The 62,128-nt window shown below is 39.4% G+C and overlaps 1 protein-coding gene across 2 annotated transcripts; it reads right to left on the reverse strand.

Moving 5' to 3' along the window:
- Nucleotides 1–32,993: 32,993 nt before the first annotated feature.
- Nucleotides 32,994–60,621, reverse strand: LOC134288991 (longitudinals lacking protein, isoforms F/I/K/T-like). Of its 2 annotated transcripts, XR_009998206.1 has the most exons (3): nt 57,769–58,179; nt 40,976–47,752; nt 32,994–40,838 (listed from the first exon to the last, which is right to left on the reverse strand). XR_009998206.1 is itself a non-coding variant. In XM_062854971.1 (2 exons), exons 1-2 carry the CDS (start codon nt 58,154–58,156, stop codon nt 46,518–46,520), a joined length of 1,623 nt encoding a protein of 540 aa, XP_062710955.1. In that variant the 5' UTR covers nt 58,157–60,621; the 3' UTR covers nt 32,994–46,517. The 2 variants fall into 2 exon arrangements, 1 of the variants encoding a protein (XP_062710955.1); XM_062854971.1 differs by having other exon boundaries at nt 32,994–47,752; nt 57,769–60,621.
- Nucleotides 60,622–62,128: the final 1,507 nt, after the last annotated feature.

Here is a 62,128-nt window from a genome sequence, read left to right on the forward strand (position 1 = left end):
ACTGTCACGCCGAAGACCTGGGATCGAATCCCACTCCTGGCATACTCACAAAATGTGATTTCTTCCTTCGGAAGGGAAGTAAAGGGTCCCGAGATGAACTAGCCTAAGGCTAAAAATCTCGTTAGTACAGATAAAAAAACATGTATTAATTAGTATGGGCAACAAATTAAAACCAAGAGTTTACCATGTCTACAACTTCTTGACGCACTGATAAAACATTGCATTGTTGCTTCAAACCAAGCTTTTCCTGTTCTAAGAAGCGACATAATTCCAACAGTGACAATGGTTAGCAAAGATTAACACCGAGCTCGGTATATAGCTACTGAGTTGACAACAGTTGAAGCAGTCAGGTACGCTGGAGGATCGACCATTGACGTTAAAGTAAGTTTTGACATAAATTAATTTAAAAAAACACTGAAATGTAAGAGCACTTCATCACTTTTTTCTCACTAACGGTTTGTTGTCAAAAAGACTTCATCTGTTTTGAGAACTACCATGACAAAACCATACTACTACCCATAATATATTCGAATCAACCAATAAAACGGTGCACGGTTCGAATGATTAAAATATTGTCTAAAATTGTTTAATGCTCTAAGATGTCAAGTAAATGTTTAATTTCAAGAAATCCTCTAACGTCCTCATTTTTATTCACATCATGTTCATTTACGAAGCTCCATGGATGAATATTGGATCCTTAACTACAGTAAACGTTCGATAACTGCAACATGTTTACGTTTCAGTTAGCGAACAAAATTCGATAACTGCAACGTCAGATGGGCGTCAACAACCCATCAATTGTTATTTCTGATCGAAGCTAAAGAATTATAATAAAAAAAATACTACACAACTGTGCATTTTTGTTACTTACACAGTTAAAAATGTTATGTCATTAAACCTATAACACAAGGACCTCGTCGTATCCCACACATTTTTCCATCAGTTTATAAATTTACAGCTTGCTCGCAGTATGAAGCTTGCGTTCAACATTCCATACAAGAAATTATTTAATGTAAAATGAAGTGAAATAAGATAGAAATTCGTATGCATTTTTTTTTCGTCGGGTATAATTTCAGATATTTTGCTGAGTAGTAATTATTCTCCGTTAATAGTTTTCTTTGTTTTCTTAAATTGAGCTTGTTGTTAACCCGTTAGTTGAAACACATTTTATGTAGTTAGAAACCCGCTCATTGCAAAACATGACTATTTAATGCATTTAAAAAGCACTCAAGTGCCATATATGTGCTGTCAGTGCACTTCAATGCACGCTAGTGTCAAAGTGACGTTACAGTTAGCGTATGTGATCTGTTCGTTGCAACGCAAATATGTTGCAACAGGTGAACGGCCGCTGTTGTAGATGGCTTCCTATGAAAATATAGCGACTGGACGATGGTTTTTTGGCTATATCTCTAAAACGGTAAGAGATTCCATTTTGGCGTCAAAGAATGAAAGGAAGAACATTAGTTATTGCGCTAAGAAAAAAAATTGTTCGAAATAATCTATGATACAGACGGTACTTTTATCAGCATTTTTAGACGTTTTTTCTCTATGGTGAAAAATTTTCTGAGAAGCTTTTTTCTCAGTGTATTTTTATTGGATTGCTGAGGTAATTTGGCATCGATTTCACTAAAAAAAAGTTTGTTCTACGATGCATAGTTTTTGAGATATGATTTTTTGAAGTTTGGGGTATTTTAGAAAATTTTGGAAAATCGTGAAATTTCATCTAGCGTTTTCCGGGAAAATAGTCCACTATGATTTTTTTGAATTCCATATGTGATCATATATCCACGACCACTAGCTCTGGTGAAATTTTCATTGAAATCGGAGACCCTTCGGCCCAAAGTGTTCGGTATTTAAACAAAATCCCCTGCACTTTAGTGTCAAAGTGACGTTGCAATTAGCGAATGGCATTCGCTCGTTGCAAAGTAAACATTTTGCAACGAGCGAATGGCCGCTGTAGTGGAAAACAGACGAATATAGAAGCCACCTCCCAAGTGGCGCGATTCCCTACATTGATTGATTATACTTTTTTTTAGCAAAAAAACTGCTTTTTGCGGCCTAGTGGTCACGAACAGAGGTGGGCATATTTCCGTTAATTAACGGCATTAAATATTTTTAACGATTTAACGCTTCACTTAACTTTTTGAAAATCCGATTAACGTTTACGACGTTAAATCTGGCGCTCGTTAAATCAGACGTTAATTTTTTATTAGAGATCTTATCATTTGTTACAATTTTGTCTTCATTCAGCTTCATGACAATCAAAATAATATGACTAATGAGGAGATAAGCTTGTTCGCAATTTTCAATTATAAACTTCAATGCACGCATGCAAAAGAACATCAGTACAGCAGCCGTTCGCTCGTTGCAAACCCGCTAGTTGCAACGCTTTTTAGTTGCAAGGCTTCTAATCACAAAATTTGACAAGTTCTTCCAATTAAAAAGCAATCAAATGTCAATATCGTGCTGTTAGTGCTATTTGATGCACTTCAGCGAATGGCATTCGCTCGTTGCAATGTAAACATGTTGCGACCAGCGAACGGCCGCTGTATCTTCATATCTGCACATTCAGAATAATAAAATTAATCTATAGTTTACGTTTGGTGATTATTTTTCACCAAGTGAAATTTAACGTCAACGGTTAACGGGTTAACGTTAACGAGCGTTAAATTTCTTTGAAATATTAACGATTTAACGTTAACGCGTTAAATTTCAAAGCTTTAACATTAACGGTTAACGACGTTAAGTTTTTGGTTAACGGTGCCCACCTCTGGTCACAAATAATAAAGCTTAGCTTTGTATGTGGATGGTCTGGGACAGCACTACCAACTTTTCGTCCAGCGGGTACAGTCGATTTAAAAAAAGACAATTCACACCGGCTTCAGCCAGAGGCTGCACAGACTGAACACATTACTTACACTAGACAACGGACGAGACACAGAGCACCCAGTGGCCCAGTGATGAATTTTTCGTTTGACGAAAAGTTTCCACCGACTGGAGCGAGAATCGAACCCACACTCCGAGGCTTACGATATGCCTAGACGACTGCTGCCGCTAATCACACGGCCACGAAGCCCCACTCAGAAATAAAAGTATACACAGAATTACTATTATTTATGCATTTTGTATCGGCATCTCTATCACTCTCTTTCTGTTTTCATGCTATCTGGTGCTTCGCCTGGGTTGACGAAACACTTCTCTTCAACCCAGGCTAAACGGCAGATAGCATGAAAACAGAAAGAGAGTGAGAGAGATGCGGATACAAAATGCATAAATAATAGTAATTCCGTGTATACTTTTATTTCTGAGTGTACACTGACCCTCGTCTGCGCACATGCTCTAATGCACCATCGCATGCATTTCCTTCTACCGCTGACAAAGTAGAAAGCGCCCCCAGACTACAGTCACTATATACACAGTCTGGCGGACTGTCACTTTCGACCGGAGCCAATCGAGCATGACGTCATAGTGTCCACACCGATAAATGCTACACCGTGACGTCATGCTCGATTGGCTCCGGTCGAAAGTGACAGTCCGCCAGACTGTGTATATAGTGACTGTACCCCAGACGACATCAATATTATTGTTGGTTTGAAGAAACACATCAATATGTACCTGATGCCGTGTGAAGGCGATCAGAAAAGTTTGATTTCGCGTTTCAACTCTCTAAAATAAAAACTCTCATTTTTGAGTAGCGCCCATGCCGCACAGGGACTGTGTTGGAAACACACATTTTTTTAAATTGCTCGTACGCTCACATTTTTGCAAAATATCAATGTTTTTCAGTATTTGAAGGTGGTTTATAAACCCAGTGAGGTTGCCATGTCGAAATTATTGCAAAATACATGCTCATGTGAGCGTACGAGCAATTTTAAAAAAAATGTGTGTTTCCAACACAGTCATGTGCGGCATGGATGTTTGCTAAAAATGTGCAGGCCGAACACATTTTTGAGCGTAGCCGTTTTTGCGTGAATATTTCCCCTCTCAGTTCGATTGCGGTCGCTGAGAGCAGCCGATGCGAGGTTTTGTTATGTTTTGTGCATTTCACCGGTACAGCGGCCGTTCGCTCGTTGCAAACCTACTCATTGCAACGCTTTTTAGTTGCAAGTTCGCTAATTGCAAAATTTGACCAGTTTTTGCAATTAAAAAGCAATCAAGTGTCCGATTCGTGCTGTCAGTTGTGCTGTCGGTGCATTTAGATGCACTTTAATATCAAAGTGACGTTGCAATTAGCGAATGGCATTCGCTCGTTGCAAAGTAAACATTTTGCAACGAGCGAATGGCCGCCAAGGGTTTGGTTCACTTCAATTCGTGTCGTTAATTTTGAGGGTGTGCCAATTTGTGCCGAAACTGTGCCGGTTATTTTTCAGTGTGTGCCGGACGTGCCGAAGGTGTGCCGCATGTACCCAGTGGAATTTTTCTTTGAATGAGCCATTTTACGAGACGTTTCGGATCAGCTGATCGCTCATTTCATGAATGAAAATTTGACAGGAGGTTGTGCCCAAGCCCGTGAGTGTTAATATCAATATCAACACTGTTGTCGTTTCGTAAAATAGACTATTGGATTTCGCTATGGACTTATCCACCGATGAACTGAATTCATCGCGGTCCGAGAATTTTGACACTAGAGCGGGGTCTGTTCCAATCAGAATCGTCCAATTCTGATTGGAAACGGCCCCGCTCTAATGTCAAAATTCTCGGACCGCGATGAATTCGGTTCATCGGTGGATAAGTCCATTGCTTATCCAGAGAAATCTTCCAACCTGGCGGAGTAAAGAAGACAAAGAAGACCTGTTCCGCAAACGTCAAACTGCTGCACACTTCAAAAAGTATGCACACAACCTTGAAACAAAAATAAATAGTTGAGAATCTAAATTATGTTTAATGGCGTAAAGCTGCATACTTAAGTGCTAAAACTACACCTAATATAGTTTAAACCTTGGACAGACTTGTGGTGTACGTACCATGGTACAATTATCTTGAAATGAGTTTCATACTAATTATTGTCTTCAATCAAGATAGGCTCGGAATAATTTTCTTGACAACTTGTACCATGGTACGAATACCACCAGTCTGTCCCTGATATTAGGAATAAGTTACATGTTGTGGCAGCGATTGCGATTACATAAACCATAAATGAAACAATTTTCATTATTTTTGAATTTTATGGCAACCAAGTGAGTGAGAGCTTTTTAGCGTGAACCGAGCACTTTTGACGTTTGCGGAACGACTGCGGCGGTCGAAACCACCGCAACCCCGTTGGATTTTTTCTATTTTACCGCAGTATTTAGAACCCTGTCCAATTTTGGCGAATATTGTTGATCTGATCAGTGTTTACCAACAAAATCCCACCCAGAACACATGCTTTGGAAAGGTTTTTGCAATCGTAAGTACTGCGGTAAAATAGAAAAAATCCAACGGGGTTGCGGTGGTTTCGACCGCCGCAGTCGTTCCGCAAACGTCAAAAGTGCTCGGTTCACGCTAAAAAGCTCTCACTCACTTGGTTGCCATAAAATTCAAAAATAATGAAAATTGTTTCATTTATGGTTTATGTAATCGCAATTGCTGCCACAACATGTAACTTATTCCTAAACTATATTAGGTGTAGTTTTAGCACTTAAGTATGCAGCTTTACGCCATTAAACATAATTTAGATTCTCAACTATTTATTTTTGTTTCAAGGGTGTGTGCATACTTTTTGAAGTGTGCAGCAGTATGACGTTTGCGGAACAGGTCTTCTTTACTCCGCCAGGTTGGAAGATTTCTCTGGATAAGCAATATGTTGGCAGGTTGATACCAATGAGAGTATATTACAGGTGGGGAAGAAGAAGAGATGACTATGTATTAGTAAGCAAAGAAAAATGTAAATACAAATAGTGACGTCACTATTTGACACGCGTTCTTATGGGAGCTAGCTTTGCTTGTAGTAGTGACATGGTTTGCACCAAACACGGATCTCACGCACACGAAGTGTCTCTTCCACACCTTCATTAGACTCTCATTGGGTTGATACCATACCGCAAAGTTGGATTTCATTGTTGTGCCCATGTGTGCCGAAATGTGCCGGCATGTGTGCTGGGATGTGCCACCATGTGTGCCAGGCACAATGTGCCGAGTGACCAACCTCTTGATGCCCGCTGTATTTGTTTTGATCAGCGTCATAAAAAAACGACTTTTGTGTGAAACGACTCAGTGTAGGTGACCCGGGTCGGTCTCGGTGAAAATATTGTCGAGACAAGAAAAATATTGACAATATTTCTGTCGTCTGGGGCCCGCTGAATACTACATTGCACGGTGACGTCATCAAGAAATCGCTCTCTTTCTCTCCTACGGGAAATTAGAACACAACATCTGTCAAATTTGACAGGTACTGGTCCTGTTGTTTTCAAACTCTCTGAAAGAGCGAAAGAAATAGAATTTCGCCGTGAGGTGGACTATAGCAGCATCATAGCGATCAATATTGTCTATCCGGTTGGAATCAAGACCGACATTCAATCAAAAATTGCAATTTTCTTGGTCCACAAGTGTCGCAACTGTTTCGCATCTAGTGCGCTGTGTGGCTGACAACAACGGGAAGGATGCGCACTACTTTTGACATGATTAAAAAACGTCGCGAGTTGGGTCGCGTCGCGACTTGATTGTGCGAAGTCCGGTTTGGTGGCGGCCCGACAATACCAACGTAAGTAAATTAGCAGGGGGGCAGCAAAAGGCAGAATCCCCGTAGCTCACAACAAAAACACGTTCAAAATGGTTTGTGCTGAAAATTGATGCATTACACAATTTCTTACTGATTTATTTGCTATCTCCGCGTTGTCGTGTAATTTCGAACGATTGCACGCCAAAATTTTGGTAACCTTTTGCTAGTTTTACACGTTTTACTTAAGTAATAACTTATGGTATTGACTAATTCGCAAATGTCGTGCACATCCCAGATCTGTCAGAGTGCCCAAAAGTGTCAATTTCCCAACATGTCAAATTCATGTGGGCTACGGCACATCTATTCGTGGTTGACGTCCGCGCTACCCCGCTGTAAATTAGAAATTGATCCATAGATGTGCATTTTTTTTCTATCATCCTAAAAAATACCCTTGAGCAAACCAAAATGCTAGTGGAATGATAAAAAACAGCTCACTCTATCGAAAGCGTGTACTTCAGCACAATGAACACATCAACACATGGCTTTACTTCCCTTCCGAAGGAATACGTGATCACGGATTTTATATCTCAAAAAAAATCCCATCGGCATCGACGATAATTGAATCCCCACCGGCTGAGGTCAGGGGCAACCACGCGTACAACTACGCCACCGATTTGTCTCACTTCAAACGGCTTATAGAAACATATAAACTATGGATCAATTGTAAGCATTTTGGATCACACGCAATCGAAAAACTGGGATTACAATACAGTCAGGTCTTTTTTTACGCGGTTTTCATTTACGCGGCCGGGTAAATGAAAACTCCATATATAAAAAAAATCATCGTCTTACTTTTGCATGATTCGTCGAGAAATGGTGAGACTTTTTTTACGCGATTTTTAGAATTTTGAACTGAGTTTTTTCTACGCGATACGTAGGTATCCCCCGCGTAAAAAAAAACCTGACTGTAAATGTATCAATCAATGTACGCACACTTGCCTCGTGTTTCCATAATTTTTACAAACAATAATGATATAATTTTAATGATTCATAAAAAGGTAAACCTTTTCGTAAATGGTTTCATATATGCTCCAAAATAATAGTTCTTCAAGCTCCTTGTAAATTCCGATACATCGGCGGTAATATAAATTGGAATGAAATGTAACTTTTGATACATTTTTAACAACTGGCAATTTCGAACCCTACACCAGTACTTTACTGTTTAGTTTTCTTATATGTAGTGTATACTTATAATTTAATTGCTTATCACTCACGTTGTAAAAATTAGTCGAACATTTTTAAAGTTCTACAATGGCATTTAAACAGAAATGTTTTATTCGATTTTCGAATTCCGTTTCTTTTTATTTCTATGAATAGCAATGGAAATCAATGGGGCTTCAACGAATGATACTAATTAAATTAAAATTGTTAAAACATGGCATATAAACAACAATTTGCGATATAATCTAATACACTTTAAAAAAGGAATGTAAGTGAATTGACACGAATTAACACAACCTATTTTTAATTGATTTATTGTCTCTGAATCCCTTAAACAATGCAAAAGTTTCAATTGATCGAATCAACAAAAAAAGAGCCTCTCTTTACTGCCGATTTTGATTTGTTTTGAATAAATAAACAGTTCAAACAGCTGTCAATTGATCTGTACTCACAAAGTGGTTGAAAACCCACAAAGCCCTTCCTTTTGTATATTGGACCAATTAAAAATTTTGCACTTATACTTACTGCTATCTTAGATAGATACACTGAAATACGGTTTGCGGTTGAAATTATTATTCTGCAGAGTTAATTTAAATACACTTCTTCTTCTTCATGACTCTACGTCCCCACTGGGACTAGGCCTGCCTCGCTTCAACTTAGGGTTCTTTGAGCATTTCCATAGTTATTAATCGAAGGGCTTTCTTTGCCTGCCATTGCATGAATTTGTATATTGTGAGGCAAGTACTACTGCCCATAACTGCATAACAGTCACATTCGACAAAAGTAGGCATTGTCCAAAATGGAGTTTAAAGTTTGCAACATAAGCTAGTATGGAGACGATACGAAATTTCAAAATTTGTCAATAATTCAAAATTCATCCTTTTGCAATAAAATTTTCTACAGCTCTGCTTGTATGCTGGACGAATAGTTGAAAAAATAATTAGACCAAAATATGATTGATTTTACGCTTTGACACCAGTGTGTATTTCCAGTGTGACTGTTATGCGGTTACATTCATAAATTTTAGCCAATGAGACAAAACGACTTGGTATTTGTTTCACATTTTGCAGAACAAACTTAAAAAGTTCATTTGGGTGGATGAAAGTACTGATGATTGGGAGATGATCCCCGGTATTAACTCAATATTGGCAAAAAATGCAAATGTTACAATTATGCAGTTATGGGCAGTAACAATGATACACTATGCCCAGGGAGTCAAGAACGACTGGAACGGGAATCGAACCCGCCGTCTCCGGATTGGCGATCCATAGCCTTAACCACTAGGCTAACTGGAGACCCACTAAATTTGTGCAGACTGAGTTTTGTTTCAAATCAACAGAATAATGTTTTCAATTTTACAATGGGTCCGATTTTCATTAACCCCCCAGGACGCGCGCTGTTGTAAAAAAATTCGCTCGTCGTATACAGCGTGAGCACGGTGCAGTTTCGGTTGCTTGATGGCGCGCGTCATGAAAGGTAAAAGTTTCAGTTGGCAGCCGGATTCGAACCAAGAACCTTGAGATCACCAGGCACACACGCTACCACTTGGCTATCGAACCGGCTGAAATGAGAGGAAACAGAACGCACACAGAAGCGTTTGTGGATCGATGATCACTTTTTGCCATAGTAAATTTGAAAACATTTTTATGCTGGTCAATACTGCAAGCCGTCTTTCAGTGTAGGTGATATTGGTGTTACTGTATCACTGCTCTATTTTTCTTCAAAACATCCTTGAAATAATTATCTTGACAATATACCGCATTAAGTTCACCACTGGACTGCGCACTGAGTCTGCGCGATTGCATCAAATCAAATTGATGTCCTCGGCGCACTATTTCTTCGATGTATGCTGAATAAGTGCTCTGAAGACACCAAGTTGATTGGATGCAATCGCGCACTTCTATTTGCGTTTTCGCACTCGTAAAAACTAGTGCGATAGTCCAGTGGTGAACTAAATGCGCTATATTACATTTCCACTCGAGTTTGGAAGAATCGAGTTAAGTTAGTTTGGCATAATGTTATTTTAGAATAATTTATCATTTTCGTATGTAATTTTTGCATATCCATCTGTTATGGTAAAAACTGTATTCAAGATCATAGACATTCGTTCCGCGATTCATCATTTTTGGCAAAAATGTTTAAAATGCATGTGCGAAGAATCCGTTTAGCGCGAGAAAATTTAACAATGATCAAAAGACAAACAGACGTAACACTTCGAACCTTCGAACATTTTCGATTTTAATCATAGTCACGGAAACATATTCACCCAATGCTAAAAGGATTAAGTTTGGCCGACCATCAACTAGATGGAGGTAGTAAACAAACATCAAACTCGAACAAAAACGATGTGAGCGCCACGGTTGGGCAGTTGGTCCACTATCAATTTTAAAAAAGTCCGTTAAATAGGTGTACGATGAGATTTATCAGAGTGTTACGTCTGTTTGTCTGTGGATCAAATATGAGAGTCCTTCCGTCTACCCCCGTTGGTTTGAACGACACCTTATGCAAACCAACGGGGTTCATTTTTAATTTTAACTTCTAGTAGCCCTGTGGGCATCGAAGAGCACACTGATGGTAACCCTTTTTGCTGTTTTGTTTTGATTGTGCGTTCCGTTTCACCCCGTTCCATGAGCAGAATGACGTTTGAATCATTTATAGTTTGAAATAAAGATACTATAAGCAAAGATACGAAGTGTGATGATTGTTGTTGTCGATGATGATCATCCAATCATGACGATGATGCCGACGAGCAATGCTTTAAAGCACGTTTGACAGGTCTCCTGCTCGATTGGAATGACATTGACAGAAAATTTGGAATTCCAATTGGAACATTTCGTGTCTTTGCATATAGTGTCTTTAGTTTGAACTAAACACTATATCCTATAGCATATAGTGTCTTTAGTTTGAACGATGTGCGGGGGTCAAATTAATAAGTGTTCAGATTAGATGCGGTCAAACCAACAGGGGGTAGACTGTAGACGGTAGACTGTTTATGCGTAAATATAAGTTCGTAATAGGAACGTTGCACTGAAATAGTTGGTAGCGATTTCCGTAAAGTGCCCCATACAATGAATACGTTTGCGTGTGCTTGACGGTAGTTTGACAAATTTCCCATGGGAGATCTCTAAAAAAGCAAACCTCGACGGAAGCACTCACACATCTTTAAAATTCTTACCCCAACATCGCAACAACGAAGAAAGTGTTGCAAATCCATCACTTCAACTTCTAAGTACAGCTTTGGCCGTGATGGATAACGCGCAGGTACTCAAGACTGCATCTACAAAAAGTTGATCGGCTTCGATTTTTTGCCTTTTTTTATTCGTTCTCGCTTCCATCCGCTTGTCGAGTGTCTAAAAATAGATCTCCGAGCTGCCGCAGGAGCTGCCGTCTCCAACACAATCACTTCCCGGCTTTGTTAGTGGCAAAAGTGCAGTCGTTTAAAACAATCTGTTATTTTATGTTGAAACTACCAAGTCTCTGTTTGTTCTAACAAACTGTCAAAAATTTCGGCAAATGAAAATATTAGTATTATCAAACAATGGAACAGTTCAGTTTAAACTAGAAATCAGTTTGTCGCTATAGCAAACTGAAAAATCGATTGATTTGAACTAGAATTCAATTGTGTTTACTATTTATTTTTCTGCGTTTGTAATCGACGCAGTTTCGATGCGGTATAGCTGACACTATACATTTATGTTTGTAGATGTATATCGTTCTTTCAGTCCGTTATTGTTCCAAAATACTGCAATATCTATTCTTTCAAAAATGTTTGTAACTAAGGTGCATATAAAATTCCCATAGAACCAAGGATCGGTATATTCGCCTCACTCCATTAATATTCACTCCTCTTTGTTGAAGCGAATCGAGAAAGATGCAACAAACGGATTATCATGATCAAACACGCAACCCCATCACCAGTGGGAAGCGATGCGCCGGTTGCTCGACATGAATATTCGTAGCCGTTCGTCGCAGTTTGGATCGCAAGCGAATGAATGAATGGCGAATGGTGACGAATGCTGGTGAGCAATCGAAGCGGCTATTATCATATCTAGAAGAGAACTTCTGCATGTAATGCATAGGGTCTTGTACCATTTGGGCAGGTGTGCCTATTTTGGGCAATTGCTGCTATAACTAAGTCAACTTCCAACCGATTGACTTGAATTTTTGTATAGAGTTAGGCACGTACAGTATCGAACTCCATACAAAAATTCAAATCAATCGGTTAAAAATTGACTTAGTTACAGCAGTAAGTGCCCAAAATAGGTACACCTGCCCAAATGATGCAAGACCCTACATATTTAGTGTATTGTTGTGGGAATGCCAGATTAGCAAAGAAAATAATTCGAAAACATCAAAAATTCGTATGCACAATATCAATCGTATCACTCACGAATCGCATCACCACTCGATCGCTTGCGATGCGAATGTGGACGAATGAGTAATTTGCAAGTGTGATGTCGCACCGTTCGCCGGAGTTTGTTGTCGTCGCTGACAAGCATACACACAAACTAAAGCGACAACCGTTCGCTGCTGACTGTCTTCGAATGTGGAAGAAGATGAAATGTGGAAGTCAGGAACCCTGCATAGAACTTACACAGACAAACAGACGTAACACCTTGAACGATTTTCATGGAAATCCACCGCCCAGTTCACACTACCATCACCTGGTGGAAAAGTTGCACAAATCACTGTGTTGTGCTATATCGTCAACAGAAGGCACTAGTGTGAAACGTCAAACGCATAGAAAAACGATGCACGCGCCTCTGGTTGTGAAAGCCACAACTATGAAAATTTAAAAGGATCGTTGAAAGCGTGGTCGATGGAAATTTCGCAAGTGTTACGTCTGTTTGTCTGTGGAACTTAGATCCAGTTAATAGTCTTGAATAGTCCATTGACCAATCCAAATTTCTGTGTGGTAGTGGTTTGTGTTCAGATTTCCCGTGTTAATCTATCTGTAAGAACTTTGTAAACATCTTTTGTTCTCACGTTATATGGATAGGCTTGCATTAGGTTTCGTGAGACATTTTTTTGGACAACTCAATGATAGTCGTTCCATTCATTTGGACCCGGCAGTGATCATGTCAACAACGCTGATATTATCAATCCAGCTGGAACCCGTTATTTTCGACTAGCGAAATTTTTCTCCAAATCCATGCGTCGCACCAAACTTTGGAAATGGTGCGCTGTGTAGCAGACCTGGTATACTATACAGCGCACCATTTCCGAAATTAGATCCAGCGCACGGATTTGGATAAAAATCCAACTTCGCTAGTCGAAAACTCCGATTTTCAACTGGATTGATAATATGTACGTCAACATGAACAATACCGCGAGGCAGGGATGCCATATACAGCGGCCGTTCGCTCGTTGCAAAATGTTTACTTTGCAACAAGCGAATGCCATTCGCTAATTGCAACGTCACTTTGACACTAAAGTGCATCGAAATGCACTGCCAGCATGACTGACATCATAAATTTGACACTTGATTGCTTTTTAATTGCAAACACGTGTCAAATTTTGCAATTAGCGGACTTGCAACCAAAAAGTGTTGCAATGAGCGAGTTTGCAACGAGCGAACGGGCTCTGTATACAGATTTTTCTTTATTAGACAGATTTTTAAGCATCCAGATTTTTGAGCTAGAGGGGGCTATTTTTGTATGGGATACCGATTTTTCTCCCAAATTTTGTATAGGATACAGATTTTTGAAAATGGCGATACAGATTTTTCAAAAAATCATCTGGCATACCTGCCGTGAGGTGCCCTAAGTTCACGCGGGTCCAAATTCCGCTCTTTGATAATGTTTAGAGATTATAATCATAGAGCTAATTGTTGAATTGTCCAAATTTGGACAATTGGACAATTAGTTTTATTAGTAGCACAATCCACGGTACTATAAACGCAAATTATTTGGATTCAAGTCGATGGAAAATGCCCAATACAGCGGCCGTTCGCTCGTTGCAAACCCCCTCATTGCAACGCTGTTTAGTTGCAAGTTCGCTAATTGCAAAATTTGACAAGTTTTTGCAATTAAAAAGCCATCAAGTGTCAAATTCGTGCTGTCAGTTGTGCTGTCGGTGCAATTGGATGCACTTCAGTGTCAAAGTGACGTTGCAATTAGCGAATGGCATTCGCTCGTTGCAAAGTAAACATTTTGCAACGAGCGAATGGCCGCTGTAGTGCCAATACAGAGCCCGTTCGCTCGTTGCAAACTCGCTCATTGCAACACTTTTTGGTTGCAAGTCCGCTAATTGCAAAATTTGACACGTGTTTGCAATTAAAAAGCAATCAAGTGTCAAATTTATGCTGTCAGTCATGCTGGCAGTGCATTTCGATGCACTTTAGTGTCAAAGTGACGTTGCAATTAGCGAATGGCATTCGCTCGTTGCAAAGTAAACATTCTGCAACGAGCGAACGGCCGCTGTAGTCCATTTTAAAAGCCGACTTTGTGAATGAAATTTTGACACGAGGTAGCGTCCTAGCCCGTGAAAATCTGGGTCTCGCGAACTGAATTAATTTGCTCTCTCAGCGGCAGCCTAAATCGGGAGCCAAACATTGCAGATTGAGGTTATGTTCAATCTAGAAATCCTCTACATAGAGATGAGCGGAAGTTACATACGTCGATTCGGCAACGCTGTTTGTTTTGGTTTACAACAGCTGCCAACACTTGCTGCAAAGCTAGATGTTCAAACTTTATGCGTGACTTCGTTGTGGTTCAAGTTGTTTTGTTTACATTTTCTAATTATGGTAGAATTTTTTTTTTCAATTTTTTGTTGAAATAGCGGAGCAATCGAAGAAATCTGAAATTCAATGCAAAAGTATTACGCTAATCATATCGGCAGAAGTGAAGCAAGAAGCAGCAATGGAAGTTTTTTCGACAAGTGCCGCAACAAAAGTGTCGTCATAAGCATGAGCTTTTGAAAGCAGAATCTATAAATTTTTATCTTTTTACTAAACATACATAAGCCGCCAATACAGAGCCCGTTCGCTCGTTGCAAACTCGCTCATTGCAACACTTTTTGGTTGCAAGTCCGCTTATTGCAAAATTTGACACGTGTTTGCAATTAAAAAGCAATCAAGTGTCAAATTTATGATGTCAGTCATGCTGGCAGTGCATTTCGATGCACTTTAGTGTCAAAGTGACGTTGCAATTAGCGAATGGCATTCGCTCGTTGCAAAGTAAACATTTTGCAACGAGCGAACGGCCGCTAATCTCGATATTAAAAATAAATTATTTTAATTTATTTAGTTCCGATTGCAATACCGTTCAAACAACGCCTTCCTACGAACGATAAGCATGTTCATTTGGCTCACACTTTGACAGTTCTCTCTGCACGATTGGCTCACAATGGCCGCCTCCGCAGATCTCTATAATGTAGGATTACTAGTTCAATCCAACCCCCCGCACTTGACAGATGAGCTCAGTTTCGCGTACACTCAGCCAAATAACCTTAAGATTTCCATAAGGCCCAACTTATGAAACGGCCTTTAATTAATTCATAATGATTCGGATGAATTTCATAAGGTCACGCTATGACGTAAAATCGTCTCACAGCTTGGCTTTTATTCATGTTTAGCAACATGCTATACTCAAGCGTCGGTAGCCGCGTGGATAAAACACGGGCTCGGTGATCCCGACGTCTATGGATCGAATCCAGTCTGCATCATTTAAGGGTTTTTTTTTGTTCTTTTCATAAGTCTATCTTATGAAATTTGTCATAGCAAGCACGATCAATTTTCATAAGGTATTCTTATGGCATCCATAAGAATTAGTTATAGCAAATTTTCATCATGTATTCCGATGAATTTCGCTAGTTTTTTTTTCGCTGAGTGTACCTACTTGCAAATCGTAGATGTCGCTACTGTTCGTAAACGGGTCCATCCTTCACTGACGCAACAATTTTTATCCATGCGAAAACATCTTTTTGTTTCGTTGTGAGTGGAAGCCAACAAGAGGCTAGCGTTTCGAATCAAAAGGACGTATTCAACAGAAGCGCAAAAACTAATGTTCATTAAATTGAAATCATTTTGATTTTTCTTTTTGTTGTTGTAAGAAATGTAATAAAAGCTCATGTTTAAACAGTCTTGCATATTTATTTGTGACTGCGCATACTATACACGCAGAAAAATAAATTGTAAACACAATTAAATTCTAGTTCAAATCAACCGATTTTTGAGTTTATTAGAGCACCTTTAACGGTGCGCTTCTATACCCCGTTTGGCAGCCCTCCATCATTGCAGCAAACTTTACCGGTCGCTGCTGGATGCGCTCGCAAAATAGTAGCGCTATGGGTAGGTGACCAAATATAGTAGCGGGACAGTTGCGCTGCTAAAAATTCTTTGGGAATATGACAGCCCTCCCGATACGAATAAGAGTGACTAATTTGATTGCTACCGGTGTGGAAAAGGGTGGTTAAGTCAAAATGGTAGCGCTGCGCGGGTTGCTCGAATAGTAGCCGCCGTTAATGTTGCTCTTATAGCGACAAACTGATTTCTAGTTTAAACTGAACTGTTCTATTGTTTATATTTTCATTTATCGAAATTTTTGACAGTAACTGTTTGTTAAAACAAACAGAGATATGGTATTTTCAACATGAAATACAGCGGCCATTCGCTCGTTGCAAAATGTTTACTTTGCAAATGTGTAAGTGCTTTCCGACCATGTTTATTATTTTTATTTTGTTGAAACAAATGAAATTTTATTACATTATATGAAATGATGGTATACGGTTGTTTTTATCGATAAACTCTAAATGAAAACAATTAAATATAACTTTGGAATACCGTCAAGGCACCATTCACCGTGGATCTAAGAGGTTTCGGGGCAAATAAGGGCTGTCATTTGACACCAGTCTTATAAACATTGTTGGTGCCGCTTTTAATTGCCTTCATTATAGGTTAAAATTAAAGCAATATCCACAGAAGTAGAAAATTTTTCACAAAATTTGGTGATACAGAGCCCGTTCGCTCGTTGCAAACTCGCTCATTGCAACACTTTTTGGTTGCAAGTCCGCTAATTGCAAAATTTGACACGTGTTTGCAATTAAAAAGCAATCAAGTGTCAAATTTATGCTGTCAGTCATGCTGGCAGTGCATTTCGATGCACTTTAGTGTCAAAGTGACGTTGCAATTAGCGAATGGCATTCGCTCGTTGCAAAGTAAACATTTTGCAACGAGCGAACGGCCGCTGTATAGTACAATAAGTAAAGGGTAGTAGGGTCGCCTAATTCTGTGGTAGGTCACCATTCACCGTGGTAGTAGGGACCCATTCACCGTGTAAAATGTGTAAAATGTCGGAAATAAACAAACAAACAAACAAACCGTGTATGAGAATTTTTTTTCTACTTTGTTTAAAAATGATCAAAACAACCCAGCTAAGGGAATTTTTTTCGTTTAAATTCATTTCAAGTAATAACTTGCAAGATTTTATTAGAAAAACGAATGTTCAAATTTTCGATTTTTTCTAGATATATGGGACAATATGGGGCACGGTGAATGGAGACCATTGATTTTTAGGGTACCCAGTTACCGTGCCTTTTTGTTTCAATTTTAAGTACAAATAATCGTACTTTCTTGTTAAACTTACTTCGGTTATGCAAAATACATACCTGATACAGCGGCCATTCGCTCGTTGCAAAATGTTTACTTTGCAACGAGCGAATGCCATTCGCTAATTGCAACGTCACTTTGACACTGAAGTGCATCCAATTGCACCGACAGCACAACTGACAGCACGAATTTGACACTTGATGGCTTTTTAATTGCAAAAACTTGTCAAATTTTGCAATTAGCGAACTTGCAACTAAACAGCGTTGCAATGAGGGGGTTTGCAACGAGCGAACGGCCGCTGTATGTGAATTTATTTGCTTCTTGGTGGAATAAAAACGTTACTACATTTAGTTTATCGCTTAAATCACCTTAGCGCAGTTTTCGTTTTTTCACTATGAATGCAGTGAACGAGCAGAAACCCGCTTCATGTAAACACACTTTAGTGTCAAAATGATACTTTTAAATGTTTCTAATGAGCGTTTTGACAAGGTAACAATACATTAGTGTTGTATTGGTGAAATTGGAGGGAAATTGTCATATCATTCAATCATAATATGGAAATAATGAAAAAATATTCGAAGGCGAATGGAGCCCCCACGGTGAATGGCGCCTTGACGGTAAGTAAATTCTCAGTTTGAAAATCAACCATGCGTTTTATTGTTTTGAACAAGCGCCAATTTTCTGCGTGTAGATCAAACCGAAGATCAAACTAAAAAAAAAATCTGCAAAGATTACTTTTAACTCTCAGCTTTTAACTTCCATTTTGGCTTAGCCACTTGATATGTAGCTGTAAAATGTTAGCATAAGTAACCTAATTTATTAGGGCCTGTCCATAAACTACGTAAGACATATTTGGGGACCCGCTCAAATCTTGCACTGAGTAGCTCCGATGGTCTGTGTAAAGTCACTTTCTTTATTTACATTTTGCGGTGAAGTGAGCAGTGGTGTGGAAATGAACAGCAGTGGATCATTATTGCTGACTGCACCCCAAATTGGACTGACACAATAGTGTGCACACACCTTCAAAGTGTGATTGCAGCGCAGGGCCACGTCGGATCAAGTTGAGGTCTTCGATGCATCCTTGTAAATAGAAGAATAAGTGCACCAAAGAGATCGAGACGATCCGAGGCAAATGTGCACTTTAATCACACTTTTTAGGCGTACCAAAAAAAGTGTGATATTCCAATTTGGGATGTAGTCTGCAATAAAGCAAAAGGCGAATATTGATGCACTTTGTGTTACGTGACTGAATGTTTCTCATCCTATCTCAAACAAACAGACCCAAAACTCTAATAATTCCAACATACACCGATTTATTTGAAAAATGGCCAACTGTTTCACCTGTGGCGCTCACAGCGTTTTTGTTCAAGTATTACATTCGCTCATTTCGCCAACTATGTAAACTTTGGCCACTCGATTGACCAAACTCAGTCCTTTAAAAGGACTGCTTTTCGATTGGCGAATATGTTTCCGCGACTATGATTTTACATAGCAAATGTAGCACTTGGTAAAAATTGCTATTAAAATCATGTATGTGCATGTGCATGTAAACATAATCCCCAATGCCAATCACGTTATGTTCCGCAAACCGCTGTGAGCTAACGTCAAACAGGAGCAAAAGTTATGTGAGTAGAGGGAGACGGTCAAGGAGACGTCTGTTTGTATGTTGTGATATACTCGAAATGTTACGTATGCTTGTCTGTGGCCCTTTATGCCCTTGTGATTTAATGCAGGATTCATCAAAAGTTTGCATAGGTATTTCATTTGTTTTAGTTTGTACTACGTCCGTTAAAAAGTGACGACCCTTTTTGGCAACGCACGGTGGAAAAACAATATGTTTTTGAAGTCCCTAAACTTAAAATAGAATCCACTGGTGGGAAGGTGGGGTGCTAACCTAAAATAGCACCCGAAAAGCAATGGTATAATAGTGATAGCGATGAGGACTCCGGTGGCGATGCTCTAAAAAAAATGATAAAGCTCTGATTTTTTTTTTTTTTGAGCTGGGAAGAAAATCCAAACGATCGAAATGAAACCAATCTAGAGTGCGTTGCACTAGAGTGGCTTTAACTTAGAGTGGCGTCAATGTCAAAATTGGAACAGCGGTCATCTGTCAAATCCATACAAATTCCTGTTCCAAACGAGCAGGAGACCTGTCAAAATGGGAACATGACGCCACTCTCCCTTCCAGTCACTCTACGTTGCACAAATGACCTCAACAGTTGTCAAACCAACACATCTTCGCCTATCTTGGCAAGACAAAGCGTTCCGGGACCGCCGGGACAGCTAGTTTAATATTAAATATGACCAACAATGGCATGAAGCGAGTTGATCAATTTATATTTACGCATTCCTTACATTCCTTCATCGTGTGTAAGAACAATAGATGAGGTAATGAACTATAGAGGATACACAGAATACATAAAACAATGTTTTTTTTTTAATTTTAAATGCGATTTTTGAGCTTTCATTGCCAGACCAGCGACACTGTAAAACTTGCTTTTCAAATTTAAAATATGTTGTACATTTTTTTCTAAAACAATAAAAGAAAACCTTTCAACAGATTAAGCGCTTCTTTTTGTACACATCATTTAACTTTCTTTTCTTTTATATAGATTAATTTGATTTCTTAGAGGCACATATGGTAGGAAACATAGAATTTAAATAGGTACAACGGGAAAGTTGAAACGATTAAGATATCAAAAAAAAGTTAAATAAATATAGGGTATTGATTTCCTTATTAAACATGTGGCTCCTATTTTCATCCTACAAAAAATAAAGAATTGAAGCGTTTGTTTTTTTTTTATTTTTTTATAGGAAGTGAGCACGGATGATAACAAAAAAAAACGGAATCAATTGGTGCGGTAATCGCTTGTTTTCTAATAGGATGAATTTGGGAGCGTGAGATTACTGTAAGGGTATAAGTGCCATAGGGTGGGGCGGGGCAAGATGGGTCACCTAAGGATGGATCACCATAACTTTGTAAATACAAATCGTATTGGTTTGTATTCGTCCGCTACTCTTTAATACACTAGTTAGCTATGCTAAAAGTCGATAAAAAGTTCATTAAATACAAAATATGATGTTAAACAAGCAGTTTTAAAAAGTGATCGATATTGGGCCGTGAAAAAAGGGCGGGGCAAGATGGGTCACCTTTTAAGTGATTCACATTTTCTCAACGAAAAACGTCAAAATATAAGATTTTTTCCGCATTCAAATATGCTCCATATCCATACTGAGTAAACAAAAGCTACTAGTATACATTTTATAAATTTATTTGGAATATAAAAAACTTTACGATATGAGTGGTCCTAAAACGACTTGAAAATCGATGTTTTCACTAAAAAATTATCATAATTTTATGTTATAATTTTGAGCGTTCATTCCGCTTGATTGAAGTCATTTATGAGATAGTCTTGTAACAAATAAAAAAAAACACTTGTGAATGCTCCAAAAATACGTTCTAAATTGAAGGTGACCCATCTTGCCCCGCGGCCGTTTATATGGAGATTATATTGAATGTATCGCATAAGAAAAATGGCTAAAAACCATTTATTTCAAATGAGAGTGAATAATTTTTCAATCAATGCCCCAAGCTTTTGTATATTTACGCTGGTCATCTAACAAAATTATTAACATAGTCAAAACATGAGTAATACGCCCGAAAATGGCACTGACCCATCTTGCCCCGCGACCCATCTTGCCCCGCCCCACCCTATATACCCTAGATACCAGAAAATATAGTTTAAGAATTAAGCAAACCTTTGAAGGATAACACAGCGTAACAAAAATTAGCTTTAGGTCTGTCTCAAGAGCAAACTTATGCGTCTCTGAGAGATTTTGGGCCGCTCAATTCGAATCCGGGCCTGAGTACGTCACAATTTTGAACTATACCTCAATTTATAGGGCAAAATATGCGATTTTGGGCTTTTTTGACTGCAAGTTATTAAGCATGGAAATATTTTTTTAAGCAATCAAAAGGTTAATTGATCAAATAACATCTAAATTAACGACTCTCGCAAAATATTTCGTTTTACCAAATCGAATTTGATAGTTTTAAGCGATTTATGTTTGGTACGATATTTCCCATACAAGTCACCCTCCAAAAGTTGCATGCAAGTTTTCATACTAACATAAAATGCTTAAATCTATCAAATTTGATTAGGCAAAACGAAATACTTTGCATGAGTCGTTAATTTAGATGTTAATTGACCAATTAACCTTTTGATTGCTTAAAAAAATATTTCCATGCTTAATAACTTGCAGTCAAAAAAGCCCAAAATCGCATATTTTGCCCTATAAATTGAGGTATATCTCAAAATTGTGACGTGTTGGAACAAATCTAAGCCCGGATTCGGATTCAGCGGCCCAAAATCCTTCGGAGACACATAAGTTTGCTCTTGAGACAAAAAAATGTTGCGCTGTGTAATATAGGTACCGAAAATTAGTTAGAGAACACTGGAATCAATTTTACCCTAGCCGTTTTCACTTGCCCTGGTATAATACATTTTCACTCTCTTTCCATACATCTATTAAATCTAGGTCGAACAAATAGGTAATATTATATTAATTTATCGTTGAGGTAAGACGTTGTTTTATAAAAGCTTGTGAAATATAGTTTGATTCTTTTATATGCATGCAAAACTATCGGTAACAGCATGATATACTTCACTTCCTAGACTTTTTTGAATATTAAACATTTTTGTAATCAATATAAAGATTTGTCGCATAGGTCTATCTTAACGCTCTTGTAAAAAAGCTTGTTTTTATAACAATGGTAAAAAGAAATGCAACTATTGCGCGGAGTCTTGTTCTTACAAGTGATTCTGATATATTCAAATCGTAACTTGATTGCATATTGCAATTAAGAATTCACTTTGTGATTTCTCTCAAGAGAATGGAATGAAAAATACTGAGTAAATTTTTGTTTGTTATTTGAATGTGTAAGCAATTCCTTAAATTTTGTTAAATTACTATATTATTATTATCAGAAGCGAGTCGCCTAGTTTATGAACCATTTTTAAATACATATTTCTGGAATGTTTTAATTTTTTATTTTTCTCAAAATTTGAATGTAGTTGGAATGATAAACTTTTAACTTATAACCATTAAAATCATGTTCAAACATCTTTCTGTGGAAGACAAGTAACGTACGAAATATAAATATAACTTTCATTTTTCTCTGTAATATCACTGTTATGTACTCTAAACGATTAATGATAAATTTAATAGATTGTACATTTTGCTCGTTTATGCTGTTGTTTTTCCTGTTGAGATTCAAACAGAAAAAGCAAATGAAATAATATTCACATTATGCGTTCTTACCGGACCTTGTTTATCTACACTGTACTGTTGAGATCCAATGGCATACTTGTTGGATCTTCTATAGCAATCACTTTATCTCCTTCCAGTTTAAAAAATCGTTCTTTGTGCATACGTTCCATATGCCGCCCTATGTGCATTTTTTGCTTTGCACGATAAACACAATATGGGCACTGAAATTGAGGTTCCTTACCGCATTCCCATTTTTGGTGATTACGTAAAGATGATTTTAATTTATACACACGACCGCAATCCGGACAGGCGAAACCGCCCGCGCTACCGTTTGCATCCACCACACTTATACTGGAATTTGCACAACCGCTGCTACTAGTGTTACCAATTAAACCAGGCTTAGTATCAACCGGACTCACTGAAAGGTCTCGTGGAAAGATCAGTGGCAACGCGCCTTCTCGAAATGTTGTTACAAGTGGCATCGCTCCGCTCGACGATAGCAGCGGCATTGCAAGACGAGCATCCAACTGATCCCATGTCAAACCACCAATCTTTGTGATGCTTAAATCTTCCGCTATAGAAAAATGAAAACGAAAAATTGATAAAAATAAATAAAATAAAGAAACATAAACTACTAATGCGTAATTCACCCATCTTGCCAATGAACACCCGGATGTGCTTTAAATGTTTAACTGAAGCATTAGAAGGATAAATAGTGAAAAAGGATACTAAAACATATTGCGCGTTTCGCACCCCCACTGGACGCCTTTCGCAGTTAATATAAGTGCGGGATCGTGAATAAAACAGCGATTTTGCATTACAAGGTGCTGAATAAATACGCAGAAGACACCGAAACGATCCGATGCAAAATCGCAGCTTAATTAACGATCTCGCACTTATACTAACTACGAAAGGGGTCCAGTGAGGTGGGAAATGCGCAATATGTATACAGTGACCGTTCGCTCGTTGCAAATCCACTCATTGCAACGCTTTTTAATTGCAAGTTCGCTAATTGCAAAATTTGACAAGTTTTTGCAATTAAAAAGCAATCAAGTGTCAAATTCGTGCTGTCAGTTGTGCTGTCGGTGCATTTAGATGCACTTTAGTGTCAAAGTGACGTTGCAATTAGCGAATGGCATTCGCTCGTTGCAAAGTAAACGAGCGAATGGCCGCTGTACCGGAATTAGATGGTTATATTTTTGTTATAACTGCAAAGAAATTTGTGTATATTTGTACGTATATTACCGATGTTAGTTTCTTATATCTTAAATGATTAGATTCAGCATTAACCTTTTCCGCACATTGTTGCTCTAGAATCTAGAACACCATTAAATTCGGCATTACAGCGGCCATTCGCTCGTTGCAAAATGTTTACTTTGCAACGAGCGAATGCCATTCGCTAATTGCAACGTCACTTTGACACTGAAGTGCATCCAATTGCACCGACAGCACAACTGACAGCACGAATTTGACACTTGATGGCTTTTTAATTGCAAAAACTTGTCAAATTTTGCAATTAGCGAACTTGCAACTAAACAGCGTTGCAATGAGGGGGTTTGCAACGAGCGAACGGCCGCTGTACTTGAAAAAAAAAATAAGCCTAAGACAAGCTGGATTGAATCGAAGACGGCTAATAACAAGACAGATACCTGCCCTCTTGCTCCATATATTTTGGGAACTTCAAGCACACTTGCGCCACGAACGACTCCAGGGAACAACATTATTAATACAGCGGCCGTTAGCTCGTTGCAAAATGTTTACTTTGCAACGAGCGAATGCCATTCGCTAATTGCAACGTCACTTTGACACTAAAGTGCATCGAAATGCACTGCCAGCATGACTGACAGCATAAATTTGACACTTGATTGCTTTTTAATTGCAAAAACGTGTCAAATTTTGCAATTAGCGGACTTGCAACCAAAAAGCGTTGCAACGAGCGAGTTTGCAACGAGCGAACGGGCTCTGTAAATGTGCGTGAGATGCTACCTCTTCCGTGTGCGTATTTGCATGTACACGCACACAATCATGTTTTAATGTTCCTGTAAATCGTTGAGGGCGTCTCAACCTTGTAGCCTGCGGCAGGATGAGAGTTGTCTGTCTTGTTACAGAACCCGTTCGCTCGTTGCAAACTCGCTCATTGCAACGCTTTTTGGTTGCAAGTCCGCTAATTGCAAAATTTGACACGTGTTTACTAAAGACACTATATGCAAAGACACGAAATGTTCCAATTGGAATTCCAAATTTTCTGTCAATGTCATTCCAATCGAGCAGGAGACCTGTCAAACGTGCTTTAAAGCATTGCTCGTCGGCATCATCGTCATGATTGGATGATCATCATCGACAACAACAATCATCACACTTCGTATCTTTGCTTATAGTATCTTTAGTGTTTACAATTAATGTGAGGTATGCACTTCAACCGGAATCGCTCAAGTAATTCTCGTTCAGTGCATTATTTTTCCGTGACCGGAATGGTCAAGAAATTTAACACAGCAAGCCCCATTTGATTTGACGTTTCTTTTCAACTCCGTACTAGGAAGCGGAATAAAGCGACGCTTTATTATTTCTTGAGCGATTCCTTGCCTGAATTTCCCACGCATCGAGATAGGCCAAGAAATTTCTTGCGATCTGCGTACTACCCATAAAAAGCAATCAAGTGTCAAATTTATGCTGTCAGTCATGCTGGCAGTGCATTTCGATGCACTTTAGTGTCAAAGTGACGTTGCAATTAGCGAATGGCATTCGCTTGTTGCAAAGTAAACATTTTGCAACGAGCGAACGGCCGCTGTATTAGCCGTCTTCGATTGAATTCAAGATGCTTATTCGGGAAATCAAACGGTCAACTAATTGTTACAAATGATAAAGTGTACAAAAAATATAATAACTTCTTTTTTTATATTGAATTGGAAAATTAAGCTTACTTAATATAACAATTTTGTTCAAGTGCTTATTATTCAAACAATCTTTTCTATGAAATAAAGTGGGAAAGAAATGTTTTTAGGTAACATGTTAAACAATTGCTTTTTTTAAGTGAATAATAGTTATAAATATATTATTTTTTTTTATTACTATTTATTAACGACACTTTACCACTCCTGTGGCATTCGTATCCGATAATATTTTGTTGTATATACAAATTAATTACAAAATAAAAAATACTTCTGCGATGTAATATAGAAATGTGTATATAGATTATTTATATAAATTCAATGACTTCACTCTCAAATAGAAGTGTCTTATTCAATAAAATAATGTCTATGTTTATTATCTTTTATCATTCAACTAGGTACGTGTTGGCACATCATTTGCTTTTCTTATTTACAATGCAGGAATGAACTCAAGAAATACAGTACAGCGGCCGTTCGCTCGTTGCAAAATGTTTACTTTGCAACGAGCGAATGCCATTCGCTAATTGCAACGTCACTTTGACACTAAAGTGCATCGAAATGCACTGCCAGCATGACTGACAGCATAAATTTGACACTTGATTGCTTTTTAATTGCAAACACGTGTCAAATTTTGCAATTAGCGGACTTGCAACCAAAAAGTGTTGCAATGAGCGAGTTTGCAACGAGCGAACGGGCTCTGTACAGATTTGAATTACTAGTTAAAAATTGAAAACAATTCACTATTCACTTTTGCAAGAAGAAAAACTATAAAAAAGACTTTTAAAGAAAAACTAGAAACGAATGCTCGACACTGAAAAGTCTAAGTCGCAGACAAAATGAGCCTAGCTGTTCGAAGATAAGCGAAGTATGTAGTGGAATTAAAAGGAATTTGCTCGTCCTTTTCTAGTTTTTCTTTGAAAGTAGTTTACGTTGACAGGTTTACGTTGAATAATAAATTACAATTACAATTACAATTTTTAGTTTTTTTTTTTGCAAAAGTGAATAGTGAAGCGTTTTCAATCTTTAATTAGTGCTTCATGTATAAATGTTCTACTAAAAGTTCCAAAAGTGTTAGTGAAGTACAGCGGCCGTTCGCTCGTTGCAAAATGTTTACTTTGCAACGAGCGAATGCCATTCGCTAATTGCAACGTCACTTTGACACTAAAGTGCATCGAAATGCACTGCCAGCATGACTGACAGCATAAATTTGACACTTGATTGCTTTTTAATTGCAAACACGTGTCAAATTTTGCAATTAGCGGACTTGCAGCCAAAAAGTGTTGCAATGAGCGAGTTTGCAACGAGCGAACGGGCTCTGTACAGATTTGCTAGTTGAGGTATCGTTACAGAGCCCGTTCGCTCGTTGCAAACTCGCTCGTTGCAACGCTTTTTGGTTGCAAGTCCGCTAATTGCAAAATTTGACACGTGTTTGCAATTAAAAAGCAATCAAGTGTCAAATTTATGCTGTCAGTCATGCTGGCAGTGCATTTCGATGCACTTTAGTGTCAAAGTGACGTTGCAATTAGCGAATGGCATTCGCTCGTTGCAAAGTAAACATTTTGCAACGAGCGAACGGCCGCTGTACTTGGGGTGTCTCGACAGTTGGGTGTTCGCTGGTGGAGGTAAGTATAGCGGCCGTTCGCTCGTTGCAAACCCACTCATTGCAACGCTTTTTAGTTGCAACTTCGCTAATTGCAAAATTTGACAAGTTTATGCAATTGTCACTTGTGCTGTCGTGCACTTTAGTGTCAAAGTGACGTTACTAGCTTTCAACAGCAATTAGCGAATGGCCTACTTTTCTTCACAAGTATAAGAGTACCTTTTCGGCACTTTTGCAAGGGAATACTTTTCACGGGTTTTTCCGAAACACTAATGGCCTTCTGTAGTTCTGTCGATTCGATGGCTGCTTCTATGTCTTTTTGGCAGACAGAATCTGATTAGAAGTGATTATAATTCTGATTTGGTCAAAAACGAGCTTTGTGTGCTGCTGCTGAATCTCACTACTTCTCACTTTACGTCTGGTGAGAAGTAGTGAGATTCAGCACCAGCACACAACGCTCGTTTTTGACGCAACTCCGAGTTTGTGATGCTTGTGATACTTATGAAGACAGCCTACCTGATTGGAATACAGCGGCCGTTCGCTCGTTGCAAAATGTTTACTTTGTAACGAGCGAATGCCATTCGCTAATTGAAACGTTACTTTGACACTAAAGTGTATCTAAATGCACCGACAGCACAACTGGCAGCACGAATTTGGCACTTGATTGCCTTTTAATTGCAAAAACTTGTCAAATTTTGCAATTAGCGAACTTACAACTAAAAAGCGTTGCAATGAGGGGGTTTGCAACGAGCGAACGGCCGCTGTACCCGTAGTCTGACACGTTCACATCAAATGAATCTTTATACGTATCATATAATAAACAGTTCCGATTGAAAAGTCTTCTAATAAAACTCAATGACACTTGCGCATATCGGAATTATATGCACATAACACGATCGATACATTAGCTGTACGTATAACTTTGGTCGGGTGGAAAAGCAACATTGCTTTTCGCTTTGTGGTCGTGCGGCTAGCGGCGTCAGTCCTTTGGGCGTTGCCAGTTCGATTCCCGCTCCAGCCTAAAGAAACTTTTTTTCATAATGTGAAGGATATTACAGCGGCCGTTCGCTCGTTGCAAACCCGCTAGTTGCAACGCTTTTCAGTTGCAAGTCCACTAATTGCAAAATTTGACAGTTATGCTGTCAGTGCATTTCGATGCACTTTAGTTTCAAAGCGACATTGCAATTAGCGAATGGCATTCGCTCGTTGCAATGTAAACATTTTGCAACGAGCGAATGGTCGCTATCCAAAGACACGAAATGTTACAATTGGAATTCCAAATTTACTGTCAATGTCATTCCAATTGAGCAGGAGACCTGTCAAATGCGCTTTAAAGGCATTGCTCGACAGCATCATCGTCATGATACGGGAATCATCATCACTAAAGACACTATATCCAAAGACACGAAATGTTACAATTGGAATTCCTAATTTACTGTCAATGTCATTCCAATCGAGCAGGAGACCTGTCAAATGCGCTTTAAATGCATTGCTCGACAGCATCATCGTCATGATACGGGAATCATCATCACCAGCAACAAGCATCAGATTTCGTGTCTTTTTCTTCTTCTTTTTAATTCTGATTACTCTTGGATTGCCAAAGAGCGAAAAATGGCGCAGCGAATTAGCGCTATATTGCCAACGAGTTTTCGTTTATACTCCAATGGAGTTTACTTTCTGGCGAGCACGCCGCGAAACACGACCAAACATGTTGGTCGTGTTGAATGGTAGGTACATCCTTGGAGGTGCATCCCACAGCTCAGTGGAGAGCTAGGTATCAACTGGTAAATGGAAATAAATTGTAAATATGTTATGCCTAGATTGAATAAAGGAGAGGCACTGAGCTGGTAGCGATATCAGTCAGTGCCTGGGTTTGGAGAACAAAGCCTCGCCTGTGTTTTTATTTCCAACAGGTTATGGGCCCAGGGACGCCCTGGTGGTGGTTCGGGAAGCGAGGAGACCGAGATGCGGTATCCAAGATACGATGAGGAGGCCAATACCCGATGAGGTGTCAAGATGCGATGAGGCCTGGTGCCAATATTCGTTGAGACACCAAGATGCGGTGAGGGGACCAACACTCGCTGAGGATTGATAGCCGTGTGGGACCTGCGCTGGAACCAAGAGGCAGAGGGTGCTGGCTGATCGATGGACGCTGGAGCTGGATGGCAGAAGGTACTTGAGGCGGAAGACGCTTCGAGCCAGGAGGAGCTTGGTAGCCTCTTAGTAGCAGACGTAGCTTGGAGCCAGGGCCTGGTAGCAGAGTCTGCTTGGAGCCAGGAGGAGTCTGGTAGCTCGGTTGCTAAGGAGGAGCTCGGTAGGCTGGAGGAGTACGTGGCCAGGTGAAGCTCGGGACGCGTCGGATCTGAGAGTGTGTGATGAGGAGGAGTGTTGAATGGTAGGTACATCCTTGGAGGTGCATCACACAGCTCAGTGGAGAGCTAGGTATCAACTGGTAAATGGAAATAAATTGTAAATATGTTATACCTAGATTGAATAAAGGAGAGGCACTGAGCTGGTAGCGATATCAGTCAGTGCCTGGGTTTGGAGAACAAAGCCTCGCCTGTGTTTTTTATTTCCAACAGGTCGCTGCAGTCGTACTGGCATCAAGCATCAGATTTCGTGTCTTTAGCATATACAGCGGCCATTCGCTCGTTGCAAAATGTTTACTTTGCAACGAGCGAATGCCATTTGCTAATTGCAACGTCACTTTGACACTGAAGTGCATCCAAATGCACCGACAGCACAACTGACAGCACGAATTTGACACTTGATGGCTTTTTAATTGCAAAAACTTGTCAAATTTTGCAATTAGCGAACTTGCAACTAAAAAGCGTTGCAATGAGGGGGTTTGCAACGAGCGAACGGCCGCTGTAGTTTCTTTAGTCTGCACAGTAGTAATCAACAAACAATATTGTCGGGCCGCCACCAAACCGGACGTCGCACAATCAAAACGACGCGACCCAACTCGCGACGTTTTTGAATCATGTCAAAAGTACAGAGCCCGTTCGCTCGTTGCAAACTCGCTCGTTGCAACGCTTTTTGGTTGCAAGTCCGCTAATTGCAAAATTTGACACGTGTTTGCAAATAAAAAGCAATCAAGTGTCAAATTTATGCTGTCAGTCATGCTGGCAGTGCATTTCGATGCACTTTAGTGTCAAAGTGACGTTGCAATTAGCGAATGGCATTCGCTCGTTGCAAAGTAAACATTTTGCAACGAGCGAACGGCCGCTGTAGTGCGCATCCTTCCTGTTGTTGTCAGCAACACAGCGCACTAGATGCAAGATAGTTGCGACTAAAGATACTATAAGCAAAGATACGAAGTGTGATGATTGTTGTTGTCGATGATGATCATCCAATCATGACGATGATGCCGACGAGCAATGCTTTAAAGCACGTTTGACAGGTCTCCTGCTCGATTGGAATGACATTGACAGAAAATTTGGAATTCCAATTGGAACATTTCGTGTCTTTGCATATAGTGTCTTTAGTTGCGACCACGTATATGACATCCCTATTCTCATCCAATAGGGCTGTTTGCAGCCAACATCAATTGGGTTCCCCCATTGACAATGCATTTAAGTTCCCTAAACATTGGTACAGCGGCCGTTCGCTCGTTGCAAAATGTTTACTTTGCAACGAGCGAATGCCATTCGCTAATTGCAACGTCACTTTGACACTAAAGTGCATCGAAATGCACTGCCAGCATGACTGACAGCATAAATTTGACACTTGATTGCTTTTTAATTGCAAACACGTGTCAAATTTTGAAATTAGCGGACTTGCAACCAAAAAGTGTTGCAATGAGCGAGTTTGCAACGAGCGAACGGGCTCTGTACAAGATCCGCGAATCGAAAACGTGACGTCATCGCACCCCGGTGGTTGCGACACTTGTGGACCAAGAAAATGGCAAATTTTGATTGAATGGCTGTCTTGATTCCAACCGGATAGACAATACAGCGGCCATTCGCTCGTTGCAAAATGTTTACTTTGCAACGAGCGAATGCCATTCGCTAATTGCAACGTCACTTTGACACTAAAGTGCATCTAAATGCACCGACAGCACGAATTTGATACTTGATTGCTTTTTAATTGCAAAAACTTGTCAAATTTTGCAAATACAGAGCCCGTTCGCTCGTTGCAAACTCGCTCATTGCAACACTTTTTGGTTGCAAGTCCGCTAATTGCAAAATTTTACACGTGTTTGCAATTAAAAAGCGATCAAGTGTCAAATTTATGATGTCAGTCATGCTGGCAGTGCATTTCGATGCACTTTAGTGTCAAAGTGACGTTGCAATTAGCGAATGGCATTCGCTCGTTGCAAAGTAAACATTTTGCAACGAGCGAACGGCCGCTGTAGCGAACTTGCAAATAAAAAGCGTTGCAATGAGGGGGTTTGCAACGAGCGAACGGCCGCTGTATGAAAACTCAAGTGTACTATAATATAAAAAACATCGTATTTTACCTCAATTAGATGTGTGTTTCTTTATAAAATTGTTATTTTGGCAACTGATTAAAATAGTGCTATCGTGATTTTTCAAAAGATTAGCATCTCGTTGACTTGATTCTTCAATGTCAGTATTACTGCCTCCACTAATCGATAAATTGTTGTTTAAATGATATCGACGATCATGTTCCATCGTAGGATGTTGCGAATGATTGTGATGATTGTGGAGCAACTCATGCTTAATTTTATTATGTGTTTTCAGATTATGCTTGTATTTAGTAGAAAAATCACAATATAAGCAATGATACTGCGGTTTAACACCACATTCTTTCTTTTCATGGCGTTTCCACGTATACTTTGTACGATATAATTTTCCGCACTGACGACATTTATAGATCTCCTGGCCAAGGTTTCTGTACTTATTTTCAAGATATTTCCACATCATCCACGACCGTGAGGATAGGGTTGTACCATCGGTCACATTGTGTAGGAATTCTAAAATAAAAACGGGTAATGTTAATATAATATTCATCTATATTATAGGGTGTGCGACTATTTGGACATATCTTTGCTCCTATGTTGGGCAATTTGATGCTTTTCTTCATACAAAATCATAAATTAAATTTTGCTGAACACGCGCTAAGCGATAATCCATATATGTAGTTTAACGCCATGCACAACAATTGAAGTCAATTGATATAAAATTAATTACAGTTGCAAATTTAAGTTACTGACGAAATCAATAGTTTTACACCCTATATAATTGTGTATGCTGCCCATATTCGCATAGTTGACGTAAGCGCCACTGTAGTTTTCAACACACTTTTGAAATTTTAGTAACAAATAATTGGTAGTTCAAGATTTCTTTCCACTTCTAACTAGCGGTAAGATCTCGTGTTGTATTGAATAAACCTGGTGGTCACTTATACGCAAATACGACAGATATTAGCTTGTGTATGCTGACTTTGTCAATAGAGCTTGCTGACGTTTATTCACCTCTCTCTTTCAAGCATGCAGGCGGGATAGGATTTGTTTTCATCGGGAAACCTTTCCTGATGACAACAAATCCTATTCCGCCTGCATGTTTGAAAGAGAAAGGTGAATAAACGTCAGCAAGCTCTATGGTGGTCGACTATGTGAACATGGGCAGTATGCGAGTTTTGTTTTTAAGGAGATACGCGGAAATCTGTCAAAATCCAGTTAAATTATGTTTTTCCATATCGCTCACCTGAAAAAAGAAAAAAAAATATATTAGAGAAAAGTGTAGTTTGTGATTATAACACAAATATGAAAAAAATAAATCTCCAACGAAGAAGCCCTTTTATTGGCATTTGACAGTAATGAAGTGATTCACACTAACCGACATAAAACACATTGTTGTAAGGTTGATTTTTAAACATTTATTTATTAATTTCTCTTAATATTCTTCATAAATATTTGTATCTTTGCATCCATATAGTCATAACCTACGTTCAAGAAATTCCAAGAAATTAAATTTGTATTTTATTTTTTGGTTCAATAAGTATTCAATACATCGTATCTATCAATCATTGTTTTTTTTTTTTTTTTGAGCAGTGATGCCGTTGCATTTTGCATTCAATGAAACTTTATTACAATAGGAGTACTCACTAAACAAATTAAATTGCTGCGTAAGCCATGATTTTCTGCTTATTTGTAATTTCATGATTTTACGAATGAAATAATCAAAGATAACCTTGGTGATCACGACGTTTAATCAGTTTACGCTGTTAAGTGAATCCCCCTAATGATTTCGAAAGTTCTTCCGATTACCAGACTGAGAAACTGAGACTACGGCTGCCGGTTGTTTTTTAACTCCTTCAATAAATGTGGATACTTACTGTCAAATTTGTAAATTCCTCTATTTTAAGGACAAATGTCTAGAAATCTCGTTTGAACAGTGCATCAGAACTTCAGACGCACAAATCTTAAGAAGCAAGCTTCAAACAACAGTGCATTTTATTATTCTGTTCTTGCTTACTTGTGGTCTGACAAAAGTCTACGCTCCATACAAATTTTAAAATTTTTGTGTGGACGAAAGTCTACGAGGGGGGGGGGGGTCTGAGACGGACAAAATTTGGTCTACGTGGTTTATGAACAGCCCCTAACCCAACAAGCGAATCCTCACTGTACTATACAGTACATGCACTAGCAAAACGTACCTAGGCACTTTGAAAAACAACATGGGACTGAACATGCGAAGAGGGGCAGTGTAGCAAAATAACGACACGTGCAAAAAAAATAATCGGGTATATTTTTAATATAAACTAACAAAAAACTAGCTTTAATAAGTATTTGTACGTCAAAATTGAATTACCGTGAGGTCGCCATTCACCGCTCATTTTGGGTCAATCATACGAAAATTATTCAAAGTTAGGGCAGTACAGCGGCCGTTCGCTCGTTGCAAACTGAGAGAGAGGAGACAGCTGGCTTCGATTGCGTGCTACTTAATGTCAAGGAGGATCTGTCACAAACTGTCACCGCGAACCGAGGTTAAAATCGCACATTGATGGTGTGGAGTGGCCAAATATCCAAAAGATCTTATCAAAATTTTGCTCCGTTTGTTGTATTTAAAAAGATAAAAAAATTATGATCAGTTTCCCACGACCAGCGCAACGAATCCATTTATTTTCCATGCTCTGTCGCAACGAACTCAATAAGCAATTCATTTTTGACCAATAATATTTTTTCAAACCATTGTGCGGCGAATGAAGTAAGAAGAAGACATGTAAACATCGTGGCTGTCAGTGAGATGTCTCCTCTCTCTCAGGTTGCAAACCCCCTCATTGCAACGCTTTTTAGTTGCGAGTTCGCTAATTGCAAAATTTTACAAGTTTTTGCAATTAAAAAGCAATCAAGTGTCAAATTCGTGCTGTCAGTTGTGCTGTCGGTGCATTTAGATGCACTTCAGTGTCAAAGTGACGTTGCAATTAGCGAATGGCATTCGCTCGTTGCAAAGTAAACATTTTGCAACGAGCGAATGGCCGCTTTACTATAACAGTTGTCTTCTTAAACCAAAAAATAAAATACAACAGTTGCTGTCAGTTGTGCTGTCGGTGCATTTGTGTACAGCGGCCGTTCGCTCGTTGCAAAATGTTTACTTTGCAACGAGCGAATGCCATTCGCTAATTGCAACGTCACTTTGACACTAAAGTGCATCGAAATGCACTGCCAGCATGACTGACAGCATAAATTTGACACTTGATTGCTTTTTAATTGCAAACACGTGTCAAATTTTGAAATTAGCGGACTTGCAACCAAAAAGTGTTGCAATGAGCGAGTTTGCAACGAGCGAACGGGCTCTGTATCAGTATGTGCTAGGGTGCCAATGATGTATGGGAAGAATTTGACCATCGAATTTCAAAAATGGGTAGTGCTCAAAAGTTTCGTCTCCTCAAAACAAGGCCCCATGCAAAATTTCTGCTCAATCGGACTTCGATAAGTGCTAGCCCAAAGCGGTCAAAGTTTGGCTGTTTTGAAACACGAAAAATATCCATGTACAGAGCCCGTTCGCTCGTTGCAAACTCGCTCGTTGCAACGCTTTTAGGTTGCAAGTCCGCTAATTGCAAAATTTGACACGTGTTTGCAATTAAAAAGCAATCAAGTGTCAAATTTATGCTGTCAGTCATGCTGGCAGTGCATTTCGATGCACTTTAGTGTCAAAGTGACGTTGCAATTAGCGAATGGCATTCGCTCGTTGCAAAGTAAACATTTTGCAACGAGCGAACGGCCGCTGTACAGAACCCGTTCGCTCGTTGCAAACTCGCTCATTGCAGCGCTTTTTTATTGCAAGTCCGCTAATTGCAAAATTTGACACGTGTTTGCAATTAAAAAGCAATCAAGTGTCAAATTTATGCTGTCAGTCATGCTGGCAGTGCATTTCGATGCACTTTAGTGTCAAAGTGACGTTGCCAGAAAGAGAAAACGTAACAGAAATGATCAACACCGCTGCTTTCCATGCAAACAGCGAGAAAACATTTCTGTCATGACACATCTGTCCAGCAAAATGGCAAGACATTTCTGTCTAGTGGAGACGTCGGGTTAAGCAGCAGTAAGAAAAGCTAATTCAATTCAATTCAAGAAATGTTAATTGCTAAAAAGTATTTAAGTATAATCCTTTTTTTACGAAGGCGAATGACTTTTTGTTAAAACCTCTTAAATAAATAAATTATAATAATCAATACTTTAGCAAATAAAAGTTATTTTGTTTTTATAAATGAAGTGTTTACGTGGTTCCATGAAAAATAATCCAGTGAGCGGTGAATGGATCCATTATGAGCGGTGAGTGGATGCATGAGCGGTAATAGGAGCCAAGAGATAACACATTTTCGGTTGTAAGCATATTTTACGATCGTTTTATATTTTTTCTATAATTATTTATAGATAATTGAGTTGTTGAGGTAAATTAATGTGCAATATTCGCCAACGTCGATTTTAAATGTCATCTTTACGAAAATGCCGGTTAATGAGCGGTGAATGGCGACCTCACGGTAGATATAATTCAAATTGTCCTTCCAATCGGATTATAAATGATGCATTCCGGGAGACCGCTTAGACATATTTAAATAATAGAATAGATTATGCAACTATAGATAATATTATTTATTATTTTATCAGGTTTCAATACTGAAACCTACTTACTTACATAAGTTGGTATTGACATAGTTTTTCTTTTGCCAGAAGCAATGTTGAAAATTACCATGTTGTTACATATGCAAAAAAAAAACATCAATTCGTCATTTTTTACGTCTTAGTTGGAACACATATGTACATATAATTATATGAAAACTCATATCGGCACAAAGGTAGCTTTTACGTTTGTCGTCCTGTCTTACAATAAACCATATTCGTAACACAACTTATGTATATTCCTTAGCCAACATACTGCATGTTATAGCAATACTTTTAGTGATTGAAATGTAGCTATTTTAAGCACCTTAACATTTTTTAACTCAGTTGTTGGGTCTACTTTTACATAAACTGTGTTTCTTTAGATGCACGCACATGTTTGTAACACACTGCACTGCCAGTGTAGTAGCCGTTCGTGATGCAATAACCGTAAAAATAGTGATTGTTGACTTAAATTAATTCAGATGCTCCCCCATTATAGACACGATGAGAAAAAATCCATTTTCTTGTATTTAAAATAAAACATGTTCTGCTTCATAAATGCTTGTATCCACTGTACGAAAGGATATCACAAGTAATGGCAACTAATGATCCCGAAAATTACTTGAGCAGTTCGCAGATGGGTTTTGTTTTGTAAATTTTATACAAGAACACTTTTTTCTGAAGTGCCAAAATCCATCTTGATCTTGACCTAAAAATGGATTTCAAAAGATTTTTCATTTCACCTTTTGACAGCTATTACTACAAAATCCGCCGAAGGGCGATTCATTAAATCGATCCCATATAAACTTAAAATTGAATTTTATACCTATTCGTTCCCGGACACCGAAAATTAAAAAAAAAAATAGATTCCTCCCAGTTTGGCGTGCAGATAAAATTATAAAAACTTACAGGGGATAGACAAAATGATCGGGACGGCAAAATTTTCACTTTTCAAAAAATGTTCAACTAGCTGTAGCTTTTCGAAAAAGGTATCAATTATTCTCAAATTTTCACTGTGAGTTGGTCAACTAGTTTTGTATCAGTGTTCAAAATTTGTAAAAGATCGGACTATTTTGCACGAAGTTATAAAGATTCTTGAAAAAGGTATAATTATCCGATAGCCAACTTTGAGCTGTTATATCTGTGCAGAATAGCTCGATCTTTTCCAAATTTTGACCTCTAATACACAACTAGATGATGAACTTACAGTGAAAATTTGAAAATATTTGATGCACTTTTCGAAAAGTTACAGCTAGTTGAACATTTTTTGTAAAGTGAAAATTTTGCCTGTCCCGATCATTTTGTCTATCCCCTGTAGATACCACCCAGTTTGGCGTGCAGATTCGGCATAGTAGAGGTAGTTGCCTCGATATTGTTGAAAACCCCAAATTAAGGGAAAAGAGTGACGTTACTGTCAGCACAACAACTGTGTTGGCAACAAATAAAGTTATTAACACGTTTTACTCCAATGTAAACTGAAGATAAATAAAGTTAGTTCGTACGCGTTTCTTCCAGACAACAGACGTTGTTCTTTTATTCTCTCTCGCTGTGCATAATCCGCCAACAGGTTAATGGGCCTGTGCGTGGTAGCGAGTATCGGGACGGAAGAAAATTTGACGCCGTTTTGAAATTTTAATGGTTTTTTTGCGAAAATCGTTCGTTTTCGCCAAATATCGAAAGTTGTTCGCGCGGAAATGGATGGCAATCGGTTCAGCCTTCAAAAGTTGAATAATAACAACTATCTCACCTGGAAATTTAAGGTGGAACTTCTGCTTATCCGTGAGGACCTGTGGCGTTGTGTCGATCCCGGCGTTAAAAAGGCAGGAGAATCCAACGATGCCTGGATTGCACTGGATGCGAAGGCCCAGGCAACCATTGGCCTGCTCATCGAGGACAACCAGCACGGGCTGATCCGTGCGGCTCCAACAGCGAAGGCAGCCTGGATCGCGATCCAGAATCACCACCAAAAAGCAACTCTAATCAAAAGTTTCGCTTTTGAAGCAGATTTGCGATAAGCGTTTCGCAGATGGTGAAGATATGGCAGAGCACATCTTTGCCATGGAGGAGTTATTTGAAAGGCTGAGGAACGCAGGATAGGGACTGGCAGAGAATCTTCAAGTCGCGATGATTTTAAGGAGTCTGCCGAGTTCCTACGATACCCTGACGACCGCCCTTGAGAGCCGGTCCGACGCGGATCTCACCCTGGAACTCGTGAAGCGAAAGCTCCTGGACGAGGTGATGAAACATCAAGGCGCATCCGGAAACGACCAAGTCTTGAAGGTTGCTGGGGTACAAGGCCGAAGCAACAAGAAGAAGAAGAAGCCTCTGATTTGTCACCGGTGCAAAAAGGAGGGCCATAAGCAGTTTGAGTGCCCGCAGCGCGCTCGTGATTTGGACGGTGACCCGAAGCCGAAAGGAAAACAACCCCCCAAGGAAAGAGAAGATTGTGTTTCGTTTGCTTCCGCGGCCGGCGCGTGTGCTAATGGATTAAATGCTTTGGCTTTTTTCCTACTCTCCGCATCGACCAATGTGGCGCTAGCTTCTATGCGCGAAAAATCGCTAAAAGTAAATCGCAAAAATATTGTATGGCGAATAGCATCTAAAGGTGTATTTCTCGAAGTGGAACACATTATTCGAAAAAATATTTGGTATCGGTTGTGCACAATGATGACCGGTTTGGTGCCTACCAAATATTTTTTCGATAAAATCTTTTCATTTCGAGAAATTCGAGTTTAGATGCTTTTCGCCATACAAAATAAAATGTTTTTACTCCTGCTGACCAGCATTGAACGCACTCCCTGCCGGTAATCCATTCCGACGGCTCGAAGCCGTGGGTTGTGGGCTCTGGTGCGATTAGTCACACAGTTGCCGATCGGAGCTTCTTTAGTGAACTGAACAGTTGTGACATTAAATATGTGAAGCTAACCGAAGGAAAATTGACGAAAGTGGAAGGCCAGGGGTGTGTCACGATCGAGTGTTGTGATGAAATCGGACTACCAAGACAAATGATCATAAGTATCGCGCTTTACACACCTAACCTTGTGAACTTGTTGTCGGTGCCGGCGATAGTGAGCATGAGCATGAGCATGAGATGACCGTACAATTCGTAGTTGCTACTCCGTTACTGACCAGAACAGTCAACATTGCACAGGAAACCAAATGGATGGGGCCTGGGAATGTTGTCAGTGCCGGCGATAGTGCAGAAAAATGCCGAAGTGATTTTCGATGCTCGTGGGTGCCGAATCACGCGGGACGGAACGACGGTGGCTGTGACAACGTTGAAGCATGGGCTGTACCAGCTAAAGCAACCAGAAGAGGTGGCGTTATCTGTCAGCGGTCATCACAACAAAGACAGCCCGCACGTCTGGCATAGAAGGGACCCGGCAGCGATTATCCGGATGAAAAAGAACGACCTGGTAAGCGGTTTGGAAATGTTTGATTGTGGCATCGATATGAGCCTTGCGATTGTTGCCTGAAGGGGAAAAGCTCGCGGACCCCGCCCTAAGGAATCGTCAACATGCACAAAAACGACGGTGGATATTGTGCACACGGACGTCTGCGGCCCGGTTGAAGTGCCATCAGTCAGCGGATATCGTTATTTCATGTCTATGATTGACGATCACTCTCGCTACTGCGTGGTGTACCTACACTCAGGAAAATTGCCTCATACTAAATGGCAAATATCCATGTGCCAAACCACATCCAAAGTATATGCAACCAATATCCGATTACGCAGGCAAATTAGCGCATGAATAGTATGTGCTCTAAATTGTATGAGTCGCTGCTGTATGGCGCCTCATCAAAAGTATGAGTCGCATTAATGGAAAACATTTGTTTACCCCCATTGCAAAAATCCATGTCCCGGACACATAGAAGGAATGAAGATTTTTTTCCCAGTGTACTCAAACACAAGTCAGAAGTAGCAGCCAAAATCCGGGAATACGTGGGAATGGCGCAAAATCGTTTCGGTCGGAAGCCCAGAATAATACGTTCGGATCAAGGTGGAGAGGAAGTTGCGTGAATTCTATAGGAAGGAGGGAATACAACCGCAGTACACGGCGGGCTACAGTCAGCAACAAAACGGGTTAGCGGAACGTAAGAACCGCTACCTTGTTGAAATGGTTCGTTGCCTCTTGTTCGACGCCAATCTGCCGGCGTACTATTGGGCGGAGGCAGTTAACACGACCGTATTTCCCCAAAACATCCTCCCGACGAAGCCTGTTAAGTTTACACCGTGTGAGATCTGGTACGATTCCAAACCGGACGTGAAAAACCTGAGGGTTTTTGGATGCAGTGCGTGGGTGCATATCCCGAAAGAAAAGGCCCAAGAAGCTGGCCCCCACTGCTAAGGAGCTCGTTTTCGTAGGCTACTCACTAGAGCACAAAGCCTACCGGTTTTTGGATAGATCCACGAAGAAGCGGCTTTATTGAAAGCGCATCGGATGTAGGAGCTGATGGGGCTAACCGGAAGCAGAAAGCGAAGAAGCGATCCAGCGACCGGAAAAAGCCATTTGGCAGACGCCGATGGAGGAGATTACAACCCTTGCAGAAAACCAGACCTGGGAATTGGTGCAGCTTCCTCCTGGCAGAATGGCCATTGGCTGCCATGGACTTTTAAACAGAAGGAGGACGAGAACGGCCAAATAGTGCGGCACAAAGCGAGGTTGGTCGCACAAAGGTTCTCTCAACGCTATGGTATAGACTACGACGAGGTGTTTGCCCCTGTAGTAAAGCAAACTACTCTTCGCACACTGTTGACAATCGCGAGTCGTGACGGGATGATTACCAAACACCTGGATATCAAGTGCGCCTATCTCTATGCCAGCCTCGAAGAAGACATCCTTTGAAGCAGCCTCCAGGATTTCGGTCGGATGATAATCTGGTCTGTCGGCTGAAACGCTGCCTCTACGGCTTGAAACAATCCGCGTGGGTTTGGAATGCAAAAATCGATGGCATTTTCAAACAGAAGGGATTCGAGCCCGGCAAAGCGGATTCGTGCCTCTACGTGCAAAGAAACAAGGACGGTAAGATGTGCTTCATAGTGATATACGTAGACGATATGGTCGTCTTCTGCCACTCAGAGCAGGAGTTCGAGGAGATTCGAGCCAAGTTGGGGCAACATTTCAAGCTGTACTCCCTAGGAGACCTTCGTCAGTTCCTCGGAATCCACATCGAAAAAGTCGACGGGCACTACACCATGTGCCAAGACAGCTATATCAAGAACAGGGTTGTTAACGTTAATCAATGATTAACGCCGTTAACGTTAACTTTCGCGGAAATCAACGTCAACGGCGTTGCGTTGATTTTAATGAAAATTAACGTTAACGTCAACGGGTTGCGTTAAATCAACGTCAACGATGACGTTATTTTAATCGTTAATTACTGTGATATACGAACAATTGAAAAGTATTGAGTCAATATATGTGGCTCGTCTGAATTTACTACATTTGGAGTTGATCGCATGCTGCATATGTCAACTTTTTTCCACATTTCAAGAAAGTTGGTCATTCCCCTTACATGGCATTGCACTGATAGAACGATTTCTATAAGATCGCATTGAAAGCAGCAGATTCAGGTAAAGTTTTTAAAATACCATTATAGCAAATCTGTTGAACTTTCAAGATCAAGTTTTTGAAGATCAAGAGCAAAAATTTCACGTACGAACTTCTGGGTTCAAGAAAGGTATTATCGGAATTTGACATCAAAATCATGCATCCGCATCCTATTCCTGGATTTCGCAAACCTCATTCTCATTCTTTCATTTGCGATGAATTATGAAAATAGTGTAATACTTTCAGAATCAGTATTCCCTAAAGTTTGCATTTATTCAAGTTGTCTCATAGGACGTCCAATACATATGCTTCTAAAACGACCAAATGTCGCTGTAATTTCGTCATACGACTCGTTACCCATGAAATAGCGCCCACATTAGTGGTCTAGTGGACTAATAACTCTTCGCGCACTAGGCACAGTTCCAAAAAGTCACTTAAAGAGTTGCCACATATAATGTAGGGTTGGCGAAAGTGATACACGGGAGCTCATAATTGGTCAAAATGAACGCATAAATTCGTCGTCAAGCCTTGAGACAATTAGAATATATAAAATATTAAAAACCATATACAAAATTAGTTCAAATTGGCAAATATTTCGCTACAAATAGAAATCCTCTAAAATGACCTACAACAAATTTGTGTAGGAATGCTAGCCACATTTTCCTACAATTATACCACCTTTATGTCTTCCTCGTGTTTCTTCTCCTATTCAAACTGAATTTAATAGCTCCCAAAATTTCATGATTATTTCTCTTAAGTTATTTGGCTTCTTCTTGAACGTTCGCATGACACGAATGCCACAATAATGGTAAAGTGTCGTTAATAAATAGTAATAATAATAATAATTGAACGTTCGCTAAATATTTTGTCATCGGCTATTACTGACAAGAATTGGCACCATCAGGGATCAACCCTGATAGATCAGAATTTAAATAACTTCAAATGACCACCGTAATGATGAAAAATTCAAGATATATATATATATATATATATATATATATATATATATATATATATATATATATATATATATATATATATATATATATATATATAAATTAATTTCTGTCTGTCTGACCGCTATGCATTACACTGAACCGATCGGTGTGAAATTTTGTAGCGGGTATGTTTGAGGCCGGGGAAGGTTCTTAGCTTGGTGTAAGACCTCTCCGGTCTCTAGAACAGGGGGCTCCCATACAGGTGACTTTGCGGGGGACATCTCTACGGAGCTGCATGTCAAAAAATACAGTAGGCAGGCAGTACGACGTTTGCCGGGACAGCTAGTCCTTAACAAATGTCGGTAGAGATTTATTCTGAACATTTTGATTTTTCATTTCGTTGATTCAACGGCGACTGAATAATGCTGTAAATATTTCAACTTCTCGATCCAACTACAAAGCCAATCAAAAATCAAAGTTTTCATCAGACATTGCTTAAAAATCTGCATTACCTCCAATATAAATCCCTCGAAAATGCCCACTACATTGGCAAATTCCAAGTCAAATTCCGTCATGTTCATCAATAATATTTGAAACATTTTCTTCTTCTTCTTTGTGGCTGTACGTCCCCACTGTGACTTGGCCTGCCTCGCTTCAACTTAGTGTTCTTTGAGCACTTCCACAGTTATTAATTGAAGGGCTTCCTTTGCCTGCCATTGCATGAATTTGTATATTGTGAGGCAAGTACAATGATACTCTATGCCCAGGGAGTCGAGAAAATTTCTCCGACCGGAACGGGAATCGAACCCACCATCCCCGGATTGGCGATCCAAAGCCTTAACCACTAGGCTAACTGGAAACCCTGAAACATTTTATTAGCTTAAGGGCAGTGTCGCGAAGCATCAGCGTACAAGTCACAAAAAAGCTGATAAACACCAAGCTTGTATCACCCTGTCTCTGCGGTTTCTGATTCACTCTCTCTACAGTCGCTAACACCTGAAAAGACAGAATCCCATCATAGTCACCCGGTCACCCTTGTTTTGCTACAATCATCCTGACTTGGATACGGCTCATGTGAGTGTCATGACTCTCTCCGTCGCCTCAAGCAGATGCACGCGCAACAGCATGTAAAACTATGCATGTGTATTATCACAAGCACGGTACTACGTCATAAATCCTATTCTTTTTGCATAGCTCAGTTTAAACGCACACATTGAGCGCACCACGCAGTTCGCCCTGGCTACGGCAAACGCTCTCACTTCGCCCGTTATGCATCGTTGCTCAGAAAGATTGATTCTCTCGCAACCCGCCTGAAGCATACTCAGCAACTGCTATCGCTGCAAAGCTGCGAAGGGTGGAACCCACAACATGTTTGTCATTCCAGGCGTGACATGCTTGTTGGTTCGTATCACCTTGGGAAGGGTGACTCCAGAAAGCGGTTCAAGTGATTGTCTCGTGATGGTCGCGATTATTCGCAAGACTGCAAGGGTCTGTGTCAATTGGCAAATTGAAATTAATTTTTACTTAAATTTGACAGTTCAACACTTAAATTTGACAGTTTTCCTAAGGAAATAATTATCGAACTGTCAAGTTTAAGTGAAAATTAATTTTAATTCGTCAATTGACACAGACCCTAAATACTACAATCAACGTAAGATTTACGGAAACGGTAACGTTAAATCAACGCTTTGCGTTAACGTTAATGGCTAATTTCCACTTCGTACGTACTGTGCAAAAAGATAGGACAAGTAGGGGAATGTGGGGTAATATGCACCCCCTAAGCATGTGTGGCCCTAAAACCATGATTGAGATGATTGTATGGGCGTCTTGCGTTTTAGAAGTTAGTTTACTTATTTCACTAAAAGACGCCAACTTTTGGACCGCGTAATATCAATTTTACCGAATCAAATTAACAATTTAAAAAAGTGTTACGTTTTGGGTGCTGACAAACTGTTGGGGGCAAAACGCACCTTGAGGTGGGGCAATACGACCTCTGGCATTTTCCGCTTTGAATTCTAGTGAAACACCAGGCGGCTCCATCTTACTATTTACGGCAGCAAATGGAAGGTGTTGGAGGCGGATGGTAGTTAATGGGTTGATTCCATATAATCAGCGCGCAATTGCTTAAGTTGCGTGCGCTTCAAATTAGACAATCTTTCAAAATGTGGAAAATCTTCGTTTTCCACGCTTTTCATTCGAATATTCTTGGCATTCTTGGACTTGTCCGGCTCAGTTTTACGTCTAGTTTGCTTGCATCTGACGGAACTTCATCTATATAATGAAATAGCGTGAGGGCGTTTTGCCCCAGGGGTGCGTATTACCCCAGCTTACCCTAATGATCAAGTAATGATTCCGTTTCAAAATTACTTGTGCAGTTCGCAGATGGCAAGTAAGGAAAAAAGTGTAACACTCTTAACGCCTCCCATGCGAATCAAATGGACCTGTCACTTTTCCTTGCGGAAAAATAGTCCGCGCTATTATTCCGTAAGGAAATGTGACGTTTCTCCCCATACTGGATTAGTTGTCAAAATTACTTGCGGAAAAATGTGGAATTTTACTTAAGCGCTCTACTTGGCAACAAGAAACTAAGCTTAACGTTGATCAACGATTCCAGAAAATCAACGCAAAAGTCGTTGATCGTTACAATTAATGTTAACGAATTAACGTAACGGCGTTAATAGTTAATTAACGTTAACAACCCTACATAGAGATTAGCGGAAGTTACATATGTCGATTCGGCAACCCTGTTTGTTTTGTTTACAACAGCTGCTAACAAAGCTAGATGTTCAAAATTTGTGCGTGACTTTGTTGTGGTTCAAGTTTTTTTATCTACGTTAGTTAATTATAGCCAAACTTGTTTCCCCAAAATTATGAAAAATAGCAGCGCAATATCTCTATAATGTATAGGATTACTACGTTGAAACTAGTAATCCTACATTATAGACATCTGCGGAGGCGGCCATTGTGAGCCAATCGTGCAGAGAGAACTGTCAAAGTGTGAGCCAAATGAACAGGATTTCTAGTTGAAACAGGTTGAAACTAGAGTGACTGGAAAGGAGGTTGGCGTCAATTTCAAAATTGGAACAGCGATCATCTGTCAACTCCATACAAATTCCCGTTCCAAACGAGCAGGAGACCTGTCAAAATTGGAAGATGACGCCACTCTCCCTCCAGTCACTCTAGTTGAAACTAACGGGTTTGCAACGAGCGAACGGCCGCTGTACTACCACATACGTCAATCCCCTCACCACTGTTCATTAATCACCGTGTTAGTTGAAGGAGAAAAGAGATTCATGAATAGTGATATTTTTTTGCCGATTCATAAACTGTGGTGTCACTTCCCATGGCAAACAGGTATATATGGAGCAAAATATGTGTTAATTTTGAAAACAACGGAAATGTTAATGTAAACTATTTTTATGACGTTACAATTTATCTTGCCTAATGCCTCTACAATGCGAGACCATCTGAGTAAGGGGCTGTCCATAAACCACGTGGTCATTTTTTCGGGACTTTTCAACCACCCCCCCCTCATTAGTTCATACAAATTTTTTTATTTGTCCATACAAAATGGCAATTGGCCGAACACACCACCCCCCCCCCCCTCCCCCCAAACCCCCCCACATGATCACGTGGTTTATGGACAGCCCCTAAGTCTATTGAAACGATTGAAACGCAAGCGACGGCTGGTACACTTATGGTATTTATAATATTAGTAAATAAACAAAAAAGTGCTTTCTCATACAAAGCTATGACTCAAATTACACGCTTCCAGAAACGTGTTGTAGTTTCACATTTGTCCCGGACTACTTGTTTCCATTGCCTCTGGTTTTATTGATTCCATTAAACTCACAGAATCTCGATTTTTCGATTTCCTGCGACTTTCAAGCTGTGGCATATCAGCATGATGCTTACGGATGTGAACACCTAAATTTCCACGCTGTTTTGCTCTATAAGTGCAATATGGGCATTGGTGCATCGCTTCTTTGCCGCCGCATTCGACATTTTCATGCCTTCGAAGAGTTGATTTCCAGCGATATCGTTTTCCACAATGTCTACAAATGTATTGGCGCATTTCACTATCATCAGTATCACTCACTACTGACTCATTTACAGTATATTCAAAGTTCTTCATTATGCTTGTATTGGCCAATAGAGCATACTTATCATCCATTACGGTATTCAAAAGTTTAGTATCTGTTTTAGACGGTTTATTCACAGTTTCTGTTTTATTAAGATCTTGTGTATCAGTGCCTTCTTCTTCAAGAGTTGTGTGAGATTCTTTTTCCGTGTATGAGTCATTAAAGTTCACTTGAACGTCGTCTGGTAACTCAATATCATCAATTACAGAATAATCCAAATCATCCATCATACCAGTAGCAAAATCATTGCTCTGTGATGTATGTGATGTAGATGTCTCATACTCGTTCATAGTATAGCGTGGTGGAGCAGCTTTGGAAATCGCTGATATTGGAATTTGCTGTATGTTACTCACGTCAATTGTTTTTGTTCCTTGACTAGGATACTTTCTTGACAAAGAAAAATTGAGTAACTCAATTTTTGTAGTTGTTGTAGTTCCAACTGATTGTGATTCATTACTGGGAGCAGCGATCGTCTGACTGTTAGTGGTCACTGATGGTATTGTCAATATTGGTAATGTAGACAAGGGTTGTACAGACGGATTTTTGTGCCTTGAATATTTTATTCGAGGATGCGTAGCCTTCACCATTTTTTTCGTAGTCGCATTTTGACTTTGATTATTCTCAATTGTACTGGCATTGATAATTTGATTGCTAGTACCGGTAGTACCGATGCCATGGGTTGTTGGAATCAGACTGGTTCCTACAGGGATTACGGCAGTTCCAGTAGTAGCTACCATATCACCCGCACCTACTTTGACTATAGAAATTGTAGTTGGTTTCAAGACAGTTGCTTGCGTTGTTATGCTGAGAGTGTCAACTGATGATGTAGTAGCAAGAGAATGATTCACTGGACCACGTGGTGTAGTTTTCAATGGTAATATATCTGCAAGAACATGAATAATGAGTTAGAAGTTTTTAGAAACATAATAAGTTGTCATTTTTAAGGTTAGCATAAATGGCAAGCGTAATAAAAACAATCAAACACTAGTTATAGAGGCAAAATGGAAACCAAGCAAACAATATTATTTTAAACAAAAAAATATCTGTGAAATTGTTTATAAGGGTTCATTTTCAGTTTGGAAAGATTCAATTTAGAAACATTTGTAGATGTGTAAAACAATACAACTTCTGCTCGATAACTGGACCATCACAATGTAGTACGGTGCTCGATCAATGGACTGATCTGTCATCGCCAAGGGCAGTTACAATTAGGGATGTAGTACCGGTAATACAGAGCCCGTTCGCTCGTTGCAACGCTTTTTGGTTGCAAGTCCGCTAATTGCAAAATTTGACACGTGTTTGCAATTAAAAAGCAATCAAGTGTCAAATTTATGCTGTCAGTCATGCTGGCAGTGCATTTCGATGCACTTTAGTGTCAAAGTGACGTTGCAATTAGCGAATGGCATTCGCTCGTTGCAAAGTAAACATTTTGCAACGAGCGAACGGCCGCTGTATCGGTACCGAAAATACCGGTATTACCGACCTTTTTTTTGGTAAATACCGAAATACCGGAACTGACTGAACCCGGGTACCGGTCCTTTTGGTACCGTGAAATTTAAAATTTTTCCGATTTTGGAACATTAAGATTGCTTCATTTTAGACTGACCAAGATACTACCTGTGAAACTGCGCAGAAGCTAAACAATAGCTCCAAAAAACAGTTTCATACAACTCATTTCTTTATATCTTTTTTATCTATTTTTATTTTTTGTTTAATTTAGTATTTTCTGGTTAGCTTTTATGATATTCCTGAAAATCGGAATTCACAAATGCTTGGTAAATTGCAGATTTTCTGTGAAAAATAGATTGCACTTCATTTTAGTATCCCTGCAACGTGGGTAGATCACCTTAGAATGGTGCGTTGCGGTGTAAGATCTACCAAATCAAATTTTGATCTTCATATTTACCGTATTTATAAATATTCCAAGATCAAAGTTTGAAACACCTTTTCGTGTTTCGTGGTATTTTTGTTTCAATGTACTGCTAATTAACATTTTATTTCAGCAGGATGCAGGTAAATTTATCGTATGATACAGAGCCCGTTCGCTCGTTGCAAACTCGCTCGTTGCAACGCTTTTTGGTTGCAAGTCCGCTAATTGCAAAATTTGACACGTGTTTGCAATTAAAAAGCAATCAAGTGTCAAATTTATGCTGTCAGTCATGCTGGCAGTGCATTTCGATGCACTTTAGTGTCAAAGTGACGTTGCAATTAGCGAATGGCATTCGCTCGTTGCAAAGTAAACATTTTGCAACGAGCGAACGGCCGCTGTATAAAGAATATTGTAAAAATATGTAACTGTGGCGAGCGTATCACTATTATGTAGCTTATTTGACGTACGATGTTGATATCATTTTATATTTCAGATTAACAACCGAAGAATCTAGTACAGCGGCCGTTCGCTCGTTGCAAAATGTTTACTTTGCAACGAGCGAATGCCATTCGCTAATTGCAACGTCACTTTGACACTAAAGTGCATCGAAATGCACTGCCAGCATGACTGACAGCATAAATTTGACACTTGATTGCTTTTTAATTGCAAACACGTGTCAAATTTTGCAATTAGCGGACTTGCAACCAAAAAGTGTTGCAATGAGCGAGTTTGCAACGAGCGAACGGGCTCTGTAATTCAACCAAATGCCATCAAGATGGCTAGGAAACCAGGATGAATTGGCCAGACAACTGATTCGAAGCAGTCAAACAATGGTGAACGTTGACCAAGCGTATCCTTTGGAGTCTACCCTTCCACTAACAACTTCCAAATTCCCGTGACACCTAGGCCTGAGAGATCGTAGAGCTGTTTACATTTTTCAGAGGAGTCCAAAACTAACCATCCTTTCCCATCCCTCAGCAGTCGCAAGGACGTGGCCAGGACAGTGCTCGACCATTGGAGGATTGCGTCTGTGTTGTCTGAGAGTCAGAGATTAGCCCCAAATCTTTGTGCTTTGGTTCGGACGGGAAGGAGGCAACCCTCATAACAGCGGTCTAGGTCTGTACCACCTACGAATTTGTGCGACTCGCTTAAGGCCCCTTAGCGTGTCAGCTCAAATTTTGCTCTTCTTATTTTATTCTTATTCCAAACAATCATCTTCTTCTTCTTATTTCTGGCGAGCCGACACCGTTCGGCATCAGCTCTAGTTTAACGTCCGCCTATTTCTGGTACTAAGCCTAAACACGGACGGTCCACACACACCTGACACCCTACATATCGAACCCATCAACACATGGGCCGGGACCTACGGCTTTACTTCCTATCCGAGGGAAGGCGTGATCAGATATTTTTGTCTCAGAAATACCGACGGCGTCGACTAGGATTGAACCTAGACCGACTGGGGTGAGAGGCAACCACGCTTACCACTACAGAGCCCGTTCGCTCGTTGCAAACTCGCTCGTTGCAACGCTTTTTGGTTGCAAGTCCGCTAATTGCAAAATTTGACACGTGTTTGCAAATAAAAAGCAATCAAGTGTCAAATTTATGCTGTCAGTCATGCTGGCAGTGCATTTCGATGCACTTTAGTGTCAAAGGGACGTTGCAATTAGCGAATGGCATTCGCTCGTTGCAAAGTAAACATTTTGCAACGAGCGAACGGCCGCTGTACACTAGAGTCAGTCTAGTTAGAGTCTGGCGGACTGTCACTTTCGATCGGAGCCAATCGAGCATGACGTCACGGTGTAGCATTTATCGGTGAGGACACTATGACGTCATGCTCGATTGGCTCCGGTCGAAAGTGACAGTCCGCCAGACTCTAATTATAGGGACTCTACTGTACACCACCGACGCCGCTCCAAACAATCATAAAGCACGATAGTAGTTGTGTAGCCTTTCTATACCAATTCCATAAACAAACAAACAAAAATAGCACCTCTTTGTCTCGGTACCTCCGATGTAAACATTTCGAGAGTATGAATTATTTGAAAGCAACTCAAGCAGTAAACTACTCTACTTCAATGAATAACAAGGAAACATATCCAAATGTCACGAAAAATGTTAGATTTTTTGTGTAACAAGCTAGAAATGATGGAATTATTTTGGTACGCTCTCTCACTGTTTATGTTTGCTGCAACAGCAGTGCTGGCGGACCGCTTGGTGAAGATTTCGTAAATTATAATGCTTTGCTTATTTCACTAACAATTGTGGTAAAAAAGTTAAAAAATAATCACCCCACAAATTATTTTTGATTTTATGACGCATAACCAATGTGTTTGACTGGATTTTTTAATTGATTTCGATCAATTTCATTGATGCTTTGGCCAGCAGGATCGCCATCACTGTGTGCAATGATTGATGATTGTGCGCGCCAAAAGACATCACCGCGCTGCCGCCGTCGTCGTTGGTACAGCGGCCATTCGCTCGTTGCAAAATGTTTACTTTGCAACGAGCGAATGCCATTCGCTAATTGCAACGTCACTTTGACACTGAAGTGCATCCAAATGCACCGACAGCACAACTGACAGCACGAATTTGACACTTGATTGCTTTTGAATTGCAAAAACTTGTCAAATTTTGCAATTAGCGAACTTGCAAATAAAAAGCGTTGCAATGAGGGGGTTTGCAACGAGCGAACGGTCGCTGTACTACGGTGGATGGTAAACACCGCCAACCACATTTTAGTGCGGTCGAAACAAATCGTTAAAAATTTCTACTTTCGAGTGAACTAATGCTTAGTAATCGTGATTACTTGGAAAGAGGCTTGTATTTGAAGTAGTGTGAATACATTTTTATGCCGAATATCTCGCGTGAAATTGATTATTTTATAGAATAAAATAAGTGTCGATTTTTTACAAACATGTATTGGTGCAATGTTGTGTAAAGTTGATTTTGGTCAATGATTTTGAAGAAGCCATTTTGCGATGACACGCTAAGCGGCCTTAACGTTGAACAATTCGTCATTGAAATCATCGTCATCATCAAACATTTGAAAGCAGTTTTTTCGTCCAAAACAAAAGTTTTTGCGATGAAAATGTATTCACTGCATTCCACATGACGAATGGAATGCAGTGAATACATTTTCATGATCATTGTTTTGATCTAGTGCGAAAAAAACTGTTTTTCATTTTCTGAAAAATGATGACGGATGCTTGAGCCTTAATGCTAATGCTAAAATAGATTGCACTTCATTTTAGTATTTTTTTCAGTACCGGTACTGTAAGCCCCAGTACCGAAATACCGGCACACACCAAAGGTGGACGGTACTGCGACCCCTATTTATAAACATTGTATATAATGCAGTTTTGGTTGACGATTCGCATAAAGAGCAACCATTTTTTTCTTTCATCCAAAAAACCCTCCTCGACATGGTTTAGCATCTATCCTATCAATGATGGATCACTGGTTTTCAATTGTTGCTTGTTCGAAGATAGTCCAATTATCGAGCGGATACTCTACATGATTTATTTCTTTAATTCAGCTGTGGCCAATTTAAGGCTAAGTAATAAATTACGAGCAAATCTAAAATTGTACTAGAAAAAAAAACAACTTCTTTGTAATTGTTCACATAAGACATAGCGTTAAGCAATAAGAGAATTCATGTAGCAAATGATAAATTATTTTAATTTATAGCCCGTGGAATAAAATAATGATCGAAACTATAGATAGTAGAGTACACGGAGCCGCCAAACTACCCAAAATTGAGTTCTTTTGACGCAATCCCATAGTTCGGCCCAATAAGCCAAATTTGAGTAAATCGATTAAACTCACACTAGGTAAATTGCCTTCACCTCCAGCAAAAACATTTACTTAAGAGTAGGTAAATTCAACCCAAGACCCCCCCTCATTCAACCCAAATTTGAGTAAACCTGCATTTACCCAAAATTGGCTTATTGGGCTCAAGGACCCCCGTTGGGTAGAGTCAGTCTAGTTAGAGTCTGGCGGACTGTCACTTTCGATCGGAGCCAATCGAGCATGACGTCACGGTGTAGCATTTATCGGTGAGGACACTATGACGTCATGCTCGATTGGCTCCGGTCGAAAGTGACAGTCCGCCAGACTCTAATTATAGGGACTCTACCGTTGGGTAGATGCATCTCTGTTTGTTGTTGACAACATAACTACACGGAAAAAACAGATTACCTAAAAAATACGTTAAAAGAACGCAAAAATAAGTATACCGCTTGAACTTTTTACCCAGCAGTGGGTTGTTTTCTCGCTCTCCCGCTCGCATTGTTGTCAAAAACAAAGCGAGAAGCAGCTACCTAGCCGATAATGTCCGTGCGAGAAGCCAAATTTGGGTTCTTTGTCGTTTACCCAAAAGTGGGTTTATTTCAACCCACTAGGGTACTTCGAAAGTTAACGCTAGGTAGAAAGAACTTTGCGATGGGTTGCAATTTTCTGCCGGCATCAAACGGAAACTACCCACTCAGAGCTTTAACGCGGTATAGCCAAATTTGGGTTCTCGCACGGAAGAGCCGATATGAGTGAAAAGAACCTATATTTGGGTTGATTTCTGGTTCCGTGTAGTTTATTCGATATACTCAGCTTTGAGTAAAATCGACCCAAAAATTAGGTAGTTTGATTTCTCCGTGTAAACATAGATCCGCTAAGATGAATCCGTTGTATCCGAGCATGACGTCACGATTTGGACAACATCAATGCTGGAGCTCGATTTGAATAGGTCGTATGTCCTTTTGTCGATATAAAATTCGATCAGTTTATTTTAGTCATTGTAGCAATATGGCAGATATTTTGCAAACTTTCAATTATGGAACAGAAAGCCTGTTTTGTGAGGGATCTGCTGTTCGTATCAACTTTGCTCAATTTCAACGGTTTTCGCTATTATGAGCGAATCCAACTGATCGAATTTTTAATCGACAAAAGCACATACGACCTATTCAATTCGAGCTCTAGAATGGAACGCATGACGTCATATTCAATCGTCGCACTACTTACAGCGACCGTTCGCTCGTTGCAAACCCCCTCATTGCAACGCTTTTTATTTGCAAGTTCGCTAATTGCAAAATTTGACAAGTTTTTGCAATTAAAAAGCAATCAAGTGTCAAATTCGTGCTGTCAGTTGTGCTGTCGGTGCATTTGGATGCACTTTAGTGTCAAAGTGACGTTGCAATTAGCGAATGGCATTCGCTCGTTGCAAAGTAAACATTTTGCAACGAGCGAATGGCCGCTGTACACGCTTGAAACATTTTAGTCAGCGGTGTCCGCGGATCTATGTTTACTCTACTACAGCGACCGTTCGCTCGTTGCAAACCCCCTCATTGCAACGCTTTTAATTTGCAAGTTCGCTAATTGCAAAATTTGACAAGTTTTTGCAATTAAAAAGCAATCAAGTGTCAAATTCGTGCTGTCAGTTGTGCTGTCGGTGCATTTGGATGCACTTTAGTGTCAAAGTGACGTTGCAATTAGCGAATGGTATTCGCTCGTTGCAAAGTAAACATTTTGCAACGAGCGAATGGCCGCTGTACTAGATTTGTAGTAATGAGCTGAATTTTAGTATGGTGAGAAGGTCAATTCTCCGTTTCTGCAATGAAATGGTACAAAAAGCGTGATTCCTTGCCTAATTTGATGCTGTTTGAGCAAAACTTTGGGCAACAGTGTTGTTGTTTTCTCCATTTCTTGCAACATAAACAACATAGTTATCTGAAATTTTGCTCAAACAGCATCAAATTAGGCAAGGAATCATAATACCCACGCTTTTTGTACCATATCATTGCAGAAACGGAGAATTTATTGATCTTCTCACCATACTAAAATTCAGCTCATTACTACAAATCTAGTACTGCACCGAACGTGTCCCATTAATGCTGCAATATGCAATTTGTTTTTAAACTACATTAGGTGTAGTTTCAGCACTTTTGAATGCAGTTAAACGCCATTTAACACAATTTAAATTTTTGCCAATTGGGTTCTTTAGGGGTATCCGGATTATTTCAGATTCGGATTCTGCGCCCAAAAATTGATCGAAATCCAAAATTTCATAATGTTTGGAGTCCGGGAACTATTTTTAAAATGCATTCAAAGTGTGTATGGGGATTTTTGTTGGGCTATAGTAAAGTGACCAGATATATTTTGTTCTGATGCGGGACACGTTTTACTAAACCAGGATGTCGACTACCTGGAAAGCCAGGGACTATTTGGGAATTTATTTCTGGGCTTGGAAAATCAGAGAATTTCACGGGGAATTTGGTTGATGATCAGGGAACTTTTTCACGACACTCAGGGAACAAAGTATTAGATCTCAACAAGGAAATTATGGAATTTGGAAAACTAGCCTAAGATTTTTTTTTTTCTAAATGTCTGATTTTTTTTTTCATGGAAGAATTTAGGAGAAAATTTAGGAATGAGTTTTTGACAAAACTATGGGAATATTTTAGTTGCATTCAAATGTAAAGTACTGGTGGAGTACTAGAGAACATTTTCCAAAACATTTCTTGGAAAGTATTCTGAAACAATTCTTCAATATTTTCATCACAAATATGAAGTGTCTTTATAACTTTATAAGAACAAAGAAATATAACTTTGGAATAAGTAAATGCTCAGTTTAAAAATCAACCACGCGTTTTATTGTTTTAAACAAGCCTTATTTTTTCTGCGTGTGGGAAATGTTTATTTTTGGCACATGGATCATGCATTGGTGCAAGGGTGCCAGGCGTAAAGCGATAGATTGTGAGAAGATTACTGTGAAGCGGCACAGTCCGCTTGGTTGCATAACTTGTAGGCGTTATATGATAGATTGACACTGTGCTGTGATGAAAGTTGGAAGGAAGGGAAACGGCTTTTTTTTTTCAATCCGTTTCTGGTTAGCGATCGCTACGAACATACGAATATACATGAGATGTATATGTAGGAGAAAGAGAGTGAGAGAGAAAGATACAAAGTAGGAGGAAAGAGACGAGCCAGGGATTGAACCCATTGCATATGAATCAGAAGCGGTAGCCACTAGACCACCAAACTTGTCTAATTCAGTATTGTGTTCAGGATTTGCCGAAAAACCGATTTTAAACAATTATTTTCCTTATTTTTTTGCTCCCTTGCACCTATAGTGGTGGTAGTGTTCCTATAGTGATGGGTCCCATAAGAATTCAATGGGATGCGCCACTATAGGAACCAATGTTAAATTTTACCTCCATAATAGGAACCGTGTACCTATAGTTGGTGCAAGTGATTTATTTACAAAAACTGGAATAAATAATGGTTTTACATTTTTCCTAGCTAATTCAAGTGGAATACTACCGATTACAAACCGATTACAGCGACCGTTCGCTCGTTGCAAACCCCCTCATTGCAACGCTTTTTATTTGCAAGTTCGCTAATTGCAAAATTTGACAAGTTTTTGCAATTAAAAAGCAATCAAGTGTCAAATTCGTGCTGTCAGTTGTGCTGTCGGTGCATTTGGATGCACTTTAGTGTCAAAGTGACGTTGCAATTAGCGAATGGCATTCGCTCGTTGCAAAGTAAACATTTTGCAACGAGCGAATGGCCGCTGTACGGGTTCCAGACTTTTTATTTTGTGGTACAGGTATTCTTCGATATAACGTACCCTCGATATAGCGTACCCTCGATATAACGAATTCGATATAACGTACATTTTGCTTCGATATAACGTACAAAATTGAAAATTTTAATTTTTCCCAGGAATAACCCTCAGATAAGCTACGAAACCACTCAAATCAATGTTTTCTTGCAGTATTAACCTTGTATCCTAGAATTAGCGCAAATTGGGAAAAGAATTAGTGTACGTTATATCGAAGCAAAATGTACGTTATATCGAAGCACAAAAAATTAAATTACTTTTTCGTGAAAACTCATGTTTTTCATTATTGGTTTTGTGAATTTCACCGAAATCATTGTTTGGGGTTAATTTCACGTCAAAATAATCAATATAAGCATAAATAATATTAATTTTATCTCTGCTTCGATATAACGTACACTTCGATATACAGCGACCGTTCGCTCGTTGCAAACCCCCTCATTGCAACGCTTTTTATTTGCAAGTTCGCTAATTGCAAAATTTGACAAGTTTTTGCAATTAAAAAGCAATCAAGTGTCAAATTCGTGCTGTCAGTTGTGCTGTCGGTGCATTTGGATGCACTTTAGTGTCAAAGTGACGTTGCAATTAGCGAATGGCATTCGCTCGTTGCAAAGTAAACATTTTGCAACGAGCGAATGGCCGCTGTAACGTACAAAGAGAAAACTTTTTTGTACGTTATATCGAAGAGTACCTGTATTATCAATTTTATTCAATTATTTTACTACAAGGAGCTACTAATAGCACCACTATTGGTACATTTACCCTACAGTTAATACTGGGCTTAATAGGGCACTGCATTGTTTTGATTTTGTATGGGATTTTGACGTTTCTTGGCCTTGTTGTTTACAAAATTTCTGTAGGAGTGAAAGAGAAGGAGAGAATTTCATGCAGTCCCCTATAGGCATCCAAAAGTCATACAAGAAAGAAAAATTATGTTTCTTCATATAACCGTGTCCCAGGCTACTACGCCATTTTGTACACCCTATAATGTAGGGTGTTGGTTCCCTTGGTAAGCATGTGGCTCTCATTTTCATCCTACGAAAAACAAAGGATTGAAGCGCTGTTTGTTTTGTTTTTTATTTTTATATATTTTGTTAGAAGTGTGAGCACCCATGAAAACAAAAAGAACGGAATCAATCGGTGCCGTAATCGCGTGTTTTCGAATGGGATGAAAATGGGAGCGTGAGATTACTGATGGAACACATACCCTAGAAAGTGAAATTGATTTGCTCCTGCTGGTCAAATGTGAACATACTTGAAGCTAACATTCCCTCATTCTTATAAAATACTACATGAACGCTCCTGTTACGTTACGGAAACGATCAATAGAAATGCTAACAACTGTTGGTGTAGAGATGGGGTACACAGTATGATGAAATCTGATCATCCAAGAATATAGATTAAAGAGTTTTAGAATTACCGCACTCATCAAAGATGTAGGTAGTTGTTGTGGTTCCATCATTCTGTAGTTCTGTTTTTTTAATAATTTTATCCTTCTTCAATAGTTCCTCAATGCGCCCTGTGTCAATGACGGTAGCTGTCTGCACTGGATGAATTGTTTGAATCGTTTGCGACGAATTTGGTACTAACGGATTTGAATGATGAGGTACAGATGCTGTGGTGAAAAGTATATACTTGTTATCTTTTTTTGAGACAACAATATTTTTGCTCTCCAATAAACAATCATTCAAGATCACAGGCGTCGATTGAGTTATTGGTGCCATCTGATTAGTCGTCGTAGGGATCGATGTGATTGTTGGCAAAGATGTTGTTTTGAACGTCTTTGTTGCTGAGTTATTTGAAATCATTGTAGATTTCACTTGACGATTATCTGAAATGAAAAAATATATTAGTGAGATAATTTTGATTTTGCTAAAAGATGTAAAAAAGCACCCTTATCCAATTATTCCCGTGCTCTATAAGACTAATAATGATAAATTGATTCGTGAAAATCATATTTAGACAAGCAGTGTTACATTAAACTACAACCAAAAAAAAAAAGATTTTGCAGCAGAATTATTTTGTTTCCCTGCATTTACACTCCCGATCAACCCCCTCAAAAACATGTAATTTTTTTAGGCTCATATCTCCGCCAATTTGCGTCCGATTTCAAAACCCCAGGTCTCATTCAAAGTAACTTTGAACATGATTTAAATGAAAATTTTTCAAAACTGTTTGTGTGTAAACTTAAGCTAAAGTTGCCAAATTTTCTAAAAAATGAAAATAAACTTACGGCAGTGTCGCTGGAAATTGCGTCGACCCAAGGGGTTGGTCACTTGGCACATTGTGCCCGGCACATCTTGGCACACATGCCGGCACAATTCGGTACACATGGGCACAACAATAAAATCCAACATTGCTCTTTAGAATCAACCAGTCAAAATACTCACAATTGAACAAATCCGCTTGTTTTAATTTTAATCAAGTTTGCTGGGTGGGATTTTGTTTGTAAACATCAATCAGATAAACAACATTCGCCAAAAATTGGCAGGGTTCTTCATTAGCGCAAAAACATTCAAAGAAAAAACCCCACTGGGCACGTGCGGTACACCTTCGGCACGCCCGGCATAGAAATCCTCTACATAGAGATGAGCGGAAGTTGCATACGTCGATTCGGCAACGCTGTTTGTTTTGTTTACAACAGCTTCCAACACTTACCACAAAGCTAGATGTTCAAACTTTTTGCGTGACTTCGTTGTGGTGCAAGTTGTTTTGTTTACATTTTCTAATTATGGTAGAATTTTTTTTTCAATTTTTTGTTGAAATAGCGGAGCAATCGAAGAAATCTGAAATTCAATGCAAAAGTGTTACGCTTATCATATCGGCAGAAGTGAAGCAAGAAGCAGCAATGGAAGTTTTTTCGACAAGTTCAGCAACAAAAGTGTCGTCATAAGCATGAGCTTTTGAAAGCAGAATTAATAAATTTTTATCTTTTTACTAAACATACATATGCCGCCAATTTCTCGATATTAAAAATAAATAATTTTTATTTATTTAGTTCCGATTGCAATACCATTCAAACGACGCCTTCCTACGAACGATAAGCATGTTCATTAGGCTCACACTTTGACAGTTCTCTCTGCACGATTGGCTCACAATGGCCGCCTCCGCAGATCTCTATAATGTAGGATTACTAGCCCGGCACACATTGAAAATCATCCGGCACAGTTTTGGCACACGCTCAAAAATATTGGCACAAACGAAGTGTGCTGAATGACAATAGAGGTAATAAACTATAGAGGAAGAATGTCGCTGGCGTCGTTGCCGAAACATCTTTTGCTGGCGTAGATAGGCCGGGCTATAAGTGTCAAAGCGAAAAAGTATGCAGTTTGACAGATAGATACCCGACATGTTTGCGAGCGAGAACAAAGGGAACAGCAGCGACATTCGTCCTCTATAGTTTATTAACTCTATTTGAATGACCAACCCCTTGGGTCGACCAAACTTTAAGATGTGAGCGGTAATACAGCGGTCGTTCGCTCGTTACAAACCCCCTCATTGCAACGCTTTTTAGTTGCAAGTTCGCTAATTGCAAAATTTGACAAGTTTTTGCAATTAAAAACCAATCAAGTGTCAAATTCGTGCTGTCAGTTGTGCTGTCGGTGCATTTGGATGCACTTTAGTGTCAAAGTGACGTCACCGACGAACCGACATGCCAGCTAGTGCAAAGGTTCATGAAATTCTCGTCCAAAATTTTAAAATAAAAACCGTTGAAAACTAGCGCCATCTCTTGATTTTGGTTCAGAACTATTTTGGCCGAAATATTTCGAACACTCTTAAATAGTGCCACCCATAGGTGTGCTGGAATGAACAGATTTTTCAAACATTGGATAATGCTGTTTATTTCATAATAATTACCAAAATTTCTCATGATAAACTAAGAAAAGATAGATTCACGAACTGTGTTCAAAATAAAACGTTTTAGGAGCGTAAAGGACTCAATAATCTTACAGAATTTCATACTTTGATTGGTTTAAACGTAGAGTGTTTGTTTGTATTCCGCGGCGTCGCCGTCGTCGGTAGTCATGCCTTCGTCATACTGCAGCCACTCTGCTGATTTTATCAGAACACAATTTCATATCTTAATTTTCCGAAAGCACAATTTATTATTAGGCCTAATTCATATAAGTATTGACTTCTGGGAGATTTTCTTTTTTCAAATAAAAGTTGAAATAGTAGTCAGCCCAGTCAGCGTCACTAAAGCGGCAGCAGGAGCAGCATCATCGTCGCGATGCTTGCATAATCCGATGGGAATGTAGTGTGTAGATGGTACTTTACCTTACCGGTCAGGCTACCCGGATAAAAACTAACCATAGGGTGTATGGTGAAAACCATTTCTGCACCATACAGTGTACCAGCTTCAATAAAGTGTATTGTGATGAAATGGTTCGCTATACTATACATTTACATTGGATTTTTATGTAACAATATATTATACTGTTTTTCTTACGTTTGAACCATTCACTTTTCCGAAACATTATTTTTCCGTGAATTTTTAATTATTTCTGGGGTTCGATTTGAATAGGTCGTATGTTTGCTGTGATTCATATGCAGATTCGACCTATTCAAATCGAACACCAGATTTATTCAGTTTAACATTTTTTCCGTGCTTTGTTTTGTTGATGTTTGTGACTTTTTTGATGCAAAGGAAAGCTTTCATAGGAAAGAGAAAAAAGTGAATAAGTTGAAACATCAATTCAGTAACAAATTTTGAAAACGACGTATAATCAATGGTGTAGCATTGATTATACGTCGTTTTCAAAATTTGTTACTGAATTGAAAATCAATAACATGTTTAAATCAGTGGTAAACCAAATGTCCTATTCTAAGAACTGCAGGTCCAAGCAGGGGTCCAAGAGGTATGGCGGGCTAGGTGTGTAGAGTGCGATGAGAGAAATACGAATGTAGGCCAACCCGGAATGATGCAGGTCAGATTACCGTAAATCAGTGGATGAGTTCAACACTATTATTCTCTCATGTGAACTTGCCTTCGACCACAATCGAATCAAATGCGATTGACAAACTTTATCTTTGACGTAGAGCCATCTTTAACACATGGACTGGACTGAACACTGAAATGACTTTTAATATAGGTTCGTCTGCGGGTTCGCTTTTTAACCTAACTTATACTTGAATCGAACTTGACAGTTTTCTCATGAGTTGTTATGTATTTCCGTGTATTTCAAACTTTAGTCAAACTGGAGCCTCAATATTGCAATAACGGTTAAGCACGCTGTAATGATACTTATGTACCTCGTCACCCACTTCATGCAACTACATTAGTGGTCTAATAATACTTAGCGCGCTCGGCATAGTTCCATCATGCCGCTCAAAGTGTTGCCACAAATAATGCTTAGTTTGCGAAACCCAGTTATCTGGCTGGTGGGGCATGGGAGCCTAAGCTTCAACTGTTAATGCAATCAGAGACTACTCAGACCTCGACTCAGACTTAGACGTGGGCGATCCAATATGAAGGGTTATCCAAAACGCTCTGGAGAATTCCCAAAGCGCATTCTCATAATGCTAGTAAGCCTAAGATGCCATTAACAGGAGGAAAATGACAAGATAATATAACATTATATGGTTTATGTAATGTAAACCAGTACAACATAACAAAAGAGAACCATTCCAAAACCATTTAATTAAATGTATAACCTGTAGTGAAACTACAATTAAAAACGATATATTTACGGTACATTTTATTGTTTGAAACCATATGTGTACCATACAATGTACGGTTTATTAAAACCCACGTATCAGTATTTATAACAATTCATTTA

The sequence above is a fragment of the Aedes albopictus genome, chromosome 2, assembly GCF_035046485.1.
Source record: "Aedes albopictus strain Foshan chromosome 2, AalbF5, whole genome shotgun sequence".
In the NCBI taxonomy this organism is placed as follows: domain Eukaryota; kingdom Metazoa; phylum Arthropoda; class Insecta; order Diptera; family Culicidae; genus Aedes; species Aedes albopictus.

Bases quoted from the DNA above. Each gene is read 5' to 3' on its own strand.
- LOC134288991 (XM_062854971.1), bottom strand. From the start codon at position 58,156: ATGATTTCAAATAACTCAGCAACAAAGACGTTCAAAACAACATCTTTG. The intron at 47,753-57,768 runs GTAATTCTAAAA...ATGTTCTTGCAG, and splicing joins CTACATCTTTGATGAGTGCG to ATATATTACCATTGAAAACT.